The 54188-nt window shown below is 43.9% G+C and overlaps 2 protein-coding genes across 2 annotated transcripts; both read right to left on the bottom strand.

The window, feature by feature from the left end:
* Positions 1-15267: 15267 nt before the first annotated feature.
* LOC124151619 (MAM and LDL-receptor class A domain-containing protein 1-like) lies at positions 15268-32932 on the bottom strand. Its single transcript, XM_046524178.2, has 15 exons — positions 32722-32932; positions 28585-28680; positions 28431-28482; positions 27020-27055; positions 25549-25947; positions 24454-24717; positions 21913-22041; positions 21648-21805; positions 20582-20777; positions 19981-20121; positions 19124-19281; positions 18585-18780; positions 16667-16807; positions 15906-16060; positions 15268-15528 (listed from the first exon to the last, which is right to left on the bottom strand). The coding sequence occupies exons 1-15, from the start codon at positions 32920-32922 to the stop codon at positions 15337-15339; spliced, it is 2514 nt and encodes an 837-aa protein (XP_046380134.2). The 5' UTR covers positions 32923-32932; the 3' UTR covers positions 15268-15336.
* Positions 32933-40501: 7569 nt separating this feature from the next.
* LOC124151600 (tubulin beta chain-like) lies at positions 40502-47515 on the bottom strand. The gene is made up of 3 exons (XM_046524133.2): positions 46925-47515; positions 44742-44870; positions 40502-41375 (listed from the first exon to the last, which is right to left on the bottom strand). Exons 1-3 carry the CDS (start codon positions 47315-47317, stop codon positions 40557-40559), a joined length of 1341 nt encoding a protein of 446 aa, XP_046380089.1. The 5' UTR covers positions 47318-47515; the 3' UTR covers positions 40502-40556.
* Between the last annotated feature and the right edge of the window lie 6673 nt (positions 47516-54188).

Below are 54188 nucleotides of genomic sequence, written 5' to 3'. Positions count from 1 at the left end.
CCAGGGTCGATTCTCTACATTGTTAAAATATGTTCGGCCCAGGGTCGATTCTCTACATTGTTTAAATATGTTCAGCCCAGGGTCGATTCTCTATATTGTTTAAATATGTTCGGCCCAGGGTCGATTCTCTACATTGTTTAAATATGTTCGGCCCAGGGTCGATTCTCTACATTGTTTAAATATGTTCAGCCCAATGATGATACCCATCGCTTTCTGATATTGCTGAAATATTCCTTAAAACATTATTCACTCGCATATTAAGCCATTGTTATAAATGAAATGAAGGACACATCAGAGGAGATCGTTGTGTGATAGGAAAATATCTCAAATAACCATCGGAGGAGACCAATGTACGATAGGAAAATATCCCAAAGACACATCAGAGGAGACCAATGTACGATATAAAAATATCTCAAATACCCATCAGAGGAGACCAATGTATGATATGAAAATACCTCAAATACCCATCAGAGGAGACCAATGTATGATAGGAAAATATCTCAAAAATACATCAGAGGAGATCAATGTATGATAGGAAAATATCCCAAAGACACATCAGAGGAGATCAATGTATGATAGGAAAATATCTCAAAGACCCATCAGCGGAGATCAATGCATGATAGGAAAATATCTCAAAGACACATCAGAGGAGATCCATGTATGATAGGAAAATATCTCAAAGACACATGGACAAATGGACATCAATGTATGGCAGCAAAACGTCTCACAAACACACAAGCAGCGATCAGTGTCTCTTAACGTATATGTTTATGTCTTTTACTCCTGGCCATATGTGTTGAAACCTAATGTTCATTGTCTGTATAGTGCACTTATCTTCTTACCAAACCTTTTTAATCCCCTATCTACATTGTATCATCCAAACGCCATATAGTTGCATGGTTAAGTTATTGTTATTTTTACTTTTTAAATAATTCCTTAGTTTCTTGCATTCCAAACTTTTTACAATATCTCATACAATATGATATATAAGATGTGTTTGCATTTTGGCACTAGGTAACGCGTCATATTTACAGATGAAATAACAGTGTTTTTCTGAAGATATGGATGAGTAAAATATGACTGTATTCTTTATACCCAGCCAATAAACAGTTTTAAAAAATAATCATAATGAGATTTAAAGGGTCATTTTTCCTATAATGATATCCAAGAATCACAAGCTGGTTGGTGATACTTACCTTTATCTTCAGCTCAGTGTAATGGGAAATCTCAGTTTACAATGGGCGGTGTTCATAGTAGATCTTGATTCACCACTGTCTCAAGTGAACGTGACTATCACATTAAGCAAAATCGAGCGGCAATCGTGATCGTCCGCGAAACCTCCCTGCACATGCAACTGGATACTAATTCCTGTTAACCATTATTAAGACGTACGACCTATATGTGGGGGATCAGCTGATGGAGGATTATCTTGATCTCAAGCAATATCACCACAGCAGTTTATAAGTGTTTCATCCATTGTGCACAGGGGCGGTGGGGTAGCCTAGTGGTTAAAGCGTCCGCTCGTCTCGCAGAAAACCTGGGTTCGATTCCCGATATAGGTACAATGTGTGAAGCCCATTTCTGGTGTTCTCCGTCGTGATATTGCTGGAATATTGGTAAAAGCGGCGTAAAATCATATTCACTCACTCACCCCAGTGTGCACATTTCATGGGCAACAAAACTAATTCTTGAGTACCACTGGATAAAGCGAAAAAAAGTGCGTGTGAGTGGTAGATAGCAATAATTTCATTACAATCAGATTTTATAGTCAATTACCATACTTCTTTGCGTGATGATTTGATAAACAATTTACCCAACAATGGACGAATGAGTCTCGGGTGTGTGTGACTGACTGGTCATGTGTCACCGTACCCAAAGTTTCCCGGATCGTTTCTCAAACCCGAGTTTTAAGGGGATTGCCTAAAAGTTGGTCCGGGCCAGGCTAAGACAGGCCAAAGTTTTATTGGCTAATTACTCCATTATCGGCGACCATAATGACATGACATACATGACATTAATGAACAATCATCAACCAAAAACGTGCACCATAATTAAGTGATTCGGAGGTTTAAGTTGAATTTGACAGTCCGGGCCAAGTCAGACCGAACACTGACCAAATATTTCTGATAGAGGCTATGTTGAGAATGTGGAGGGAAAAGGACTTCACTTTTTGCACAATGTTTTCTTTAACTACCGCAATATGATTGGTTGGTTTGTTGTTTAACGCCGCACCCAGCAGTATTCCAGCTATATGACGGCGGTCTGTAAATAATAGAGTCTGGACCAGACAATTCAGTGATTGATATCATGAGCATCGATCCACGCAATTTGGATCGATGACATGTATCAACCAAGTCAGCGAGCCTGACCACCCGATCCCGTTAGTCGCCTTTTACGACAAGCACAGTCGCCTTTTAAGGCATGGCTTGCTGAAGACCTATTCTACCCCGGAATCTTCACGGGCCCGCAATATGAGACACTATTAAGTGGTATATAGGTAGATATAATACTAGTCTATAGATGTAAAGTATATTTAGTATCTTCAGAAGTGCTTTAACAGTTATTAACACGTAACGTGTCAGCCATATGACATTCGCGAATATCCACTACCAGAAAGCATCCTGTGTTGGCTTAACATGAATGTGTACAGGTTAATTGGGGATGCCCAACACGTTAATTATTATAACACTGTCATTTCCTGCCAAGGACATAACATCCGTACATGCTAAGGTCGGTGAGAAACCTTGTCATCAAAGGAAACACCAGCCAAGACACTTGTGTTTCTACGTGAGTGAGTGAGTGAGTATGGTTTTACGCCGCTTTTAGCAATATTCCAGCAATATCACGGCGGGGGACACCAGAAATGGGCTTCACACATTGTACCCATGTCGGGAATCGAACCCGGGTCTTCGGCGTGACGAGCGAACGCTTTAACCACTAGGCTACCCGACCGCCCTATGTTTCTACGAGGACTCTCGGTGTGTAGTCATAATTATCAGTTTATTACATTTGTGAATATACATTTTGATTCAAACTGAGTTAATTAATTGAGTTTACTAGACGTTTGTTGACAAAATAAATTAATTGACATTTGAGATTTGCCTAGATATGCACGTTTCGTTATATTATTCTGCAATACAATTTTAGTATTACCCGCTGCCCTGCTCGACTTTTCTTTGCCCGACTTTTAGGCAATCCCAGTTTGAAGTGGTCCCCAGCAGCTTACAATGTCTTACGAGGCGACTGAATAGATCGGCTTGGTCAGACTTTATTGCCTGTCATGGTACCAGGACGGCGTTTACCTTGAATTGGTTATTTAAATGCCGCCATCATATCAATAATCCGACACCAACATTATTCTCGGCGACCCGTTTTGTTAACATGAAACATTCTACTGAGCACAGCGGTTAACATTAACCGTTAATATTCCCACATTTCTCTTGCATTTCTCATCAGTTTATATCATCTCAGGCCGCCATCATAAAGCTGGAACATTGTCGACCATGGCCTTAAACTTCAAACAAGGAAACAAACAAACATAATCTGAATACCAACATTACACTTGGGAACCCAACTTAACATAAGCATTCTACTGAACACAGCACATTACATCGTCAACATTCATACATTTCTGTTCAATTTCAGTTAAGGTCAACTCAGTTGTAACCTGTTCAAAATGCACTATTGTCAGTGGACCCAATAAACAAAGGTGCGGTGGTGACTGGGGATGGTTTCAAACAGTCTTATAAACCTATCATGGTGTTGTAACCATCTCCCAGACGACCTTTCTTTTGTAGTAAGACCACTCAGCAGGTTTTACAATTGCTCCTCAGGTTTTACAATTGCGAAACAAAAATTTCGGAGCGAACGTTCGCTCCGAAATTTTGTTCCGCAGTTTTTTAGCAACTTCATCATCTGACAAAGGGTCACCAAAACGGAAACAAAAGTCATCCTCATCCTTTTCTGCAGAATTTTCATCAATTAACTTACTTTGAGTAAGGAAAATATCGTCATCGTCAGACATCGTCTCTTGTGAACAGTCAACGACACAATGCCATGTGGTACGACGCACGCGGTTCTTTCTGCACGTACAGCCCTCTTCTGCACGTGCAGTCCGCGCAGCGGCCCGCGATAACAACTGTTATAAAGCGTGTCTCGTTATACCGCGCTTATTTGCGACCCGTATACCGCGTAAATATAAGCTCCAAAAATGACATAGATTAATGGATAGCGGTTTACAAGTTGGACAAACCATTCCACCTCAGGAATGGTATGATTGTACAATCTTACCATTCCTGAGGTGTCATGGTTTCTCCATTACTTAAACAAATTATACTCAAGCAATATGGCGGCTGAATGAACACGCAGCATCCTTCAACAGACACATGGAGATAGTGGTAGGGAAGTACAATGTGTCTGTGTTGGATACCTTCAATATGACACAGGGGTGCGGCATGTCGTGGCCTTAACTCCGGTCCAGGGTTCAGTTTCCTTATAACTCTGATCAAGCGTAGTGGTTGTGTGTGTCTCTTGAGTACCGGGCCTTGGTCAGAATTATGTGTAGTGGTTATGTGTGATGAGTTTGTCTCGGGAGTACTTGGCCTTGTTCTGAATAGCGTGTAGTGGTTATGTGTGTCTCGGGAGTACTTGGCCTTGTTCTGAATAGCGTGTGGAGGTTATGTGTGTAATGTGTGTCTCGGGAGTACTTGGCCTCGTTCTGAATAGCGTGTGGAGGTTATGTGTGATGTGTTTGTCTCGGGAGTACTTGGCCTTGTTCTGAATAGCGTGTGGAGGTTATGTGTGTAATGTGTGTCTCGGGAGTACTTGGCCTCGTTCTGAATAGCGTGTGGAGGTTATGTGTGATGTGTTTGTCTCGGGAGTACTTGGCCTTGTTCTGAATAGCGCGTGGAGGTTATGTGTGTAATGTGTGTCTCGGGAGTACTTGGCCTTGTTCTGAATAGCGTGTGGAGGTTATGTGTGTAATGTGTGTCTCGGGAGTACTTGGCCTCGTTCTGAATAGCGTGTGGAGGTTATGTGTGATGTGTTTGTCTCGGGAGTACTTGGCCTTGTTCTGAATAGCGCGTGGACGTTATGTGTGTAATGTGTGTCTCGGGAGTACTTGGCCTTGTTCTGAATAGCGTGTGGAGGTTATGTGTGTTATGTGTGTCTCGGGAGTACTTGGCCTTGTTCTGAATAGTGTGTAATGTGTGTCTCGGGAGTACTTGGCCTTGTTCTGAATAGTGTGTAGTGGATATGTGTGTAATGTGTGTCTCGGGAGTACTTGGCCTTGTTCTGAATAGTGTGTAGTCGTTATGTGTGTTATGTGTGTCTCGGGAGTACTTGGCCTTGTTCTGAATAGCGTGTGGAGGTTATGTGTGTTATGTGTGACTCGGGAGTACTTGGCCTTGTTCTGAATAGTGTGTAGTCGTTATGTGTGTTATGTGTGTCTCGGGAGTACTTGGCCTTGTTCTGAATAGTGTGTAATGTGTGTCTCGGGAGTACTTGGCCTTGTTCTGAATAGTGTGTAGTGGATATGTGTGTAATGTGTGTCTCGGGAGTACTTGGCCTTGTTCTGAATAGTGTGTAGTGGATATGTGTGTAATGTGTGTCTCGGGAGTACTTGGCCTTGTTCTGAATAGTGTGTAGTCGTTATGTGTGTTATGTGTGTCTCGGGAGTACTTGGCCTTGTTCTGAATAGCGTGTGGAGGTTATGTGTGTTATGTGTGACTCGGGAGTACTTGGCCTTGTTCTGAATAGTGTGTAGTCGTTATGTGTGTTATGTGTGTCTCGGGAGTACTTGGCCTTGTTCTGAATAGTGTGTAATGTGTGTCTCGGGAGTACTTGGCCTTGTTCTGAATAGTGTGTAGTGGATATGTGTGTAATGTGTGTCTCGGGAGTACTTGGCCTTGTTCTGAATAGTGTGTAGTGGTTATGTGTGTAATGTGTGTCTCGGGAGTACTTGGCCTTGTTCTGAATAGCGTGTGGAGGTAATGTGTGTTATGTGTGTCTCGGGAGTACTTGGCCTTGTTCTGAATAGCGTGTGGAGGTTATGTGTGTAATGTGTGTCTCGGGAGTACTTGGCCTTGTTCTGAATAGCGTGTGGAGGTTATGTGTGTAATGTGTGTCTCGGGAGTACTTGGCCTCGTTCTGAATAGCGTGTGGAGGTTATGTGTGATGTGTTTGTCTCGGGAGTACTTGGCCTTGTTCTGAATAGCGCGTGGAGGTTATGTGTGTAATGTGTGTCTCGGGAGTACTTGGCCTTGTTCTGAATAGCGTGTGGAGGTTATGTGTGTAATGTGTGTCTCGGGAGTACTTGGCCTCGTTCTGAATAGCGTGTGGAGGTTATGTGTGATGTGTTTGTCTCGGGAGTACTTGGCCTTGTTCTGAATAGCGCGTGGACGTTATGTGTGTAATGTGTGTCTCGGGAGTACTTGGCCTTGTTCTGAATAGCGTGTGGAGGTTATGTGTGTTATGTGTGTCTCGGGAGTACTTGGCCTTGTTCTGAATAGTGTGTAATGTGTGTCTCGGGAGTACTTGGCCTTGTTCTGAATAGTGTGTAGTGGATATGTGTGTAATGTGTGTCTCGGGAGTACTTGGCCTTGTTCTGAATAGTGTGTAGTCGTTATGTGTGTTATGTGTGTCTCGGGAGTACTTGGCCTTGTTCTGAATAGCGTGTGGAGGTTATGTGTGTTATGTGTGACTCGGGAGTACTTGGCCTTGTTCTGAATAGTGTGTAGTCGTTATGTGTGTTATGTGTGTCTCGGGAGTACTTGGCCTTGTTCTGAATAGTGTGTAATGTGTGTCTCGGGAGTACTTGGCCTTGTTCTGAATAGTGTGTAGTGGATATGTGTGTAATGTGTGTCTCGGGAGTACTTGGCCTTGTTCTGAATAGTGTGTAGTGGATATGTGTGTAATGTGTGTCTCGGGAGTACTTGGCCTTGTTCTGAATAGTGTGTAGTCGTTATGTGTGTTATGTGTGTCTCGGGAGTACTTGGCCTTGTTCTGAATAGCGTGTGGAGGTTATGTGTGTTATGTGTGACTCGGGAGTACTTGGCCTTGTTCTGAATAGTGTGTAGTCGTTATGTGTGTTATGTGTGTCTCGGGAGTACTTGGCCTTGTTCTGAATAGTGTGTAATGTGTGTCTCGGGAGTACTTGGCCTTGTTCTGAATAGTGTGTAGTGGATATGTGTGTAATGTGTGTCTCGGGAGTACTTGGCCTTGTTCTGAATAGTGTGTAGTGGTTATGTGTGTAATGTGTGTCTCGGGAGTACTTGGCCTTGTTCTGAATAGCGTGTGGAGGTAATGTGTGTTATGTGTGTCTCGGGAGTACTTGGCCTTGTTCTGAATAGCGTGTGGAGGTTATGTGTGTAATGTGTGTCTCGGGAGTACTTGGCCTTGTTCTGAATAGCGTGTGGAGGTTATGTTTGTTATGTGTGTCTCGGGAGTACTTGGCCTTGTTTTGAATAGCGTGTAGTGGTTATGTGTGTTATGTGTGTCTCGGGAGTACTTGGCCTTGTTCTGAATAGTGTGTAGTGGTTATGTGTGTAATGTGTGTCTCGGGAGTACTTGGCCTTGTTCAGAATAGCGTGTGGAGGTTATGTTTGTTATGTGTGTTTCGGGAGTACTTGGCCTTGTTCTGAATAGCGTGTGGAGGTTATGTGTGTAATGTGTGTCTCGGGAGTACTTGGCCTTGTTCTGAATAGCGTGTAGTGGTTATGTGTGTCTCGGGAGTACTTGGCCTTGTTCTAAAGAGCGTGTAGTGGTTATGTGTGTAATGTGTGTCTCGGGAGTACTTGGCCTTTTTCTAAAGAGCGTGTAGTGGTTATGTGTGTAATGTGTGTCTCGGGAGTACTTGGCCTTTTTCTAAAGAGCGTGTAGTGGTTATGTGTGTAATGTGTGTCTCGGGAGTACTTGGCCTTGTTCTGAATAGCGTGTGGAGGTTATGTTTGTTATGTGTGTCTCGGGAGTACTTGGCCTTGTTCTGAATAGCGTGTGGAGGTTATGTGTGTAATGTGTGTCTCGGGAGTACTTGGCCTTGTTCTGAATAGCGTGTGGAGGTTATGTTTGTTATGTGTGTCTCGGGAGTACTTGGCCTTGTTTTGAATAGCGTGTAGTGGTTATGTGTGTTATGTGTGTCTCGGGAGTACTTGGCCTTGTTCTGAATAGCGTGTGGAGGTTATGTGTGTAATGTGTGTCTCGGGAGTACTTGGCCTTGTTCTGAATAGCGTGTGGAGGTTATGTTTGTTATGTGTGTCTCGGGAGTACTTGGCCTTGTTTTGAATAGCGTGTAGTGGTTATGTGTGTTATGTGTGTCTCGGGAGTACTTGGCCTTGTTCTGAATAGCGTGTAGTGGTTATGTGTGTCTCGGGAGTACTTGGCCTTGTTCTGAATAGCGTGTGGAGGTTATGTGTGTAATGTGTGTCTCGGGAGTACTTGGCCTCGTTCTGAATAGCGTGTGGAGGTTATGTGTGATGTGTTTGTCTCGGGAGTACTTGGCCTTGTTCTGAATAGCGTGTGGAGGTTATGTGTGTAATGTGTGTCTCGGGAGTACTTGGCCTCGTTCTGAATAGCGTGTGGAGGTTATGTGTGATGTGTTTGTCTCGGGAGTACTTGGCCTTGTTCTGAATAGCGCGTGGAGGTTATGTGTGTAATGTGTGTCTCGGGAGTACTTGGCCTTGTTCTGAATAGCGTGTGGAGGTTATGTGTGTAATGTGTGTCTCGGGAGTACTTGGCCTCGTTCTGAATAGCGTGTGGAGGTTATGTGTGATGTGTTTGTCTCGGGAGTACTTGGCCTTGTTCTGAATAGCGCGTGGACGTTATGTGTGTAATGTGTGTCTCGGGAGTACTTGGCCTTGTTCTGAATAGCGTGTGGAGGTTATGTGTGTTATGTGTGTCTCGGGAGTACTTGGCCTTGTTCTGAATAGTGTGTAATGTGTGTCTCGGGAGTACTTGGCCTTGTTCTGAATAGTGTGTAGTGGATATGTGTGTAATGTGTGTCTCGGGAGTACTTGGCCTTGTTCTGAATAGTGTGTAGTCGTTATGTGTGTTATGTGTGTCTCGGGAGTACTTGGCCTTGTTCTGAATAGCGTGTGGAGGTTATGTGTGTTATGTGTGACTCGGGAGTACTTGGCCTTGTTCTGAATAGTGTGTAGTCGTTATGTGTGTTATGTGTGTCTCGGGAGTACTTGGCCTTGTTCTGAATAGTGTGTAATGTGTGTCTCGGGAGTACTTGGCCTTGTTCTGAATAGTGTGTAGTGGATATGTGTGTAATGTGTGTCTCGGGAGTACTTGGCCTTGTTCTGAATAGTGTGTAGTGGATATGTGTGTAATGTGTGTCTCGGGAGTACTTGGCCTTGTTCTGAATAGTGTGTAGTCGTTATGTGTGTTATGTGTGTCTCGGGAGTACTTGGCCTTGTTCTGAATAGCGTGTGGAGGTTATGTGTGTTATGTGTGACTCGGGAGTACTTGGCCTTGTTCTGAATAGTGTGTAGTCGTTATGTGTGTTATGTGTGTCTCGGGAGTACTTGGCCTTGTTCTGAATAGTGTGTAATGTGTGTCTCGGGAGTACTTGGCCTTGTTCTGAATAGTGTGTAGTGGATATGTGTGTAATGTGTGTCTCGGGAGTACTTGGCCTTGTTCTGAATAGTGTGTAGTGGTTATGTGTGTAATGTGTGTCTCGGGAGTACTTGGCCTTGTTCTGAATAGCGTGTGGAGGTAATGTGTGTTATGTGTGTCTCGGGAGTACTTGGCCTTGTTCTGAATAGCGTGTGGAGGTTATGTGTGTAATGTGTGTCTCGGGAGTACTTGGCCTTGTTCTGAATAGCGTGTGGAGGTTATGTTTGTTATGTGTGTCTCGGGAGTACTTGGCCTTGTTTTGAATAGCGTGTAGTGGTTATGTGTGTTATGTGTGTCTCGGGAGTACTTGGCCTTGTTCTGAATAGTGTGTAGTGGTTATGTGTGTAATGTGTGTCTCGGGAGTACTTGGCCTTGTTCAGAATAGCGTGTGGAGGTTATGTTTGTTATGTGTGTTTCGGGAGTACTTGGCCTTGTTCTGAATAGCGTGTGGAGGTTATGTGTGTAATGTGTGTCTCGGGAGTACTTGGCCTTGTTCTGAATAGCGTGTAGTGGTTATGTGTGTCTCGGGAGTACTTGGCCTTGTTCTAAAGAGCGTGTAGTGGTTATGTGTGTAATGTGTGTCTCGGGAGTACTTGGCCTTTTTCTAAAGAGCGTGTAGTGGTTATGTGTGTAATGTGTGTCTCGGGAGTACTTGGCCTTTTTCTAAAGAGCGTGTAGTGGTTATGTGTGTAATGTGTGTCTCGGGAGTACTTGGCCTTGTTCTGAATAGCGTGTGGAGGTTATGTTTGTTATGTGTGTCTCGGGAGTACTTGGCCTTGTTCTGAATAGCGTGTGGAGGTTATGTGTGTAATGTGTGTCTCGGGAGTACTTGGCCTTGTTCTGAATAGCGTGTGGAGGTTATGTTTGTTATGTGTGTCTCGGGAGTACTTGGCCTTGTTTTGAATAGCGTGTAGTGGTTATGTGTGTTATGTGTGTCTCGGGAGTACTTGGCCTTGTTCTGAATAGCGTGTGGAGGTTATGTGTGTAATGTGTGTCTCGGGAGTACTTGGCCTTGTTCTGAATAGCGTGTGGAGGTTATGTTTGTTATGTGTGTCTCGGGAGTACTTGGCCTTGTTTTGAATAGCGTGTAGTGGTTATGTGTGTTATGTGTGTCTCGGGAGTACTTGGCCTTGTTCTGAATAGCGTGTAGTGGTTATGTGTGTCTCGGGAGTACTTGGCCTTGTTCTGAATAGCGTGTGGAGGTTATGTGTGTAATGTGTGTCTCGGGAGTACTTGGCCTCGTTCTGAATAGCGTGTGGAGGTTATGTGTGATGTGTTTGTCTCGGGAGTACTTGGCCTTGTTCTGAATAGCGTGTGGAGGTTATGTGTGTAATGTGTGTCTCGGGAGTACTTGGCCTCGTTCTGAATAGCGTGTGGAGGTTATGTGTGATGTGTTTGTCTCGGGAGTACTTGGCCTTGTTCTGAATAGCGCGTGGAGGTTATGTGTGTAATGTGTGTCTCGGGAGTACTTGGCCTTGTTCTGAATAGCGTGTGGAGGTTATGTGTGTAATGTGTGTCTCGGGAGTACTTGGCCTCGTTCTGAATAGCGTGTGGAGGTTATGTGTGATGTGTTTGTCTCGGGAGTACTTGGCCTTGTTCTGAATAGCGCGTGGACGTTATGTGTGTAATGTGTGTCTCGGGAGTACTTGGCCTTGTTCTGAATAGCGTGTGGAGGTTATGTGTGTTATGTGTGTCTCGGGAGTACTTGGCCTTGTTCTGAATAGTGTGTAATGTGTGTCTCGGGAGTACTTGGCCTTGTTCTGAATAGTGTGTAGTGGATATGTGTGTAATGTGTGTCTCGGGAGTACTTGGCCTTGTTCTGAATAGTGTGTAGTCGTTATGTGTGTTATGTGTGTCTCGGGAGTACTTGGCCTTGTTCTGAATAGCGTGTGGAGGTTATGTGTGTTATGTGTGACTCGGGAGTACTTGGCCTTGTTCTGAATAGTGTGTAGTCGTTATGTGTGTTATGTGTGTCTCGGGAGTACTTGGCCTTGTTCTGAATAGTGTGTAATGTGTGTCTCGGGAGTACTTGGCCTTGTTCTGAATAGTGTGTAGTGGATATGTGTGTAATGTGTGTCTCGGGAGTACTTGGCCTTGTTCTGAATAGTGTGTAGTGGATATGTGTGTAATGTGTGTCTCGGGAGTACTTGGCCTTGTTCTGAATAGTGTGTAGTCGTTATGTGTGTTATGTGTGTCTCGGGAGTACTTGGCCTTGTTCTGAATAGCGTGTGGAGGTTATGTGTGTTATGTGTGACTCGGGAGTACTTGGCCTTGTTCTGAATAGTGTGTAGTCGTTATGTGTGTTATGTGTGTCTCGGGAGTACTTGGCCTTGTTCTGAATAGTGTGTAATGTGTGTCTCGGGAGTACTTGGCCTTGTTCTGAATAGTGTGTAGTGGATATGTGTGTAATGTGTGTCTCGGGAGTACTTGGCCTTGTTCTGAATAGTGTGTAGTGGTTATGTGTGTAATGTGTGTCTCGGGAGTACTTGGCCTTGTTCTGAATAGCGTGTGGAGGTTATGTGTGTTATGTGTGTCTCGGGAGTACTTGGCCTTGTTCTGAATAGCGTGTGGAGGTTATGTGTGTAATGTGTGTCTCGGGAGTACTTGGCCTTGTTCTGAATAGCGTGTGGAGGTTATGTTTGTTATGTGTGTCTCGGGAGTACTTGGCCTTGTTTTGAATAGCGTGTAGTGGTTATGTGTGTTATGTGTGTCTCGGGAGTACTTGGCCTTGTTCTGAATAGTGTGTAGTGGTTATGTGTGTAATGTGTGTCTCGGGAGTACTTGGCCTTGTTCAGAATAGCGTGTGGAGGTTATGTTTGTTATGTGTGTTTCGGGAGTACTTGGCCTTGTTCTGAATAGCGTGTGGAGGTTATGTGTGTAATGTGTGTCTCGGGAGTACTTGGCCTTGTTCTGAATAGCGTGTAGTGGTTATGTGTGTCTCGGGAGTACTTGGCCTTGTTCTAAAGAGCGTGTAGTGGTTATGTGTGTAATGTGTGTCTCGGGAGTACTTGGCCTTTTTCTAAAGAGCGTGTAGTGGTTATGTGTGTAATGTGTGTCTCGGGAGTACTTGGCCTTTTTCTAAAGAGCGTGTAGTGGTTATGTGTGTAATGTGTGTCTCGGGAGTACTTGGCCTTGTTCTGAATAGCGTGTGGAGGTTATGTTTGTTATGTGTGTCTCGGGAGTACTTGGCCTTGTTCTGAATAGCGTGTGGAGGTTATGTGTGTAATGTGTGTCTCGGGAGTACTTGGCCTTGTTCTGAATAGCGTGTGGAGGTTATGTTTGTTATGTGTGTCTCGGGAGTACTTGGCCTTGTTTTGAATAGCGTGTAGTGGTTATGTGTGTTATGTGTGTCTCGGGAGTACTTGGCCTTGTTCTGAATAGCGTGTGGAGGTTATGTGTGTAATGTGTGTCTCGGGAGTACTTGGCCTTGTTCTGAATAGCGTGTGGAGGTTATGTTTGTTATGTGTGTCTCGGGAGTACTTGGCCTTGTTTTGAATAGCGTGTAGTGGTTATGTGTGTTATGTGTGTCTCGGGAGTACTTGGCCTTGTTCTGAATAGTGTGTAGTGGTTATGTGTGTAATGTGTGTCTCGGGAGTACTTGGCCTTGTTCAGAATAGCGTGTGGAGGTTATGTTTGTTATGTGTGTTTCGGGAGTGCTTGGCCTTGTTCAGAATAGTGTGTGGAGGTTATGTGTGTAATGTGTGTCTCGGGAGTACTTGGCCTTGTTCTGAATAGCGTGTAGTGGTTATGTGTGTCTCGGGAGTACTTGGCCTTGTTCTAAAGAGCGTGTAGTGGTTATGTGTGTAATGTGTGTCTCGGGAGTACTTGGCCTTTTTCTAAAGAGCGTGTAGTGGTTATGTGTGTAATGTGTGTCTCGGGAGTACTTGGCCTCGTTCTGAATAGCGTGTGGAGGTTATGTGTGATGTGTTTGTCTCGGGAGTACTTGGCCTTGTTCTGAATAGCGTGTGGAGGTTATGTGTGTAATGTGTGTCTCGGGAGTACTTGGCCTCGTTCTGAATAGCGTGTGGAGGTTATGTGTGTAATGTGTGTCTCGGGAGTACTTGGCCTTGTTCTGAATAGCGTGTGGAGGTTATGTGTGTAATTTGTTTGTCTCTGTGTCCTTGGAACTGACCAGTTCCACCGAGGAGGAACATCAGTAAATATAAACTGAACCTCAAAAGAAACGTCACCATGGCTAGATATGTGAGAAACCTTTTTTGTCTAAACACTGTACACATACTTTGAGACATTTTAAAAAGATGAAACTTGGCATAACTGATCACCAAGGTTGAAATTAAAGTGTCAAATGTTCTTAAAGTGAAACACAACATCAGTCTCTGAGTAACTGGCATCACAAGTCAGTATTTCGTGTGTCCGCTATTTTCATTGATGACTGCCGTGCAACGTCGATACATGAAATGGATGAGGCGGTTGATGAAGGCCATTGGCACTTGAGCCCACACACTGACGCAGTTCAGCTGCAGTTGTCGGCCTTGGTCAGACGTCATTCAGCCGTCTTTGAATCTCGTCCCACAGGTGCTCAATGGGATTTAAATCGTGACTGAGGGCATGGTCACTGCATGGTCTGCAAGTCAAGAAAGTCTCTTGTTGCTCTCGCAGTGTGGGCACGGGCGTTATCATGCTGAAACTCGTGGTTGCGGCGACGTGCCACATGAGGTATGGCGTGTGCTCTCAAGACTTGATTAATGTACCGAGCTGCTATGACACCATTGCCTCTCCCTGGACGGATGTTCTTGAAGACCACAGGGCCGACCCTCTGTGCAAGACCAATTTCACCCAACATCATGATGCTCGGACCACCCCACGAGTCTCTATTCAACAACACAACATCCGAATATCGTTCCCCACGGCGTCGCCAGACTCTCTCTCTCTGCCATCTGCTGTTGAGATACAGTAACGGCTCTCGTCTGAGAAGAGGACACTTCTCCACTGCTGGTGCGGTGTTGCCCACTGAAGCTGACGGCGATGACGTGGTGTCCTCGGTGTGGCCAGTAGAGGTGTCTGCTGGTCAATCGTCGACGCACGATGTCCGCACTTATGTGTCGCTGATGTGCCCCCATGGTCTATCGAGCAGTTTCCCAAGCATTTAGAAAGTGATCATGAAGATGCTGTCGCACAATCTGACGATCGTGGTCTTCCACTACGTAGTCGTCAGCTGTAGTGTAGGTGGTCTGGTACCGTTGCTGGAGCCTATATATGGTCCTTATATTACGTGAACCTGAAATGCATTGGATACTTGCCGGGCGGTTTGTCCAGCCTGCAATCGTCCAAGGGCTTGGTGTCGCTGATTTCTTTTCAATCTTGGCATGTGGTAGCAATTCAATAAAGAATGAATGTTATCCGATCTGGGTGGATTTTTGTAGGGCAAGAAATGGGGGAACGCATGTGTATTTCAATTTGCATGGAACTCACGTGCATCGGGTTACCATGGCCGTTGCCGTGATGCGTTTGGGCGATCGGTTTTATTGTAATCTGCTTTTTTTTATCATCAAATTTCATGTTTCGATTACCCAGATATTTAAATGACAACTGTTCATGTATTGTTACTTGGGGTGACGTTTCTTTTGCGGTTCAGTTTACTGACTTTACCATTGCTCTCATCACATCCTGAAAGAAGACCTTTAAATAATCAAACCACATCCAATTTTGCCCGGTTGGTGTATTGCAGATTATTGAGGTGAGAATCACAGTTTGGGAGTTCTAGTTACAGCCTCCCTGTGAGACTGTAACATCGTCGATGGCGATGTAGGAGTTGGAGACCGTTCCCCTGATGCCCACGATGTCGAGGTTGAACTGCGTCCAGTAGCTGTCGATTTTCACTGTGGTGTGGTGCCAACCTTTTCCGGCATCGGCGTCCAACAAGGACAGAGTCTCCACTGGAACGTCGAATACCTGCAGAGTGATTTATATGATGTGATATATTAAGGCAAGCTCTTATGCTATTATTATTTAGATATAAAAGGTTCAGAGCCATGGTAGGAACGCTAACTGATCGTCTAACATCTACACTCTGTTTACTACAGGTAACTAGACATATCTTTAAAAATCCCAACACGGTTCAGATGTATTGTCTGATAAATCCATATCTGTTTGATGATAATATTTGAGATTTTAAGAGCGCTTCTGGTAGGACAAATTTCGCACATGTTACTACTTGCGTTGAAGCTTATATCCATATGTGAGTTCTCTATGTATAACGTGTATTGGTTAATGTGGACCCCTGTACCCTCGTGAAGCTACCACAGCAATAATATCCAACATGCCAATACCATTCTGCGGATACGAAGACTGCCGATGTTTTGGCCATCCATGTAGTACCAAAAGTCGAGACAGAAGATGGTGTTGGCTGTCAGAAGCGGCGATACCAACCCCGCGGTTTCTGCACTGGCGAACTTGGGATCCAGGTAGATGTAATGACCACTGCCTGTGTGTGGAATGTGAGACCTCAGTGTGATGCCACCATCGATATAAAAGATATACTTTTAGCAGATTGATTTCTTAACGCTGTGTGCATACATGAGCTGTGTCCTGCAGCTGGTTGGTGCTTTAATCACAGATTCACGACGACCCGCCTATAAAAGATACCTTGGTAGGTTATATATGAACCATTACATCCATTTGAATTGAGTCAGTGAATGTATTTGTACGCCGAAGTCCGGATCATTCACGACCAACTCGCGTAATTCCGGGACAAGCCGAATAGCGACTCGTGCCCCTCTTGTGGCCATTAAATATATTTGCCTCGATTCCACCAAAAAATTGGATGCTGGGCATCCTGCATTTCCCGTTGGAAAAAAATGTTCTGCTCCTTGTTCCATAGAAATAAATTATATGTCTTGAAGTGAGTGTGTGAGTGAGCATATTTTCATTAATATCACAGCGGTGGACACCAACAATGGGCTTCACACATTGTACCCATCTGGGGAATCGAACCCTTTACCCACAGGACTAATACTAACCCAGCGTCTGCTAGGTCGTAAATGTGGATTGTTGTTTGTAGTAAAGTGTGTTTTGGGAGCTAATAATCTACCTGTTTGAAGTGTGTGGTCTGTCGGTGGACCCACATAGCCTCTGCTTGGTGGTCCCGATTTAATCGACCAATCAAAATCGTCCTTTGTTCCTGGCGTCCAGCTGCACAACTGACTCTCGAAGTCACAGTCAAGGGGATTGGCTGAAACAGGAAATAATGACTCGTTATTTCATTTTCAGAACGTGGGAGCCAGAGTTATGAGGATGTTGGTTAGGTGGATGTTGTCGTACATCGCCAAAGTCTTTTGTGTTTCTGCTGCCCTCCCGGTACAACCCAGCTATTGAAGAATTGGCTGAAACATGAAATAATGACTCACTAATTCATTTTCAGAACGTGGGCGCGGCAATTCTCTGTGCAGAGTTGGGTCCCTTGGACACGCCATAAAACTATGATTGAAGGTTGGACTCCCGGTTCGCCTTGATTATGTTTCTTAGGTTGTCGCGCTCGTGGTGGTAATACACTGAAGTCGTAAACCTCTGAGACATGCATCACTTCCGGCTATACTCCCACATCAAGCTATACTTGGAATACTGTTTAAAGCCGCGCTAATCACTCTCTCACTCTCCCGGTACAACCAAACTATATAACCAGGCGGCCGGTAATCGAGGCTGGACCAGACAAATCAGTGATTGATATTATGAGCAACGCGGGCATGCTGACACAAAATCAACAAAGTCACCGAGACTGACCACCCGATCCACTTAGTCGCCCAGTGCGACCCCGTACGACCAGCTTAGACCAGTTCTAACCAGGAAACCACTGTTGTAAGGCAAAAGATAATTCTAAAAACCTGAGAAAATTCATACAGGATGACGTTCCAAAATGCAGTGTTTGGTTTTCTGTAAAGATGGTATAAAAGTGGTTGGAGAACCGACTGATGATGGTCCCAGTCAATGACCGTGCCTGGATCCTCCGCTCACGACAAACGTGACATGTGACCATGGTCTCATATGTTTCTAAACAAATCAAACATAACCATCAGGGTTCGTGGTAGGCAAGCCTTAAACAGACCTTCTTTAAGTTACTGGTGCGGGCTTTGCCGTTTTGAGATCTAACTGAAGCTCGGCTGCTTCCAGTTGCCGATTCTGTAACGACCTGACCTGTCCAATATATTGTGAAGTTAGAATGGACTGAGGAGCTGTAAAACTGTAAGTATCAAATCTTGTGGTGCGTTAATTCTGTTATGTTTGTGTGGAGGGAATTAGAGGTACGGTCCTCGAGCGTGTCGTAGTGGCGTGTCGTAGAGATGCGTCTCAGACTCGGAGCGGCAAAACATGAGTAGCTGCTGAAGGGTCTTTCATCTGCACCATGTGGACTCCTGGAACGTCTAACACAAACAAAGACTTGTGATCGGCTTGGATTCCTAATTAATGACTAAGCCGAAGTTCATCCCAGCCAGATAAGCATACAATGTGTCGGGGAGTTTGTGGGTGGGGAATGGTGATTTGAGAGGCGTGGAACCACCCCAATCCTGTCAATGACGCTCCTACTAAGATTTAACGCACTTCCAGAAAAAAATAATTATTGGGGTAATGTCCTTTATAACCGTCCACTGTCGTCATTTTCCGGAAAGGGAGGTTTCCGGACTTACCTGGTACAGACTAAACGCACTATCACTGGATTGTCTGGTCCAGACTCGCTATCCTTGGATTTTTAGATCCACACTCTGTTGTTTCCAGGCCGCCGTCTTACGGCAGGGTATTGGGGCGTTGGACAACCAACTTTTATTTGTTTATGAAAATTGTGTGAATGGCAGGGGCTACCGGTGGAGCAGGATACGCTTCCTCTTTTCACAAATTGATTATTCTCTGGCGTTGACGTTTTATATTACCTATTTAATGAAACGATTTCAATGTCACCTTTTTATTGGTAGCAATAGTTGACAATACTCCCAAACGTTCCGTTATAAAATACCGACCTGGTGGTGGACATGACTTTGCTGTACCCGTGATGTCGTCAATGGCAATGTCGCCGTAGGAGTTGGCGCCTTTGGTCATTTCTATGATGATGTTGTATTGTTTGGCAGACGCTGGAACGCTGAACCTCGCCAGTTTCCACTCGTTGCCTTGACTACCCTTGTGCGTCCACATCATTTGCCTGGCTTCCCCATGTTTCTGTTTCAGATTAGAACATGACTTATTTAGCGTCAACAGTATGTTAGCAAAGTCGCTGGTCCACTTTAAGAGAAATTAACTTCATACTTTAGATAGTATAAAAAAACTGTTACTGCTGATTTTGATTGTTAATTCGATTCTTAGCGGGTCTGTAGCTGAAGCCGAAAACGTGTAAGGAGATCAAAAGGAAACAGAAGAGTCCCCCGCATCATTTCATCCCACACATTAAACTGAGCCGTCAACGGAATCACTCACTCATAAATACCTTGAATACTGAAGCCATATTTATTTATCGTTTACTGCTTGGTTGAATTCCACGTGTGTCTACAATGCCATACCCTACCTGGACATACACGTTGAGAGATCCCACCCCCGAGCCACTCATGTGGTACCAGACGCTGAAGCACATGGCTCCCTTGTTGGTGAGCAAGGGGGAGACAACCCTGGCCGTGTCACCTGCAGCCCCAGTGGACGTCTCCAGGTAAAGATAGTGTCCTCGTGCTGTTCTCGAAGATAATATAGGTGTTTTATCACATAATGGAAGTGTTTTAGAAACCAATACAATAAACCTGATATCACACTACAAGAGATATACAAATGAGACACCTAGCAGAAACTACTGCAATGTTCCATACATTGATGATTGCTCCATAAACTATTACCAATAATTTTAAATGGGGGTTTCCCAAAGTGTGGGTGATTCTGAAACATCAATTATGTTTAAGAGTGACATCATCTCATGTGATAACGGGAATATTAATATTACCCTCGGGTGTTTCTGTATCATTAATATCACATATTAGAATCGAAAAATACAACTTAATATAATCGCCGATGGTTGCACAATAAATGCAATAATCCTATCCATACTATATGATATTGATGATATGACAGATGCTTGTTTATCTTGTTTACGGGTCGACCATTTAATATGATGGATGGAGGCTGGATGGGTTGGCTTTTCTTTGTTTCAGAGAGGATGGTAGTTTTTTTCGTCTTGGATTCAGGAGTTGAACAAATAACAAGCGTGTCCAGCCAAACAAAATTGTTATTTCCAAGAATATCAGGTGGTTGGTCCTTAAGAACTAGCTGTTCTAGTTCGTTAGGTGGAAGGGTGGGAGGGTGTGATTTTCACTGAACAGATGTATAATGCTAGTGCTTTAGTCGCTTGGGGGAAATGTGATGATGTGATCCCCTCACTATCTTTCCGAGTGTGATCAGACGTCGGTCCAGTCTGCAAGCTTGGTGTGGCGCCATTGTTTATGATCAGATCTTTCTCATCATCTGTTGCTTGATTCCAAAGGCACGTGCCAGACTCAAAGTCACAATTCAGGTCAAGGGCTACAATCACGGAAGCAAGTAATGTTTGTACAAAATTAACATATATGCAACATAGCACATACAAGTGACAAATCCGGCATGGTGCATGTCTAAATGGTGTTAACTAAAATACATTTGTGTACGTGTATACCTTTACAGAAAGAATTTGACAATCAAAATATGCCTCCACTCAAGATAGTGCATTAAGAGCCAGCAGGTTCCGACCATGTCAACTTTAGAGTGAGTGAGTGAGTGAGTGAGTGAGTGACTCTGGTTTGACTTCGCCGTGAACAGTATTGAACAGGAGAAGCAGTATATAATTCATCCATATGGAAGCATAATAGTGACACATTCTACGCCGATGGTACTTTCAAAATCTACGTCGATGATATTTGCTTTAGAATGTGGCATTAATACGCTTCCCTGCATCCGTAGATACCACGAAGACCCCAGGAAGTGTACATTGGTCAGTGCCACCCACCGGTCATTGGGCAAACCCCGTCTGTAACTTCAATATCATCCAGGGCGATGTCCCCCTCGATGGACTTTCCTCGCTGAGCCTCCAGCACCACCCTGTAAGACGGTGAGGTGGCGGGTATAGTCACTGCCATGTGGTTCCACTGGTTACCCTGGTCACCATCTTCATGCCATATGGAAGTTCGGGAACCGTTTTGATACTGAGAAGAAAAGTTCAAATAGTGTTCATCGATTTTTCAGTCCACTTGTAAACTGACTGAGAGTGTGCTCTGCAATCTGTTTGGTTGGTCACGTGATTAAATGGGATTAGATGCCCGGAAATGTCATTGACTATTACCTGTGTGCATGAATATTTTCTGGATAAGCATCATTGTTTTAATCGCAAATCTGTACAAAACGTCACACGTTGTATCATAACGTACTCTCATTCCAAAGTGACGTCAAAGCATTCAAGAGGGATACCATGGGTGTCTCACGCAGAGAGAGAAAGAGAGAGAGAGAGAGAGTGAAAGAGAGAGGGGAGGGTTAGGTTAAGCGAGTGAGATTAGGAAAATAACTTTCGTATTTTACATTGTCGATAAACAAATCTGAAAAGACATAATTTATATCCCCTCATTATGTACCTAACTCTGATAACATGAAGCTGCATGTCGTTTTGTCACGAGGTTTTAATATAAAAACAAGTCAGAGAGTAATAACAAATAAATTCAAGCAAGATGTGAACACACAATATCTGGGATCAGAGACAGTTATAGACGTGCCTACAATCTACAATCTCAATCTCAATGACCCCGTTGGGATTCCAAGTATTTATAGGCCCCTACAGTGTATGCTTGTCAGAGACGTCTTAATGTATCGGGGGGGGGGGGGGGGGGGTGGTAAGACTTGGTGACCTGGATGTTAACGTGTCATCGTACCCGACGGCGTGCATCGTTGCTCATAATATCAATCACTGGATTGTCTTGTCCAGATTTGATTTTTTACAGGCTGATGTCATATAACTGGAATGTTGCTAAGAGCAGCGTTAAACAAGAAACATAAACTTCTGGTGAGTGTGTTGAGACATGTACCTCTTTAAACACTGTCAGTGAGTTGACGTCTGTGCCAAACATGTGGTACCACATCCGCAAACATGTGACTGTATTTCCTCCCAAGACCGGGGACACTAGGTCCGCCTTGTCGTTGATATTGCCCAGGCTGGTCTCCATATAGACGTAGTAACCATGACCTAAAATGGAAAATACATCGACCTTGACCTTCTGGATGGCAGTTTGACCTTGAAGTGATTAAGATATGGAGTGATCAATCTGAGTTTATATGACACGTGTTACATACCGGTGGTATGATCTGAGCTTGGTCCCGTGGATCCTGTCGGAGTGCCCCCTGTGTGATAGATCCAGTCCGTGTTGTCTGTCTGACTCTGGGTCCAAGAACAGAAGTCCCTTTCAAAGTCACAGCTCAGAGCTACCACAAACAGAGTTTTAAAACTATACCAAACTATATACCATGCTTGGCACAAAATGTAGTTTTATAATCACGAAAAAGGCAACCAGACAACTAGACAGCACTACAATACATGCTCCACGAGGACTACAAGAACGTTGGGAATGAGGTCTGTTGTTGCAATGTTTAAACAAAGTCCGCTGGTTCTATTGTAGGATGGTAACCTCAAATGGACGCAATACCTCGTCGACTATGCTATGATGATTTTACATTTGCAACGACAACAGGGCTCTGCCAGTTCCTGTTCTGCCCTACTCTATCCGACAACAAGGCTCTGCCAGTCCCTGTTCTGCCCTACTCTATCCGACAACAAGGCTCTGCCAGTTCCTGTTCTGCCCTACTCTATCCGACAACAAGGCTCTGCCAGTTCCTGTTCTGCCCTACTCTATCCGACAACAAGGCTCTGCCAGTCCCTGTTCTGCCCTACTCTATCCGACAACAAGGCTCTACCAGTTCCTGTTCTGCCCTACTCTATCCGACAACAAGGCTCTGCCAGTTCCTGTTCTGCCCTACTCTATCCGACAACAAGGCTCTGCCAGTTCCTGTTCTGCCCTACTCTATCCGACAACAAGGCTCTACCAGTTCCTGTTCTGCCCTACTCTATCCGACAAGAGGGCTCTGCCAGTCCCTGTTCTGCCCTACTCTATCCGACAACAAGGCTCTACCAGTTCCTGTTCTGCCCTACTCTATCCGACAACAAGGCTCTGCCAGTTCCTGTTCTGCCATTGTTGTAACATGTGCACCCACCTGACTTTGACTTCGATGATGTCGTGTTAACGTGATCCTCGACAAGGTCATAAAACCATGGTTCTTCTTCTATTTATAGGTACAACTTGATGCTCACTGATTATGACATACATTGCATTTACAAATTATTGGAACATCAATTTCGTAACAATCAAGTCTTTTTCTTGCTTATCATAATAGTGACTTCTCGAAAAAAGAACGAAAATGGACAGATGCGAAAAATAAAGATTAGTGTCCGCTACATGTATGTTGTAGTTGGTTGTTTGTTTGTTTAACGCCGCACTCAGCAATATTACAGCAACATGACGGCGGTCTGTAAATAATCGAGTCTGGACCAGACAATCCAGTGATTGATATCATGATCATCGATCCACGCAATTGGCATCGATAACATGCATCAACCAAGTCAGCGAGTCTGACCACCCGATCCCGTTAGTCGCCTTTTACGACAAGCATGGGTTGCTGAAGACCTATTCTACCTCGGAATCTTCACGGGTCGCATGTATGTTGTACATATTGAACATCAATCGGATCTTTAAACCACTTACGTAATAATGTATTTTGTTGTAGTATCATTTCTCCCCACTAAAACTTTGGCAATGCCTTCAAAAGACCATTTTGACAATGTAGCCGAAACATTTAAGAGTAAATGAGTGTGTTGTGTTACGTCACTTTAAGGCAATATTCCAGCAACATCACGACTGGGGACACCACAAATGGACTTCACACATTGTATCCATGTGGGGAATCGAACCTGGCTTTCTGCCTTTTTCGACATCACTTGTTTGTAATCAGCTAAGGAAGGGCGGTTTGGTCGAAACACCGAAATCCTGCCAGGTTCCAACACTATTCTTGATTCAAGAACAGGACAGGCCTCTTTCATGTCACATTTAACAGTATTCTGTAGCATATCCTGAACATTGTCCTGAGTGCATTTAAGTATTTATTCAACGCCCGCTATTAATTTGGCCCATTGTATTGTCTTATTGGTTTGGAAACCTAAAACTGTGTGTTTAAATATAATTGAAATATAATTTAAACATTATTGATTGATTATTCATTGATCTTGTGTGGTCATTTACTGATCACACAATAAATTTCTATCCGAACCCATTTCTTGGTGATCATCTGCGTTTTTAATTTAGAATTCCCCTCGTGACAATATTGTATAATGTATAGGAATCTCCCTGTTAATCATCACATAATGACACAGAGGCACAACGCTTTGATCTAGACTGGAAACAAATACCATTTAAAAGGCCAGTGTACACAGAGCGTAATTAGGAAAATCATTAACTGTTGAATTGATATACAGTAAACTACGGTTATAACGAACACGCTTATAACGAACTGACGGATATAACGAACTACTTTTTGGGTCCCGACTATTTGCTGTAGTTATGCTGTATATATGCTTATAACGAACTACGGTTAAAACGAACTAAAATTAGTAGTCCCTTTGAGTTCGTTATAACCGTACTTTACTGTATAAGCTTACTTTGAGTAAGACGACAACGATTTGGGATTCGGGAGACTTGAACCAATCTTGCTTCATTTGCCAATTTGCCCTATCGCAGGCAACATTTTAAGTTTCAGTTAAGGTGAGATGAAACCTTGATGACGTACCGAGAAACTTAACGTTGAATGTTTTCTCCACATGCCCCGCTCCATTGTCTGCCAGGCACTTATACTCCCCCGCATCTGTTGACCTGGAGCCAGGGATGATGAGCAGGGGCCCTTGTTGTGTGGCGTCAAGCGGTAGAGCTGATCCAGTTTTCATCCAAGTGACCTTCGACGGTGGGTCTCCCCCAACAGTGCAGTTTAATGTAACCCCACCATTGCGTTTACCTACAATCGTCTCTTTGGTGGGGCCGATTATATATGGCTGTACTGCAATCAAATTCAGGGAATGAAGAGTGAGGGAGTTGACCTGAGAAAGTAATTTCTGACTTTGTGACACTTTGAACAGTAAGTCAGTCACATCACAGACTTTTGTGGAATTGAGTGGGTTGAGTTTGCTACACTTTCAAACGTATGGCAGCCACATCGGAGACTTTTGTGGAAAGGATTGGGCTGAGTTAATATCGCTTTGAACAGTATTTCAGTCATATCACAAACTTTTGTGGAAGTGACTAGTACTGGGTTTAGTTTTCTTACGCTTTGAACAGTATGTCTGTCACATCACAGACTTTTGTTAAAGGGAGTGGGTTGAGTTGATGTCGCTTTGAACAGTGTCTCAGTCAAATCACAAACTCTTGTGGAAGTGAGTGGGTTGAGTTTGTTATGCTTTGAACAGTATCTCAGTCATATCACATACTCTTGTGGAAGTGAATTGCTTTAGTTGATGTCGCTTTCACTCAAAGTCGTTATATCACATCGTGGCCCTGTGCAAGGAATATCACACCATAATGTGGGAAGAAAACCGGAAGAAATGCAGGTTCCCATCGTTTACAAGGCGGGTTATTGTGTTCGGTTCATGACGTAAATACTATGCTTATAAAATGTAATGAAACTATGTTTATAGCATAATCAACGATACGGTACACGTTCACATTAATCTACAAGTTCTGCTTAAAGTTTATTATTATCAAAATGTTCATTAGATGAATATTAGATTACAAAATTTATTTAAAATCATAGTGTCTCGACGGAAAAAAAGTGCTTTTGCAAATAAACACAATAAAAGCATTGCTGTTAAAAATGTGTAAGTTTGATACTTACCAACGCATGTGCAGTTCGAATCAACATACGGGGTATGTCCATCTAATCCTTGTTCTCCTTTGGAACCCTTGACCCCTGGCAAACCAGCATCACCTTTGACCCCTGCACCTCCTTGTTCACCTTTGGCCCCGGGGTCACCGATCATGCCTGCATCACCTTTCAAACCTTTGGCTCCCTGAAGCCCGGACGTTCCGTTGATGCCCTGCTCCCCTTCAATGCCCTGTTGCCCGGAGAGACCTTTGTCACCCTGGACACCATCCATCCCTTGTTCCCCTTTCAAGCCTGGCTCCCCGGTCTGTCCAGCTTGACCTTTGATTCCTGGAGGCCCTTGAATCCCCCGAGTGCCATTGTCCCCCATTTCACCATTTTGACCAACTGTTCCCAAAAGTCCCTTTGGACCTGGTTTGGAAATATGATTTGATTGTGAGCAACGATCCCCACCGCCAGTTTACAAGAACACGCTATCAACCTATTCATCATATCTACCACCTATCCATTAAATCACCGCTTACGACCAGCATAGTTTGCTGGGGATCTATATTTACCTGGAACCCCACGGAGTGGAAGTATGTTTCTTGGTCCTTAAACTTATGGAAGGTTTAATGGTCATTTCACAGACAGTCATGATTCAGTTACCTTATCGCATGTATGATATACACATACTTGTTATATATAATTATACAGACAGTCAAGTCGGCCACCCTCCTGCACAGAGAATGTGGCATCGTCAGAAAATGCTTTAGAATTTTGAAAAAGAGTTCCGGGGCGCCTTGATAACAGTGTTAACATTCTCACAAGGGTTTTGTCAGAAATGGTTGCCAGAGAATGTCTGGAATGTGTATGGTAGTGTAGTGTCATATTGTGACCGCTGTACTGATGAGGGATGCTATAAACTAAGTGTAAGTGTTGGTGAATGTGTGACGATACAGTCACCATTCTTCCAGCTACACCAAGGCGGTCTAACAATAGTCCAGGCGATCCACTTGCAACCTGGTAGTCCGATCCATTTAATCGCCTCTCACGAACAGAATGGGTCACTGGAGATCCATTCTAACCACGATACAGAATTCAGAAGAGGGACAAACCTTATTCTGAAAACCATTTATTAGTGATTGGCTGGGTAAGTTTGCTTTAACGCCGCCTTGAGCACTATTTCAGGTATACCACGGCGTGTCAGTTTGATTTGGGTGGACATCCCGAAGTGATGCAGGTCTCAGATGTTTACCACTTTAGTGACACTAATGAGTCCTATGGAGCTGTAAAACGGGCAAGTCGGGGAATTGGTCCCAGGGTAATAGATTTCTGGCACGCCTAACGGACGCAACTACGCGTATGTATGGTAATAGTTTTATAAAATCTTTAACCTTTTTTAGACAGTCCTCGTCCGACAAATAGGAACGGAGTCTTCATTAACCAGTTATTTTACTTGGATTGATATACATGTGAAAGCATATATTGTTAACTGTCCTACCTGTATCTCCTAATGGCCCAGTGTCTCCCTTCTCTCCTGCATACAAGGATCATTGTCAGTACTATTGAATGGTGATTAGTCAGGAGGGTTACAAACATCAAATATCTCAAAGAGAAATCAGTTTGGAAAGAACAGTCAGTCAAGTGGGATACAACAGGTCGGATACAAACATCAAACATCTCAAAGAGAAATCAGTTGGGAGAGTACAGTCAGTCAAGTGGGATACAACAGGTCGGATACAAACATCAAACATCTCAAAGAGAAATCAGTTGGGAGAGTACAGTCAGTCAAGTGGGATACAACAGGTGGGATTCAAACATTAAACATCTCAAAGAGAAATCAGTTGGGAGAGTACAGTCAGTCAAGTGGGATACAACAGGTCGGATACAAACATCAAACATTTCAAAAAGAAATCAGTTGGGAGAGAACAGCCAGTCAAGCGGGATACAACAGGTCGGATACAAACGTCAAACATCTCAAAGAGAAATCAGTTGGGAGAGTACAGTCAGTCAAGTGGGATACAACAGGTCGGATACAAACGTCAAACATCTCAAAGAGAAATCAGTTGGGAGAGTACAGTCAGTCAAGTGGGATACAACAGGTCGGATACAAACATCAAACATTTCAAAAAGAAATCAGTTGGGAGAGAACAGCCAGTCAAGCGGGATACAACAGGTCGGATACAAGCATTAAACATTTCAAAGAGAAATCAGTTGGGAGAGAACAGTCAGTCAAGTGAGTTATGTATTTGCTTTTCCTTAGCGTCGTTTTCAGCAATATTCCATATATATCATGGCGGCCTTTAAATAACAGAGTCTAGGCCAGACCCAGTGGCTGATATTATGAGCAGCGTCCAAAGCTTCCAGGGTGAGATGATACTCGGTCACCGGGTCTGACCACCCGATCCTCTTCCGTCGCCTCTTACGACAAGAAAGTGAGTGTTTGGATCAGACTAAACATGTGGGGAATGAAGTGAACTGAAACGACCTATATTTCAGTGGGATCGCACTTGCAGCTTCCGTTGGTGTCGCCAAGTGAGTGTACCATTAGGCTTCATAGGCGCTGAAGAACAATAATACTCTTACAGTTTTAACAATCGTTGTTCTAAGTACATGCACGTACATTTGCTAAGGTTCATAGAATGTGTCTTGGGAACATAATCAAAAACAGTTTTCGATATATTTTTCAGTTTATAAGTAAGATAATCCCCCTCGTGTTTGGCTGAAATGGAAACACTCTGGGTAGGAAAAAGACCCTTGTGTATCCAAACCATCGGAAGCGCATTTCAGTCGTAAGTTCTTCATCGGGAAATAGGATGTTTTAGTTTAAAAAACGACTACGGAAATAATTTTCCTCAAAACTCTAAACTCCCTCTCTTCAGTAACATTATTATCCTCATTCTGGAGTTTACCTTGTACACAAAATCCTGTTCCGTTACTGCAGTGCTTCTCCAGAATCAGCTCCTAGAACACAAGAAATAGCAGTGGGAGTTGTTGGATATCATACACCGAAGAATGTGATCATATTATGGCATACGATATAAATTTATGAAAGTTTCAACACACCTGTTCTGTAATTAGCCTTTCCAAAAGTGCATTCGTCTGTCGTTTGTTGGCGTGGTCTTCCTCCGGCGTATCCAGGATGTCCACCAACGCCTCCCTCTTGTACAAGTGAAGCAGAACAAACATGTACACATATGGGCAGGACATGCTTACCCTTTTCAGGAACGCCTGGTGTCATCACTGATTTTCAGTAATCTATTCATATAAGTTTTACCGCTATTTTGGATCTGTTTCGGAAGATAGTCGAGACTAGTACTGGTTGTTCTCAGACGTTGACGTTTAATAATTTACATCTTGAGTGTTCATATTGCATATGACACACTAAGGGAGGTAACTATTGCTAGAATTGGATTTTCTGTCTAATCCAGGAGTGAGTGAGTGAGTGAGTATGGTTTTACGCCGCTTTTAGCAATATTCCAGCAATATCACGGCGGGGGACACCAGAAATGGGCTTCACACATTGTACCCATGTCGGGAATCGAACCCGGGTCTTCGGCGTGACGAGCGAACGCTTTAACCACTAGGCTACCCGACCGCCCTCTAATCCAGGAAGATCCCGTTACCGGACTTCAATAGAGAATCTCACCCAAGTGTCTTTTGGGGAGGTTTTTTCCACTTTTATCAACAAGTGTTGATATATCTGATATCAATAGACACGAGTGTGATGTTTTATTATCATCAAACATCAGGCTTCCAGTTTTTTCAGTTTGTAGACTTAATAAGCAGTGTCTGAAGTGTAACAAGTACTGTTAACAGCTTCAGTAGCAGAGCCATTAGTGATGTCATGTGATTGTGACGTCATGTAACACTGACGTCACAATGGTCTGCAAACATTGTGATGCGATTTCATTGCAGCGATATCTACAATGTAGATATCGCGTGTTATTACCCACGTGGTGAAGATACAGGTGGTAAGATACTAAATCCGTACGTCACACGTGTGTCGTACAAGGTTGACCTTGTTTTATTCGTTTTGATTGGATAACCGTGACCTCTGTCACACCGGGACTACTTTCGTCATTCATAAAAAAATCGCGAGACGTCATTCATTTTGCCACTACAAGGCAGAACTGAAGCAATCTCATGTGAGCGAGGGATATTAACAAACACTTTATTAACCAAACAAGATAGTCACACGCATCAAATTCTGTTTGCATCCTATATAAGTTATGCATTGAGCTTCCACAGACACAATATAATCGAGCTATATCCATTTACAATGTTCGACTACCGTTCAATAGATCGAGGGTCCACATGAGCGTGACGCACCCGACTACTTTCGCAACTTCCAATTTGATTTAATGTAAAAGGATAAGCGTGGTGAAATGAAGTCAGTTTAATCTAGCTGGACAGATATCTAGACTTCCTTCGGATGATCCGGTTGTGCCATCAGTGTCCTCTTCGAAGGGTATTTTGTGGCACTGTTTCGGGAGTTGTTTGTTCACGACTGCACAACCAGATCACTCAAAGTGAACATTTCCGATACAAATCATTCGAAAGCTCCGTGGAAAGTGTGCCTGATTTCTGATTATGTGGCCCAAACTATCCCAAAGGTGAACAATAACATTCCCTATCTCTAGCGTAAAACGCTGAGTAGATCACGGTTGTCTTTTCTTATTCCGGTGGTGACCTTGCCCTTCGTTCGAAGCTTTCACTGAATGCAAGCAGACTTAGCGTGTTGATTTTCACGTCTTCAGTAAAGGGTGGTACAGTAAACATGAATGTCTTTGCGAACACTCTGATTTCCCTCTTCCAAAATGGTACGGACATGACATAAATTCAAATGATATATCAAGGAAACCGAACCATCTTGAATGCACAGACCCCGGCAGTGCGAGTGACCGACTGTTGGTCCGATATTCAAAGCGCGGCGCTAATGTGACCTTTCAACTTTTCTTATACGTGTCCTGCGTACTAACAACATGGCGCTTGAATTCTCATAAGTTGAAGAAATTCTTCCAAAAGGATCTTGAGCGTCGGTGCTGTTATGTTTGCAAACACAACTGCAGGCGCATGTTGTTAATGCGTATGCATAGGAATGTAAACAATGCCCATATTTGGGCATATATCAATATTCATGCGCAACCAGATTTTGCAACCGGTTTCAGTTTGGTCTGTAAACGAACAAAAGTTGTTATGTATTTACACTTACATACATATTTAACGTGGGTAATAAATAAAATACCACACTCATTCTCGTTAGATACCATTTTTACGTAACTCGTGATTTTTCTATGCTATCTGACCTCGCTTTCGCTCGGTCAGATACCATAGAAAATCCACTCGTTTCGTAAAAATGGTATCTAACGAGAATGAGTGTAGTATTCTCTATATCTCACCAAGCGATATCTCCTGTGGGAGCCAGTTTTGGATGACAAATCTCATTCCCACGCAAGTCCAGCTTAGACAGATTCCACTAAAATGTATATGACCTATATAATTTGCTGACATGTTTTCAAATGAAAAACGCATATAGGTCATTCGTGCAGATCTTAAGGGTACGGCTGGGACCGTCGTTATTTCGAAGAGTTTTTTGGGTTCCTGCATTATCAGATATTTTCTCCTAAAGTAAAAGTTGATCAATTTATATATTCACAATGTCCATATACAGGATCTCCAGCATATCCAGAGTACACTTACTTATTCTGTAAAATCGGAGGAGAAATGTGTGAGTATGGATGTACGTCCTGTTATCAATATTCCAGCGATGTCACGGCGGAGGACGCCATAAATGGCTTCACATCCATGAAGGGAATCGAACTAGGGACTTGCGACAGCTTGTACCACTAGGCTACCACCACCACCCAATACTTTGGATTGTTATGGAATCTTCTTGCTCACCGGTTTATTGAGTTTGGGTACACCACCACTTTAACGTCAGGATACAGTTACATGCGTATCCTGGTGTGTCAGCATACTGTGGTATTATTAATTAAGCAGTCAACACATGGTAACACGGATATGGTGGAATCGACCAGCGGATTCTGACAACATAAATTGACGCAACTCAGCACAGAGGATTAAGGCGCAATAAATCACTGGCAACGATTTTCCGGATGTTTGACACTCAATAATTGCAATTCCACACGGTCAACGGCTGTAAGAATACTGATAATGTTATAGAAAATATTCGCTCGTGCATTTATTGTCTAACTTTCTTGTCATGTCAGGCGGTGATTTTCTGGTAGCCTCCGACCGCCTCCGTGGTCTAGTGGTAGCGCGTCCGCCTGGAGAGCGGAAGATCCGGTGTTCGATCCCCGGCCGCGTCATACCAAAATACATTTAAATATGGTACTTGTTGTTACCGCTCGGCATTAAGGGCTAAAACAAGGACTGGTAGGCTCAGGATTTGCATACTGTGTGTGAGTGGGGTATTCATGTTAAACCGTGGCGTGGTATCTCAGTGAGGTAGCACTATAAACTGACATCAGTCCGGACTAATACAAGCAGCCACACACACACGTTGATGCACGTCGCTATATTAGTGCAATAATCTTGGACGCGACGTTAAACCAAATTTCACCCTCACTGCTGGTAGCTTCAGATTCCCTTTTGAAATGAAACACCCGTCCTCTTCCAAGAACTTGATCGTTCACATCCAGAACCGGACCTCCATATCAAAGACGGGCAGTGCACGAGTCGAATCTTTCCCTGAAGCCGTGTGCAGAGAGCTCTACTCGATTGAGTTTTGGGTTCATAATACTATAAAATTCGGTTGACAATTTACATTTAAAGCAAAGTATTATGGCTCAAACGTCAACGCCAGAGAATAATCAGTTGTCTGTCGAAACAAGAGTGTTGAAAATAATATGAATGGTTCACTGAAAATCAGTGATGACACCATATGTTCGAGAAAAGGGTAGGTTTGTTCTGTTCTACATGTTAAACGAAGCAACGAAATATTCATTAATAGTGTTTGCATGTTGCCTAATGGCACACACAACAATAATCATGCCATAAGACGGACGGCAGCATATAAACAATAGAGTCTTGACCAGACAGTCCAGTGAACTATATCGTGATTACTGCGGCAGAGATATGTAACGATAAGCGACCAGCAGATGTCGGAGAGTGACCGCGGACTGTACATGGCCACTACGTCACAGATAACGAAGCACTCATTCCTATCTCCACATCTACCTTGGTTTGGAGACTGGGGCACCGTCTCTTCAGGAGTCGTATTCTCTCCTGTTGGTCCTGGTACTGCTGTCTGAGAAGCTCCTCCTCATTGAACTGCCGGACAGTGAACACAACAAACACTACATTGTGAACCACGAACAGCACAGCCGCGAGGACAAATAATGCCCGAGACGTTCCTCCCGTGGACTCCGTCATTGCCATGTGTCCTTTCTTATCAGTCGCCTTTGATTAGCAGGTCACCGTTTTGTGAGATTAGACAACAAACATTAATGTCATGAATGTTTTTGTGGGTACATTATGGGACCAGCTGATAAGATATGTGGAGAATATCTATGTTTCCTTCCACGAAGAGCTGCAACTGTTTCCATGTCGATGTTAAATTTTGAATTGTGAGTATGTGAGTGTGTGAGTGAGTTGGGTTTAACGCCGCTTTTAACAGTATTCCAGTTGTATCAGGGCGTGTCAGCTTAATGTGGGAGGAAAGCCCGAAGTGATGCAGATCTCAGACGTTTATCACTTCGGTGAAATCCACGAGCACGGGTATGGTGCTGACAAACCTAGAAACATAATCGGGGCGAACTGGGATTCGAAAACCTAGGTTTCTACAGATCATTAAAATTATGACTAATCATTAGATAAGGGACCTTATGGGTGAAAAATCACATTTGTACTTCTTCTTATATTTTAAAACTACAGTATCTTATGAACACAAAGCTACAAATGACAAACCTCAATTCACATTTATAATAGAGCCTCATGACACCAAAGATTTTGACTCATTTCCGACTTATAACCGTTTATTAAATAATTGCAGATTTTAGACAAAATGCCTGATTAATCGACATATTTGCAGAAAGTTTTTTTAAATAATGTTTTTTATTACATTATGAACTAACGATTTTTTTTGTACAGCCCGCACACATGGCGATTTTTATTGACGAAAGTTGACGTCAAACGTGTTTATGACGTCACAGCACAATTGTATCCTAGCACCCATAGGGTCCTTTTTCTCCTTGTGGGTCACAAATGGTGGAAATCGTGGCTTTTGGGCTACATAACCACACCAAACTGCCCAGCCACACCCCCTTGTACCTATTCATGACGTCATTGAATAAATACCTTGATTTACTTACAATCTGTTGTCGGTTCTATGCTTCGGTTCTATGTCGGTTCTACTTATGTACGTCATCTTTTCGGGCAAGTCAACTGGTATGTACGTCATCTTTTCGGGCAAGTCAAATGGTATGTACGTCATCTTTTCGGGCAAGGCAAATGGTATGTACGTCATCTTTTCGGGAAAGTCAAATGGTATGTACGTCATCTTTTCGGGAAAGTCAAATGGTATGTACGTCATCTTTTCCGTCAAGTCAACTGGTATGTACGTCATCTTTTCGGGAAAGTCAAATGGTATGTACATCATCTTTTCGGGAAAGTCAAATGGTATGTACGTCATCTTTTCCGTCAAGTCAACTGGTATGTACGTCATCTTTTCGGGAAAGTCAAATGGTATGTACGTCATCTTTTCCGTCAAGTCAACTGGTATGTACGTCATCTTTTCGGGAAAGTCAAATGGTATGTACGTCATCTTTTCGGGCAAGTCAAATGGTATGTACGTCATCTTTTCGGGCAAGTCAAATGGTATGAATGTCATCTTGTCCGTCAAGTCAAATGGTATGTACGTCATCTTTTCGGGCAAGTTAAATGGCATGTACGTCATCTTTTCGGGCAAGTCAAATGGCATGTACGTCATCTTTCCGTCAAGTCAAATGGTATGTACGTCATCTTTTCGGGCAAGTCAACTGGTATGAATGTCATCTTTTCGGGCAAGTCAACTGGCATGTACATCATCTTTTCGGGGAAGTCAGCTGGTATGAATGTCATCTTTTCGGGCAAGTCAACTGGTATGTTCGTCATCTTTTCGGGCAAGTCAACTGGCATGTACATCATCTTTTCGGGCAAGTCAACTGGCATGTACATCATCTTTTCGGGAAGTCAACTGGTATGTACGTCATCTTTTCGGGGAAGTCAAATGGTATGTTCGTCATCTTTTCGGGCAAGTCAACTGGCATGTACGTCATATTTTCGGGGAAGTCAAATGGTATGTTCGTCATCTTTTCGGGCAAGTCAACTGGTATGTTCGTCATCTTTTCGGGCAAGTCAACTGGTATGTTCGTCATCTTTTCGGGCAAGTCAACTGACATGTACATCATCTTTTCGGGCAAGTCAAATGGTATGAATGTAAAAAAATTTCGGGCAAGTCAACTGACATGTACATCATCTTTTCGGGCAAGTCAATTGGCATGTACATCATCTTTTCGGGCAAGTCAAATGGTATGTACGTCATCTTTTCGGGCAAGTCAACTGGTATTCACGTCATCTTTTCGGGCAAGTCAACTGGTATGTTCGTCATCTTTTCGGGCAAGTCAAATGGTATGTACGTCATCTTTTCGGGCAAGTCAACTGGTATTCACGTCATCTTTTCGGGCAAGTCAACTGGTATTCACGTCATCTTTTCGGGCAAGTCAAATGGTATGTTCGTCATCTTTTCGGGCAAGTCAACTGGCATGTACGTCAACTTTTCGGGCAAGTCAAATGGTATGAATGTCATCTTTTCCGTCAAGTCAAATGGTATGAATGTCATCTTTTCGGGCAAGTCAACTGGTATTCACGTCATCTTTTCGGGCAAGTCAACTGGCATGTACATCATCTTTTCGGGGAAGTCAGCTGGTATGAATGTCATCTTTTCGGGCAAGTCAAATGGTATGAATGTCATCTTTTCCGTCAAGTCAAATGGTATGAATGTCATCTTTTCGGGCAAGTCAACTGGTATGTTCGTCATCTTTTCGGGCAAGTCAACTGACATGTACATCATCATTTCGGGCAAGTCAACTGACATGTACATCATCTTTTCGGGCTAGTTACTAGAAATCTACTTCACGTGTATAGTAAACAGCCTGGATGACACAATCTCAGTGTGTAGTGGAAGTGCTGCTATGCTCAAAAACCTTGTGAACATACACTCAATTTCAATTTAAAGCGCCGGAAAATAGTTTTTGACTGTTCATTTTGATTCTGTGTCAGCTGTTTGTACGAGGCTGCAAGTGCTGTTCACGTTATCAAAAGCAAATAAAACTTTGGTATGGATTTTGCACATTGAACTCCATGTGATCAATCTTTTAAAAAATTCATTGGATTTTGCGAGATTTGTGTTCAACTATAGCTACAAAACCATTTATTCTTTTATTTAAAAACATGAGCCTGATGTTTTAAGGAAAAACACCTTGCGACAATGAAATTGAGTTTTTGTTTCAGGTAGATGTTTTTTCATTCAGCAGACTGAAGCATAATCATTTTTTTCAAGAATTTTCCGGGACAAGTTATGTTTTTCGAAATTACGTCAGGCCCCCAGCCCAGAATATGAAATGATCTACGAAATACATCAAAACCAAAGCCTCCTTTGCCCAAGAATGGCAAGCCCAGAGGGGAGCAAGTACATTGTAAGATCTGCAGATGGCTTTACAAAATATAACCCAAGATCGACCGGGAGCTATGCTCGTACTCTAATGAACGGAAAGTTGAACTAGCCATCTCACGCCTCAGACTCGGTCGCAAAAAAACACTATGACAAGGTATGCCCATCTTGCAATCACCCTGAATCCATCATCCTCAATCCATTGCTCACTTGTTTCTGGCATGTCAAGGCCATGCCCAAGCCAAGCCCGGGGTTAAAACAAAAATTTGAAGGGGTGGGTTGGTGGGGTTTGGGGTCAGCCGAAATTGCAGAAGGCGACCTCTTAAACACAAAGAGCAACAACAACAATTGTACTCCAGACATTTAATGTCAAATCACACAAACTTGTCAATGACAATAACATTTTCTAGGACCATGTAATCTCTTAACACCATCGCAAAATATCATGCTGAAGCCAATGGTCGTATAAATAATATGGATCTGATTGATCATAACGGTATACATATTTACCCACAATATCACATCCAAAAAGTACATATCATAAGATATGTTTTAAATTTTGTCGTCAGGATATTAGATATTGCTCTCCTTGTTACTACCTCCAATTCCAGCTAAAAATGGGTCCTATTTTGGTCAAAAGTTTGTTCCCTCTGAAATGAGAGTGTCACGCGTTGCCACGAGTTGCGAACGGCGTGCACACCCGTGTTCAACGCGCGGGCACGTGGATGTCGTGGCGGACGAGTTCCACACGCGTTACCAACGGCGTGCACACGGGTGACGTCACGCTTTGCCCATGTGTGTGAGGGGAATGCACGTCTAGGCAGTGGTGTGCTAAGCACTTATATGAAAACAAACAACTGACGTCATATTATTGTAGTCATCAGCATACAGTTTGTTCATAAATCATAAATGCACCATATGTGTCGATGTTTATGCCTTATTTCCCCATCATATATACAATACTTAAATAACGAGAAACAACAAAGCATAACATTAAATATATGATCTTAATAATTTCCTTTACCGCTAATATAGGAATAACAATATTCATAATGCTTTTCAGGTAAACTTCAAATAGTGTCAACGATATGAATAATATATGCACTCTCTAAAAAGTAATAACGTTGTATGGTTGTACCCATATGATGCCGTCATACAGGTGTGAAACACAATATTGATGACATCATACAGGTGTACCTCACAATATTGATGACGTCATACAGGTCTTACCTCACAATATTGATGACGTCATACAGGACGTAAGTCGCACTATTGATGACATAATGCATACATGTATCCACGACAAACAGTTATATACAATAAGGTTTATTTCATTATTTTAAGAGCACCAATATGAAATTCAAGCGCTGAAAACATTGTACATGCTTCAGGAGTATTGTCTTGTACACTGTGACTATTTATTTTGACACAAAGGCAACACATTTTTTATCTCTTAAAAGATTCGACCAGTTGGAGTCAAACGGCACAGGAATTAAATAAAAATATTTAGTTTATTTTTTTTTATATTTTCCAAGTGATTTGATATTAAAAAACCTAGATACGTCTACAAAAATCAAACAAAAGTAACTGTCAATTTTTTTTTATAATAATGATTATGATAATAATAGATCAAATGGCTCTCATACAAAAAGAGTAAGAAAGGCCTGTTGTGACACGTATATGTCATTAAAAAAATAGTACATTTGAGCTGCACAATTAATTTTTTAAAATATCGACCTACCCCAGATAATTGGAATTCTTGACTCCCAACCTTTGTTAGAGTCACGTTTCATACGGTTAATCGAAGCATTACTATAACACGCACATATCGATAAAAACTATAAGGAGAACACTCTATATGGTATGAAATGAAGCGGCTTGAACCTTAGCGTCAGTTGCCTCAAGGTCAGCCGACATGTTGATTTATTCTCCAGTCATGTCTCTGTGATGATGAAGTAATGTACGCATCTGTAAGTTGTTGCGACCTGGATACACATCGCATCGCAACAGGATGTATCGCTACAACGCTGGAACGTTACAAATAATAATCCGGGAATGTGTTTTGTTTCAGAAGAGCTGAGAATTTACAATCCTGATCAAACCACTTGAAGCGTTATAAAATCATGTACATTGTCCGCAAGTGTCAGTGTTTCGTAAAGAGGACGGGGTGTGACTATTTGACAGTCCCTGCAAATGTTGTCCAAATATCTTAAACCCCACTTTGTCTGCTGGTTTGTTATGATTAACCCTATCAGCTCTTCATCTCACCCCTATACCCAAGACCCACCCCACCATGTCTTGGACTCTCACCTATACCCCAAACCCATCCTACCACCTCTTCGACTCTCACCTATACCCCAAACCCACCCTACCATCCCTTCAACTCTCTACTACACCCCTTCCAACGTATACATCTCACCAACACCCCACCCTCTACACGCCCCACCTATCCCACACCAACTCTCCAACTCTTCCTTATAATCCCACCCTACATCTCACCAACACCCCACCCTCTACACGCCCGACCTATCCCACACCAACTCTCCAACTCTTCCCTATAATCCCACCCTACATCTCACCAACACCCCACCCTCTACACGCCCCACCTATCCCACACCAACTCTCCAACTCTTCCCTATAATCCCACCCTACATCTCACCAACACCCCACCCTCTACACGCCCGACCTATCCCACACCAACTCTCCAACTCTTCCTTATAATCCCACCCTACATCTCAACAACACCCCACCCTCTACACGCCCCACCTATCCCACACCAACTCTCCAACTCTTCCCTATAATCCCACCCTACATTTCACCACCACACCGTCCTCTACACGCCCTACCTATCCCACACCAACTCTCCAACTCTTCCCTATAATCCCACCCTACATCTCACCAACACCCCACCCTCTACACACCCCACCTATCCCACACCAACTCTCCAACTCTTCCCTATAATCCCACCCTACATCTCATCAACACCCCACCCTCTACACGCCCCACCTATCCCACACCAACTCTCCAACTCTTGCTTATAATCCCACCCTACATCTCATCAACACCCCACCCTCTACACGCCCCACCTATCCCACACCAACTCTCCAACTCTTCCCTATAATCCCACCCTACATCTCACCAACACCCCACCCTCTACACGCCCGACCTATCCCACACCAACTCTCCAACTCTTCCTTATAATCCCACCCTACATTTCACCACCACACCGTCCTCTACACGCCCCACCTATCCCACACCAACTCTCCAACTCTTCCTTATAATCCCACCCTACATTTCACCACCACACCGTCCTCTACACGCCCCACCTATCCCACACCAACTCTCCAACTCTTCCTTATAATCCCACCCTACATTTCACCACCACACCGTCCTCTACACGCCCTACCTATCCCACACCAACTCTCCAACTCTTCCTTATAATCCCACCCTACATTTCACCACCACACCGTCCTCTACACGCCCCACCTATCCCACACCAACTCTCCAACTCTTCCTTATAATCCCACCCTACATTTCACCACCACACCGTCCTCTACACGCCCCACCTATCCCACACCAACTCTCCAACTCTTCCTTATAATCCCACCCTACATTTCACCACCACACCGTCCTCTACACGCCCTACCTATCCCACACCAACTCTCCAACTCTTCCTTATAATCCCACCCTACATTTCACCACCACACCGTCCTCTACACGCCCTACCTATCCCACACCAACTCTCCAACTCTTCCTTATAATCCCACCCTACATTTCACCACCACACCGTCCTCTACACGCCCCACCTATCCCACACCAACTCTCCAACTCTTCCTTATAATCCCACCCTACATTTCACCACCACACCGTCCTCTACACGCCCCACCTATCCCACACCAACTCTCCAACTCTTCCTTATAATCCCACCCTACATTTCACCACCACACCGTCCTCTACACGCCCCACCTATCCCACACCAACTCTCCAACTCTTCCTTATAATCCCACCCTACATTTCACCACCACACCGTCCTCTACACGCCCTACCTATCCCACACCAACTCTCCAACTCTTCCTTATAATCCCACCCTACATTTCACCACCACACCGTCCTCTACACGCCCCACCTATCCCACACCAACTCTTCCTTATAATCCCACCCTACATTTCACCAACACCCCACCCTCTACACGCCCCACCTATCCCACACCAACTCTCCAACTCTTCCTTATAATCCCACCCTACATCTCACCAACACCCCACCCTCTACACGCCCTACCTATCTCACACCAACTCTCCAACTCTTTCTTATAACCCTACCCCACAAACGACCTGTCCCTCGATGTTATCACTACCCCCTCCCCCTAAGCTACTTCAACGTCATCTCTCTCTGCATCAAACTCATCCTCCTCGTCTACCTCTGCGTCCTGGTACTGCTGGTACTCGGACACCAAGTCGTTCATGTTGGACTCGGCCTCAGTGAACTCCATCTCGTCCATGCCCTCGCCAGTGTACCAATGGAGGAAAGCCTTGCGTCTGAACATGGCTGTGAACTGCTCGGAGATGCGCTTGAACAGCTCCTGGATGGCGGTGCTATTGCCGATGAAGGTTGAAGACATCTTGAGACCCTTTGGCGGGATGTCGCAAACAGCCGTCTTGACGTTGTTGGGGATCCATTCGACGAAATAGCTGCTGTTCTTGTTCTGGACGTTGAGCATCTGCTCATCAACCTCCCTCATGGACATGCGGCCCCTGAATATGGCTGCTACGGTGAGGTAGCGGCCGTGGCGGGGGTCACAGGCAGCCATCATGTTCTTCGCATCAAACATCTGTGTCGTCAGTTCCGGTACAGTCAGAGCGCGATATGATTGGCTGTTTCTGGACGTAAGGGGAGCGAACCCTGGCATGAAGAAGTGCAAGCGAGGGAAGGGCACCATGTTGACGGCCAGTTTCCTCAGATCGGCGTTCAACTGACCAGGGAAGCGGAGGCACGTGGTCACTCCAGACATGGTGACTGACACCAGGTGGTTGAGGTCACCATACGTGGGCGTGGTCAACTTTAAAGTGTTGAAGCAGATGTCATAGAGAGCCTCGTTGTCGATGCAGTAGGTCTCGTCGGTGTTTTCCACCAGTTGATGAACTGAAAGTGTGGAGTTGTATGGCTCCACGACCGTGTCCGACACCTGAAACATATTCAACAACAACTGTACACAGTGCGTCATATTAAGCTAGTCCCATATTTCGTATTGATACCGTTTTCAAACATTTTAGAGAACCAGTTGTCGGACTTTCATTTTTTGGAAGCCTCGGTGGTGGAGTGAGTGAGTGAGTGAGTTGGGTTTAACGCCGCTTTTAACATTATTCCAGTTATATCACGGCGTGCCAGCTTAAGCCCGAAGTGATGCAGGTCTCAGACGTTTACCACTTCGGTGAAACCCACGAGCACGGGTATGGTGCTGACAAACCTAGAAACATAATTGGGGCGAACCGGGATTCGAACCCACAATCATTGGTTTCTGGCGTGCCGAAGGGACGCAACTCTGCACAGCGAATCGCGGCGCCTTAGACGACTGGGCCACCCGTGCTCCCTCGGTGGTGGAGTGGGTTAGATCCCTTTACTTGTGTGCTGGCGATCAGGTGCCTCACTCTGGACGGGACTCAACCCCAAAACGTACGAGAACCTGTACTTTACTGAGAAAGTGTTATCCCCGATATAACATTTTATTACATTTTCAGACATTGTTTCAAATATTACAAGGTGGTGAATTTTGATAAGCAGTTTAGAATCTGAAAACATGGCACTTTTTATGGATAACAACTTCTTTTATTCTTTATCAAGACGTTCAGAGCGACTTCTTGCTCCTTCATCAGGTGAATGCATGAAGTGCATAGAGTTAATATATATATGTTATATTTATACAACATAAGTTGGGATGATTGTACACAGATAACAATATACTGACGAAGCCAATGGAATTAACAGGAGAAGATTCAATTAAGTACACTGTAAGTGTATAGATGACAAGGTGCTGGCCATTGTGACAAAAGCAATAAAAAGGCAATCAATATGTCCATAGTAGCTGATGATGTGATTATAACCAGTGAAGTGTACACTGGGTAGGTATCTTGCCTTATTGCTTGTGTGGGCGGTCGGGTAGCCTAGTGGTTGAGGTGTTCGCTCGTTACGCCGAAGACCCGGATTTGATTCCCGATATGGGTACCATGAGTGAAACAAATTTCTGGTGTACCCCGCCGTGATATTGCTGGAATATTGTTAAAAGCGGCGTAAAATCATACTCACTCACTCATTTTTGCTTGCGTGACAAAGAATAAAAGAAGTTGCTATCCGTGAAAAGTGTCATGTATTGATGTTCTTCCAACTTCTACATGCCTATCAAAGACTTTACTTTCCCGCAAAAATAACGTGCAATTTTTATTCCACGTCTTAGAATCAGAATCGCGGAACATTGGATAACACGTACATTTTGTAACTATGACAACAACTTTACACTGATAATATTATTTATTCAAAGGGAAGAGCTGGGATAGAGCCGTGACGTGTGGCATTAAAACCCCTCCCTAAACAATAAGTATTCCTAAATGTTTTAAAGCCATTTTCAAAGAAACATAACACATATAGCCCAAATCTTAATTTGCCGCGAGTTTCTTCATATTGAATTAAACTAAATTATCACTAATTATTATTGTTATTTTGAAAATGGCTGCGATGTAGTTATATCTAATCATCGGCACTTTGTCACGAACTGTGAAATTTTAGTGAATGAGTGAGTGAGTGAGTGAGTGAGTGAGTGAGTGAGTGAGTGAATGGGCTGAACAGTATTGCAGCTGAGTTGGGGAGGAAAACCGAAAGTGGAGAAGATATATGGTGGTGAGAGACCAAGGCTCATAATCGAGGTAAATACGAACCCACTATCAGCTCATCTTCCCGAGGCAAGGGAGTTAACTAAAAAGTCCAGTTCTATCCTTGCGACTAACGGGGTCGGGTAGTCAGGCTCACTGACTTAGTTGATGCATGTCACCGTATCCCAATTGCGTGAATCGATGCTCATGATGACAATCAATGGATTGTCTGTTCCAGAATCGATAATTTACAGACCGCCGCCATACAGCTGGAATATTGCCGCGAGCGGCGTTAAACAAGAAACAAACAACTTTAAAGCGATTGTCGTTCGACCTCTGTGTCATTACTACAGTGCGAAAACGAGTTCTGTTTGAGGCGTTCGTTAAATGTTCAACAAAAGCCAGCATCAGCTTGCTTTGCGTCGTGAACATGGACTAAACTGCAATATTAATATGGTCCGGTTTCTCTCTGGCCTCAACCTTAACCCTGCAGCTCGTCAACTCACCGCCGCCCTCGTAATCCAGTATATAACTAGTTCTATTAAGATGAAAAGCTCTAACATCAAAATCGGTGTCGTATTCCGGCTTCCAAAACATACAGGAAGCTGTCAGAAAGCTGTTACCAGAGCGATGTTGAACTTTCATACTATCCATTTTCAGTGTTGCGGTCGAATGTGAACTGACACTATGAGGACACGGATCCATCTGGAGTTGTAGTGGTGGGAAGTGAGGTTTAACGTCGCGTCCAAGTTTATTGTACTTATATAGCGGCGTGCATGTACGTGTGTGTGTTTGTGTGGCTGCTTGTACTAGTCCGGACTGATGCCGATTTATAGTGCTCGCTCACTGAGATACCATGCCGCAGTTTAATATGAATGACCCACTTACTGGCTCCGAGCCGATCAGTCCTTGTTTTAGTCCTTAATGCCGAGCGCCAGACAAGTATCATCTTTTAACGTCTTTTTGATATGACGCGGCCGGGGATCGAACCCCGGACCTTCCGCTCCCCGGGCGGACGCTCTACCACTAGACCACGGAGGCGGTCTGGAGTTGTGGCATGCGTCTCTTCACTTGTACGCGTATCGTGAAAACAGACGTTTCCTTGTGCTGTCATCCTGCAATAAGGACGCCGCACCCGCTCTCGAGACACTCGGGGGATCGTCTCAAATGTTTAGTCGTATTCATATTCTCCGTCATATAGCTGGAATATTGCTGAGTGCGGCGTTCAGCAACGAACAATCAAACTAGTTCGGACTACATGTTAAATTTGCTGCAAAGGTGGCGTGTGAGTGTAATTAATCGAGTATGGACCAGACAAACCTGTGACTAAAGAATTAGCATCGATTTCCGTCATGACGCGCAGTCAGTCACGTCACCGACCCTGACCATCCAATCCACTTTGGTCGATACTGGAGACAAGCATGGGGTGTTGTGGACCTTAACGTAGACTGCATCTGCGGTCATCTTCTGACGAGAAATAGGGTTACTTAAGCCATACCGGCACCCTTCGAGCCATCTTCCGACGTCAAACGGTGAAACTGAAGCCATACCGGAACCCTACCAGCCATCCTCCGACGTCAAACGGTGAAACTGAAGCAATACCGGCACCCTACCAGCCATCCTCCGACGTCAAACAGTGTAACTGAAGACAAACCCGGCACCTTACGGGCCATCATCTCCAGACTTACCTTTGGGGACGGGACGACGGAGAATGTGTTCATGATCCTGTCTGGGTACTCCTCCCTGATCTTGCTGCAGATCAGCGTCCCCAAGCCGGAGCCAGTCCCCCCTCCTAGGGAGTGAGACAATTGGAACCCCTAAAACAACAAACAACCTGGTGTGAGTGTCACGGGAATTTTTTTGCGAAAATAGACCATTAAGTTTTGCAGATTGCAAATTGTCCACCTTACCAGTGCCTTCCAACAGATTGATGTTACGCTAAGACCGGCGTAAGTTTGTGTTAAACTGTAGGGCCTGTGACTAAAATGACTAGGTATTCAAAGTCTGGTCATATCCTATTTGTCAGGTATCCCATTTGTCAGATACCCCATTTGTCAGAAACCCCATTTGTCAGAAACCCCAGTTGTTTGATACAGTACTCCATTTGCCAGATATCGATACCTCATATGTCCGACACCCAAGTTGTCAGATACGCCAGTTGTTAGATACCCCATATGCCAGATACCCCATGTGTCCGATACCCCAGTTGTCAGATACCCTGTAGTTGTTAGACAGTGAAGCAGAGATGGCATGTCAAAACTTGTGAGTTACCTGTTGTTGTAAAGGATCAGGGATTGCGTTGTACAAAGCGATGTTAGCGCTAAGGTGATTGTAACTCTCATACCTGAACATACACTTACGACTGTCGTAGCGCTGAGGTGATCGTAGCTCCCATACCTGAACATAGACTTATGACAGTCGTAGCGCTAAGGTGATTGTAACTTCCATACCTGAACATACACTTACGACTGTCGTAGCGCTGAGGTGATCGTAGCTCCCATACCTGAACATAGACTTAAGACAGTCGTAGCGCTAAGGTGATCGTAACTCCCATACCTTAACATAGACTTATGACAGCCGTAGCGCTAAGGTGATTGTAACTCCCATACCTGAACATACACTTACGACAGTCGTAATGCTAAGGTGATCGTAACTCCCATACCTTAACATAGACTTATGACAGTCGTAGCGCTAAGTTGATCGTATCTCATATAACTTAACATAGACTTACGACAGTCGTAGCGCTGAGGTGATCGTAAGTCACATACCTTAACAGAGACTTACGACAGTCGTGTTGTTTTGTACAGCGGTACCCTGTCCTAATAGACTTTGTCCTCTTTACGCTTTAGATCAAATACATACAAATGTTTGAAGTTAATGGGTAGAGTAATTGATCTCCTCATTTGATCATGAAAACAACTTACCGTCTGAGTAAGTTCTTCTTTGATAGGCATTTAGAAGTTGGAGTTCTAAGTAAGGATAAGAGTTTATGGATGAACAACTTCTTTATTACAATTAATGCCCTTGATATTACGTATTGAGTGAGGTGAGGTGAAATTGGGTTTAACGTCGCGTCCAAGATTATTGCACTTATATAGCGACGTGCATGTACGTGTGAGTGTGTGTGGTTGCTTGTACTAGTCCGGGCTGATGCCGATTTATAGTGCTAGCTCACTGAGATACCATGCCGCAGTTTAACATGAATACCCCACTCAGACACAGTATACTGACTCCGAGCCGACCAGTCCCTGTTTTAGCCCCTTAATGCCGAGCGCCAGACAGGGTAACAACAAGTGCCATATTTTAACGTCTTTTGGTATGACGCGGCCGGGGATCGAACCCCAGACCTTCCGCTCTCCGGGCGGACGCTCTACCTCTAGACCACGGAGGCGGTCGTAAACGTATTGGGATGATAGAAATACCATCAATGGTGATAAGTTAAGAACATACAGGACTTTTTAATCAGACTTGACTGTTAAAAAAATTGTTTTTATACTTAGATATAAGGACCAACGCCGTGTTGTAGCTTTGTTCCGATGTGGAAGTTTTCCCCTTGCTGTAGAAACTGGGCGCTATTCTAAACCACCAACCCTACTGTGTGATAGAATTTGTAAATATTGAAGATTTACGATACGAGTTATTTTATGAAGCTTCAAATGTATCCAAAAGTTTTTATACCCTTGATGACATGCATATGTTATGTTTTATGTTGAAATCGGACGACTTACAGTATTGTTTATCTAAGACCCCTTTAGTAATGTAAAAACGATTATCATCTTTTGATGATAGAAAGAACATTGAAACAAATAATTCCTGCTACCCCACCTCATTAAATCCTCACCAAAACTCAAGAAAAACGTATTTTATGTACCTGTATGCAATCGCAGCTTTCCGCCTCTTTCCGGACAACATCGAGAACGCTATCCACCAGTTCGGCACCTTCCGTATAATGTCCCTTCGCCCAGTTGTTCCCTGCACCGCTGTGTCCGAAGATGAAGTTATCCGGTCGGAAAAGGTTTCCGAGAGGTCCGGACCGGATGGAATCCATTGTTCCTGGTTCGAGGTCGAGTAGAACGCATCTCGGGACGTACTTCCCTCCTTGGCCTTCCTTGTAGTAGACGTCTATCCGCTCCAACTGCTGGTCGGAGTCACCGTAGTAGGACCCGGATGCGTCAATTCCGTGTTCCGAGGAAATAACCTCCCAGAATTTGGTCCCGATCTGGTTTCCGCACTGACCCGCTTGGATGTGGAGTATCTCTCTCATGGTCGTGAAAATAAAACCCTTGACTGACGAGGATGATTTCGATTTCGGCTTCCCGTTTCTTACGGATGCTGTCTTCTAGGTTTCTAGATTAACTGTTTCTGAAGTTATCAAAATGGTTAGTAAAGTTTGTTTTAACACGAGAGTCAAAAGACGTTTTTGTCTTTTTGGGAGAAAGCGACTGACAGCCGTTACCTGTTCACGGAATGTCGGGGAATGCAATCAGCTCTTCCCTCTTTCACCTTTATGTCCTCGGAGCCGCTAGGCGTTTAAATATTCGCCATAGGCCACTGTGTTGCCAGGGCAGCCTCAACCTTTAGTCGTCTGTCGGTAAATGCTAAGGTCCAAATGTGGGTTTAAGACAGAAATATTTTAATTGCGACATTTTACTTTGGGGAGGGCGAAAGGTGAAACAGGGCGGTACGGTGTTTTGACACAGTCGTGTTTTTTTGATAGCCACGGTAATTATTGATATCACATCCTGATGTATATTACAGTAAACTACGGTTATAACGAACTCAAAGGGACTACTATTTTTAGTTCGTTATAACCGTAGTTCGTTATAAGCATATATACAGCATAACTACAGCACATAGTCGGGACTAAAAAGTAAGTTCGTTATATCCGCCAGTTCTTTATAAGCGTGTTTGTTATAACCGTGTTCGTTATAACCGTAGATTACTGTATGCACAATGTGGGCATCACCATAATCATGATAATCCTGTTCTGTTCTTATTAGGAACAGGTAATTATTTCAATTTACGATAAATCAATCAAATCTGTAATCATGATCACATGATATTGTTATCAATGATGTTCAATCACGAGATGTTTCATTAGCGTTCGACGTGAGAAAGTACAGCATATTTCATTGTGTGTTGTTTTTCTGACAAATGATTAGCTTGGTGTGGCATGATCGGAAACGGGTGACCGATTGTAAACTCATGCATTCCTGAGTATGGCTTTACGCCGCTTTTAGCAATATTCCAGAAATATCACGGCGGGGGACACCAGACATGGGATTCACACATTGTCGGGAATTGAACCTTTCGCGTGACGAGCGAACGCTTTAACCACCGGCCTAGCCGACTGTCCCCATTGATTCCGAAAACATGCAAGTTTGTTTGTTTGTTTGTTTGTTTGTTGTTGTTAAACGTCGCACTCAGCAATATTCCAGCTATGTGACGGTGGTCTGTAAATAATCGAGTCTGGACCAGACAATCCAGTGATTGAAATCATGAGCATCGATCCACGCAATTGAGATACGATGGCATGCATCAGCCAAGTCAGGGAGCTGACCACCTTATCCCGTTAGTCGCCTCTTACGACAAGCCTAGTCGCCTTTCACGGCAAGCATGGGTTGCTGAAGGCCTATTCTAACCTTACTCTTCGTCGGAGTAAGATGACACGTAACAACGGCCCCGATCTATTAAGTCACCTCTGGGGATCCATTCTAACCGGAATCCCCATGGAGCGAGTTAGGGCAGGGTTATTTACATTTGATTAATATTAAGTTTACTAAACTGAGTTGCCCATCACATTCGGGACGAGGCATAGCGACAGCGCATGCGTATATACGTTGAAGTAACTTCTGAGGCAAGAGGTTTATGGTCCACGGATATCACGACAGTGAAGATTCCGGGTTAGAAAAGGTCTTCAGCAACCCATGCTTGCCGTAAAGGTGACTATGCTTGTCGTAAAAGACGACTAACGGGATCGGGTGGTCAGGTTCGGTGACTTGGTTGATGCATCTCATCGAATCGCAGTTGCGCTGATCAATGATCATTGTGGCCCCTGAAGATTCCGGGGTAGAATAGGTCTTCTGCAACCCATGCTTGCCGTAAAAGGTGACTATGCTTGTCGTAAAAGGCGACTAACGGGATCGGGTGGTCAGGCACGCTGACTTGGTTGATGCATGCCATCGATCCAAATTGCGTGGATCGATGCTCATGATATTAATCACTGGATTGTCTGGTCCAGACTCGATTATTTACAGACCGCTGCCATATAGCTGTAATATTGCTGAATGCGGCATAAACAACAAACCAACCAACCAACCCATGATCATTGTGTTAATCACTGGATTGTATGGTCCAGATTGATTATTTACAGATAGTCGTCATATAGCCGGAGCGAGGCGTAAAACAAACAAACAAACAAAGTAACTTAGGAAATACGGTATGCCATGAAGCCTTAGTTTTTCGCTTCTTTATTTTTGAGCTTCGGGTTCAAGCAAAAAAAGATAGAAAATACCTGACCTGGCGTTTTTGTGTCCAATGTCATCACTAGCGTTTAGCTGAGGAGTTCACGTGTTGGAGACACCACCCTGGCGACCTATCTTACGTCGTTAGGTCCGTCAACACTACAGGTGGCGCGCGTTCTCTTCAAAGGTCGTGTTGGGGCGACATCAGCGGCGGGGAATTTAGCAGCTATATATAGTAACTCGTGGGTGTGTAGCGTCCCATTCTGATCAGTATTTTTATGCCAAGTACATGTACGCCTGTTTAACAATCTTGGTTCAGTAGATTTATTGTGTAAATTAACCCTGAGAAGTAAATAGTTGTCCATTTTGATTATCAGAAGAAATGTGAATAGGATTATGTTAGCGTTAACCAACTGTGCCTCCGGGGAGCTACACAGTCATATGCCATGATGAAATGTCTCGATGAAAGACATTTACATCACGATGTTTAGATTTTAGGTGCAAAGCGACTTAAGACAAGTGTAGCTAGTAGTACTAGCTGTTGTGATAGTAGTGGTTGTCGCGGTGGTAGTAGTAGTTGTGGTAACTGTAGTGGTCGTAGTAGTAGCTGTAGTAATAGTAGTAGTTGTCGCAGTGGTAGTAGTTGTAGTAGCTGTAACTGTAGTTGTTATAGCAGCTGTAGTAGTAGTTGTAGTATTTGTATTTTCTGTAGTTGTAGTAGTAGTTGTTGTTGTAGCAGATTTTGAAGTTGTAGTAGTTGCAGTAAATCTACATAATATCTCTGAATCACGGAGCTATCCTAGCTATAAATTTGACGGCAGTCTGTTAATAAGTCTGGACCAGACAATCCGGTGATTAGTTAGTTAGTCGCCTTTTACGACAAGCATAGTTACCTTTTACGGCAAGCAAGGGTTGTTGAAGACCTATTCTACCCCGGATCTTTACGGGCCCATGAGCATCGATCAACACAATTGGGATACGATGACATTCATCAGGCAAGTTAGCGTGCCTGACAACCCGATCCCGTTAGTCACGGGATAAGATGAGCTATGAATAGTAACTGTTACTTCGCTATTTGTCTTCAAACGTTCCTTTTCTTGCAGGCATCGTTTCAACAAACCTACGAGACATTCACCGTGTAAACATGAGATCCTCATCAGCTGTGCCCCAGTTTCAACCCTCTCAGTGTGTTTGTAGGCCGTCTCCCTGGCACGCAGTAGCAATAGCTGACATTTAACTTGCATCACCACATGAAACGTCTTTTTGGTTTAATGCCGCACTCAGCTATTTTACGGCGGCCTGTAAATATTCAAGTCTGGACCAGGCAATCCAGTGATTGATATTGAGAGCAACGATGAACACCGTTGGGGCACGGTGACACGTCATCATCCAAGTAATCATCCTGACAGCCCTATCCATGTAGTCACCGCTAGCGACCAGCATAGGTTGTTTGGACCACTTCGACTTCTAGTAGTGTACTTTAGTGTCTGTAAGTACCCGTGAAGATCCGGGGTAGAATAGGTCTTCAGCAACCCATGCTTGCCGTAAAAGGCGACTATGCTTGTCGTAAAAGGCGAATAACGGGATCGGGTGGTCAGGCTCGCTGACTTGGTTGATGCATGTCATCGGTCCCAATTGCGTGGATCGATGCTCATGATATTAATCACTAGATTGTCTGGTCCAGACTCGATTATTTACAGACCGCCGTCATATAGCTGGAATAATGCTGAGTGCGGCGTTAAACAACAAACCAACTAATTAGTGTCTGTAAGACGAGATTTAGACGAGATATTCAGTGATTCTCACACAGCATCAATATTCTTGCTACATACTGATTGGCTACTTCGAAACAGGCTCTCTATGCACGTCCTCAACTTGCGCAAGGGGGGAACAGGTATATCCCGCCATGATAAGCATTCAGCTCCACTCTCACACCCTTGCGGTCAGGGGGCACGGGTGGCCCAGTCGTCTAAGGCGCCGCGATTCGATGTGCAGAGTTGCGTCCCTTGGGCACGTCAGAAACCTATGATTGCGGGTTCGAATCCTGGTTCGCCCCGATTATGTTTCTAGGTTTGTCAGCACCATACCCGTGCTCGTGGGTTTCACCGAAGTGGTAAACGTCTAGCATCACTTGAGGCTTTCCTTTCCACACGCCGTGATATAACTGGAATAATGTTAAAAGCGGCGTTAAACCCAACTCACTCACTCACTCCTTGCAGTCAACATATGTCCTCTCCCACATATGATTTATCCCGCATGGAAGGGAAATACATTCCTGAGTGGGAGACTAAATCCCTATACCCCGCCACGAAGCAAGATGCCTCATACTTTGCGCATGTTAACCCGATCACCTCAATTGTTTTCTATGAATTTTGAACTTTAATTTATTAATTTATTTACAATGGCAGATTAAAACATGTCGGTAAGATACATTCCCTGTAGCAGTATCACTCGGGGTACATGCGGATTTTATGCGTCCGTCGTAAGGTTTTATAACAGTCGGCTTCGGCTCCTGGTATAAAACCTAACGCGAGACGCATGAAACCACATACACCCCTCGTGACACTGCTACAACTTATACTATTTTTTATTTGATTCATTATTAAGAGGAAACACATTTAGATAAATATATGATGAAGTGGTTAAACTTCATTGATAAATGTACCATAAAAACTGTTTCCAGTAAACATTTTCTTACAATGGTTCGGCTCCACGTGCAGCCATCGAAGCCTTATAGGTTTCTGGCGACACGGTCTCTTTGGTACGGTAAGACAGTGTCATGCACCTCGCTGTCGCACTTATAGTAGCGTATTGGTATAACTTTGTAAAACTATTTGGGCCGGGCTGTTCGGAATTCCGAATAAACGCGTTTGTTTATAAACAAGAGCGAGTGAGTGAATTTGGTTTAACGCCGCTTTTAACAGTATTAACAATTTTTAACAATGTTTTGGACTTCAGGGAAGGCTAAATTTACAAGTAAGCTAAAATGTGTCACGAATGCTCAATGTTTCAATCACCCGTGGTTTTAATAATTGAGGTGAGGTGAGGTGAAATTGGGTTTAACGTCGCGTCCAAGATTATTGCACTTATATAGCGACGTGCATGCACATGTGCGTGTGTGGCTGCTTGTACTAGATGCCGATTTATAGTGCTAGCCCTCTGAGATACCATGCCGCAGTTTACCCCACTCAGACACAGTATACTGACTCCGAGCCGACCAGTCCGAGCGCCAGACAGGGTAACAACAAGTTCCATCTTTTAACGTCTTTTGGTATGACCTTCCGCTCTACCACTAGACCACGGAGGCGGCCTCTTTTAATATTTGAGTGAGTGAGTGAGTTTGGTTTAACGCCGCTTTTAACAGTATTCCAGTTATATCAAGGCGTGTCAGCTTAATGTGGGAGTAAAGCCCGAAGTGATGCAGGTCTCAGACGTTTACCACTTCGCTTAAACCCACGAGCACGGGTATGGTGCTGACAAACCTAGAAACATAATCGGGGCGAACCGGGATTCGAACCCACAATCATAGGTTTCTTGCGTGCCCAATGGACGCAACTCTGCACATCGAATCGCGGCGCCTTAGACGACTGGGCCACCCGTTCCCCCTCATAAACAAGAGAAAGTAACGACTTGGTACGTAATATGTTAATGAGCTTGATGATGTAAGTCATCACTGAGCAGGACTTGACGTCACATCCGGCGGAAGTCAGCGGAACTCTTCACTGAACTAGATTAGCTGTAGCAAATGCACTTGTCAAATCAATTTCTGATGTAATGAGATTACATATTATGACTAATTTTGCATGAGTGTCTAGTCGTTACCCATAGTTCTAAGTCTAAGATTATATTATAGATTATACCAGTTAATTTGAATTAATTTGATACACTGAACACACATGAAAGAGTGAGGTAGTATGGTTTTATGCCGCTTTTAGCACTATTCCAGCAATATCACGGCGGGGGACACCAGAAATGGGCTTCACACATTGTACCCATGTCGGGAATCGAGACCGGGCTTCGGCGTGACGAGCGAACGCTTTAACCGCTAGGCTACCTGACCGCCCCGAACATATATGAGGTGTTGCAGAAATATTATTGATTTGCGTTTTCAGTTTGGGAAGTGTTAAGTTTGCTGTGGTCCGTCTGTAGATAAGATATCTAAGATTATCCCCCGCCACGAAGTAGAAGGGGATACAGGAACGAATGCTGTTCTTCCACACGCCACGTGTCGTATCCGAAGCACAACTCGGAACCAGTTTAATATTTTAATATTACACTTTGTACTGCACCAAACACATGCGGAACTGGTGACGTTTGATGTTTTGGTATTTAAAAACATAATATTTCAGTGCTTCCTTCTTTTGTTGGTATATAGTTGCTATAATAGGGTTATTCTTTCTGAATGAAGCTTCACAAGCGTATTCAAGCGATGCTCATCCAGACTGAGATACCGAGTTCGAAAGGTGGTGCCATAAATGTTGTTTTTTTTCTCCAAAAGTTACGTCCCTTGCTCCATGCTTTTCAACAAGTTATGTGTGAACAAACCAAATTGTAATGTGCCCCATGGCGGGGGATAGTGATAATGCTGTTTTCTTGTTTCAGGTGTGTAAATAAGACGTATACTGCCCCTGTCACTGACTTAGAGGCAGTTCTTATATTAAACGTCTCACC

The sequence above is a fragment of the Haliotis rufescens genome, unplaced genomic scaffold (genome assembly GCF_023055435.1).
Source record: "Haliotis rufescens isolate VD_foot unplaced genomic scaffold, xgHalRufe1.0.p SCAF_33, whole genome shotgun sequence".
Taxonomy (NCBI): domain Eukaryota; kingdom Metazoa; phylum Mollusca; class Gastropoda; order Lepetellida; family Haliotidae; genus Haliotis; species Haliotis rufescens.
Note: the sequence above shows the minus strand (reverse complement) of the source record. Positions and strands in the feature narration are given on the sequence as shown.

Coding starts and splice junctions, on each gene's coding strand:
- LOC124151619 (XM_046524178.2), bottom strand. CDS start 32,922: ATGGCAATGACGGAGTCCACGGGAGGAACGTCTCGGGCATTATTTGTC. Junction 27,056..28,430: donor AACAGGATTTTGTGTACAAG/GTAAACTCCAGA, acceptor CCTTGTATGCAG/GAGAGAAGGGAGACACTGGG. Junction 16,061..16,666: donor AGACCACACACTTCAAACAG/GTAGATTATTAG, acceptor TTCCACACACAG/GCAGTGGTCATTACATCTAC.
- LOC124151600 (XM_046524133.2), bottom strand. CDS start 47,317: ATGAGAGAGATACTCCACATCCAAGCGGGTCAGTGCGGAAACCAGATC. Junction 44,871..46,924: donor AAAGCTGCGATTGCATACAG/GTACATAAAATA, acceptor TTGTTGTTTTAG/GGGTTCCAATTGTCTCACTC. Junction 41,376..44,741: donor CCGTCGTCCCGTCCCCAAAG/GTAAGTCTGGAG, acceptor AATATGTTTCAG/GTGTCGGACACGGTCGTGGA.